This window comes from Gastrolobium bilobum, unplaced genomic scaffold, assembly GCF_033153095.1.
Source record: "Gastrolobium bilobum isolate Gb01-03AN ecotype WA unplaced genomic scaffold, APGP_CSIRO_Gbil_v1 utg6105, whole genome shotgun sequence".
In the NCBI taxonomy this organism is placed as follows: domain Eukaryota; kingdom Viridiplantae; phylum Streptophyta; class Magnoliopsida; order Fabales; family Fabaceae; genus Gastrolobium; species Gastrolobium bilobum.
In genome coordinates, this window is record NW_026899702.1 from 493,622 (window position 1) to 565,710 (window position 72,089).

General features: G+C 32.7%; 6 protein-coding genes across 8 annotated transcripts; 4 read left to right on the forward strand and 2 right to left on the reverse strand.

Moving 5' to 3' along the window:
* The first annotated feature begins 15,563 nt into the window (after positions 1-15,563).
* LOC133292767 (pentatricopeptide repeat-containing protein At1g19720) lies at positions 15,564-18,384 on the forward strand. The gene has a single exon (XM_061491223.1). The coding sequence runs from the start codon at positions 15,630-15,632 to the stop codon at positions 18,318-18,320; it is 2,691 nt and encodes an 896-aa protein (XP_061347207.1). The 5' UTR covers positions 15,564-15,629; the 3' UTR covers positions 18,321-18,384.
* A 1,142-nt stretch (positions 18,385-19,526) lies between these two features.
* On the forward strand, positions 19,527-22,524 carry LOC133292746 (jacalin-related lectin 3-like). The gene is made up of 7 exons (XM_061491194.1): positions 19,527-19,612; positions 19,746-19,958; positions 20,097-20,561; positions 20,675-20,902; positions 20,999-21,367; positions 21,473-21,694; positions 22,147-22,524. The coding sequence occupies exons 1-7, from the start codon at positions 19,610-19,612 to the stop codon at positions 22,438-22,440; spliced, it is 1,794 nt and encodes a 597-aa protein (XP_061347178.1). The 5' UTR covers positions 19,527-19,609; the 3' UTR covers positions 22,441-22,524.
* Positions 22,525-26,416: 3,892 nt separating this feature from the next.
* LOC133292742 (selT-like protein) lies at positions 26,417-28,997 on the forward strand. Of its 2 annotated transcripts, none has more exons than XM_061491188.1 (4): positions 26,417-26,653; positions 26,745-26,821; positions 27,190-27,508; positions 28,669-28,997. In XM_061491188.1, exons 1-4 carry the CDS (start codon positions 26,489-26,491, stop codon positions 28,672-28,674), a joined length of 567 nt encoding a protein of 188 aa, XP_061347172.1. In that variant the 5' UTR covers positions 26,417-26,488; the 3' UTR covers positions 28,675-28,997. The 2 variants fall into 2 exon arrangements, with proteins under 2 accessions (XP_061347172.1, XP_061347171.1); XM_061491187.1 differs by having other exon boundaries at positions 28,551-28,990.
* Positions 28,998-30,210: 1,213 nt separating this feature from the next.
* LOC133292766 (internal alternative NAD(P)H-ubiquinone oxidoreductase A2, mitochondrial-like) lies at positions 30,211-34,088 on the reverse strand. Its single transcript, XM_061491222.1, has 9 exons — positions 33,627-34,088; positions 32,677-32,890; positions 32,406-32,566; positions 32,091-32,156; positions 31,608-31,771; positions 31,301-31,415; positions 30,880-31,059; positions 30,630-30,792; positions 30,211-30,489 (listed from the first exon to the last, which is right to left on the reverse strand). Exons 1-8 carry the CDS (start codon positions 34,086-34,088, stop codon positions 30,640-30,642), a joined length of 1,515 nt encoding a protein of 504 aa, XP_061347206.1. The 3' UTR covers positions 30,211-30,489; positions 30,630-30,639.
* Positions 34,089-35,695: 1,607 nt separating this feature from the next.
* Positions 35,696-39,701, forward strand: LOC133292717 (protein PMR5-like). The gene is made up of 5 exons (XM_061491151.1): positions 35,696-36,033; positions 36,427-36,598; positions 37,220-37,398; positions 37,951-38,109; positions 39,365-39,701. The coding sequence occupies exons 1-5, from the start codon at positions 35,696-35,698 to the stop codon at positions 39,699-39,701; spliced, it is 1,185 nt and encodes a 394-aa protein (XP_061347135.1).
* A 4,610-nt stretch (positions 39,702-44,311) lies between these two features.
* On the reverse strand, positions 44,312-48,674 carry LOC133292771 (asparagine synthetase [glutamine-hydrolyzing] 1). 2 transcript variants are annotated; one of them, XM_061491227.1, is made up of 13 exons: positions 48,568-48,674; positions 47,560-47,698; positions 46,938-47,033; positions 46,622-46,763; positions 46,315-46,505; positions 46,069-46,230; positions 45,868-45,948; positions 45,551-45,772; positions 45,334-45,468; positions 45,167-45,247; positions 44,995-45,081; positions 44,789-44,896; positions 44,312-44,689 (listed from the first exon to the last, which is right to left on the reverse strand). In XM_061491227.1, exons 1-13 carry the CDS (start codon positions 48,645-48,647, stop codon positions 44,459-44,461), a joined length of 1,755 nt encoding a protein of 584 aa, XP_061347211.1. In that variant the 5' UTR covers positions 48,648-48,674; the 3' UTR covers positions 44,312-44,458. The 2 variants fall into 2 exon arrangements, with proteins under 2 accessions (XP_061347211.1, XP_061347212.1); XM_061491228.1 differs by having other exon boundaries at positions 46,622-46,756; positions 46,934-47,033.
* Positions 48,675-72,089: the final 23,415 nt, after the last annotated feature.

Sequence of the window (72,089 nt, forward strand, 5' to 3'; positions counted from 1 at the left end):
CTCTTTAACTTGAACTTATTTAGTGTTATTTCTAGAAGTTGTGGGCCCATAAGATATGAGTCCAGGAAAAGGTAACTTTTTGTGATGATTAATTTGATTAGAAATCTTAAATTTATATATAAGTGAAAGAGAAACTTTTACAAATTAAACAACATTGATGTAAATTTATATTAAAAAAATGAGTAGTTTATTTCTCTTCATAAGTATGTTTGGATTTTTTTTAAGGTAGAGCTACTTTTAAGTTAAAACTAAAAAAGAGTTTAAAAAATAAAACTAAAAGTTGTTAGCTGACTACATAAAATTTTGGTTTTAATATTTCTACATTGAATGTAGATAAGTTATCTATATTCGCTCTTTCAAAACAACGTTGTTTTGGGTTAAAAAATTAAAAAATTATAATGAAAAAGACTATTATAACCTTGAAATAAATTATAATTACAAAAATACTATTATTTCTACCTCAAAACGATGTCGTTTTGAGCTCAATGTAAATAAGTTATCTACATTACGTAGACCGTAAAAAAAAGGAACCTAAATTTTTTAGCTTAAAAGCACACATTTTAAGAAAAGTCTCCCTATCTCTATGCCTTTTTATTTAAAAAAAATACACGGTCCAAAAAAAGCTGTTAACAAAAAGCATGTAATAAAATTACTAGTATTAGTATTATAATAAGCTAAACTAAGACTAATATTATACCGAGATACAAAAAATTGTCCCTCCACATATATATATATATATATATATATATATATATATATATATATTTGGATAAACCGCAAATATCCTCCATCTCTGCGGGAGACAATCATGTTCAGAATAAATTTATAATTAAGACTTTAAATTCTTTTAAAAAATAGTACCGGAGAAAATTCAACATATTTTGTTTGTTAATTTGCTTGCTGGCTGGCCTCTTTTTTTAAAGGGATAAATAAATCTCATGTTGTAGGAATAGTGATCTCTCATATTAGTGAGAGTTCGATTTCCGTGTTAATATTTTCTTTCATTTTTCTTTTTTATTTAAACTAGTGGGCCCACTTGATTGTGTGTAGGAGAAAAGCTGCTCTCATGTTGCATGAGAAAATGCAACTCCTTTTTTAAATACATTTTACCTTTTTTTTTTCTAATACTAAATCCTACCAAGATCTAAGAGATGTTCCACCGTTGGGATGGAACCCATGAGATTATACTTGCAGGTCTAGAATAGACAGATGCAAAATATGAGAAGATATTTCATAAAAAATATTAAATGCTATATCAAAACACATATATGTAACTTTTCAACCAAATAAAAGTTAGGTTTTCAGCACGCTTTTTGACGTTTTATCGTTTCGGCACACACCCTTTTCTTCTGGAATTTTGTGCAGCATAAAATTTTGATAAGATAAAAACTACAAATAACAATATTTTTAAATAAATTTAAAATACATAATGCAATCTAATCATAAAATTTAACGCTTGCACAGAACTAATTGAGTAATAAATTATGTCATGTCATATGATTTTAACCGTCTATAAGTAAATTAACGTAATAAATAACGAAAAAGAATAAATATTGTGATAGAGAGGAAAAAAAAGGTAAAGTACATAATTATCATGAACTAGATTGTTATTTTTTTTTTATCATTTAAATCACGCGCGCACACACAACGTACGAACTTTATTTTTCTGTAACATTTGGGCGAATGAAACTATGAAAGCACACTCTTAAAGTTTTTTGTTGTTGAAAGAAACACACTCTTAAAGTTATTATATAATTTGTAATTATTTACATTCAAATAATATTAACTATTAATATATATATATATATATATGTATGTATGTATATACATTAAAAAATAATCTAATAAAATATTGTGAATGTATTTCGATTTATCTGTTTTTAAAAGAAAAGTTAAAAAAGCAATATTTGATCTGAAAAGGAGAAAATAAGATTTTATAAATGATGAAGATTACAAAATAAAATAAATGACTGATATTTAAAGAAGGGTCGTTCCAGAAATTATCATAATATCCATTTACAGCTAGATATTTATTTCGCACACTATATGTAATTTTCTTATGGACATTCAAAAGCAATTTTTTAATTCTGCACACTAAAATTGATTGAAATATGAAATTTGTGTACTGTACTGTGTAATCTGGCAATATATATTATCACGGAGGAAACATTATCGCTGTTTGGATGTGTTTTTTTTTTTCTTTCAAAAGTTACTTTTTTTTCAAAAAAAGAAAACATTTCTCACGTTAAATTCCTTTAGATGTCTGCTTTTAAAGAAAACAAAAGTCATAAAAAAAATTAAAAATCTAATTTTTTTAGAAGCTAAATAGTTTAGTTTCTAAAAAAAGTAGAAGTCAACGGTTAAATATTTTTTTTAAAAATTAAATATTTTTATAAAATTATAAATAGCTTTAACTTTTATAAAAAGTAATTCTAAGATAAGAAAGAGATAAAAATTACTTTTTCTAAAAGCCAAAACAAACGGGCTGGTTAAAGCACTGTCAATATATATATATATATATATATATATATATATATATATATATAAACACAACTTTTTATTCATGTCCACCTTGTCAGTTGTTATTCTGTTTTCCTTTATTTTATATATAGGGATTTAATATTTTTATTATAGTTATTTTTTTTTTCGTGTCACACTCACATAAAAAAATATAATTCACTGATTACTTTCATATGAGTTTGACATAAAAAAAATTTTCACAGCAAAAACAAAATTATTTTTCCTATATTGTATGAACTTAATTATTTAAATTAAACATATTCGATAGTACGTGGAACAAATTAAAATCATTCCTGTGGTCGTAAATTCGATACATAACTGTGTTCAAAACTTAATCGGAAATTTTTTATTACTTTTGTGAATCTGTCCGGTTCGACTCTATTAATTAATTGACTATCAGAGCAAATAACAGCAAGAGAAAGGCGGCAAAAAATTTAAAAAATAATGTATTTAAATTAAATAATTACGTATTTAATGCTGTTTTGTAAAAAATTACACATCTACTGCACAATGTGACGCCCCATTGGGGTGTCTCTCCCATGGAGAAGACGCCCCAATGGGGCGTCACAAAAGTGACGTCACATGTGTGCTCTATATATTTCCTCACTTCCTCCATTCAATTCACACCTCTTCTCTCACTCTTCATATCTCTCTTCTCCACCAACATTCTTTTATGTTTAATTTTGTATTTGAATTTTAGTTCTAATTCTATTTAAAAATGAGCTCAAATCCTGATTTTGTTCGTGTTGTGTTATATTACAATGGTAAGAAGGTAGAAGGTCGACGAGATGTCATATTCGAAGGTGAAAAAAGGTCGACACGTATCCAACGCAACACAACCATTGGCGAATTGCATCAGAGAATTTGACAGAAGTTAAGTCTTCAAGACAACCATAGGTGGCCCCCTTGTGGCTTCCCACGCTTAGTCTTAATCTTTCTTACATGCTCAGTATTCCACACTCGCTGTGAAATATGACCTTTCTGCGTCCTCTTACGAAGGACCTCCCACCTGTACGGCCCAGGTATGATCCACATGCTGGGATCGGTGGGCTCTACATTCGAATCAGATCCCGAAGAAGATGATGACTCAGCCATTATCCTCAACTAACTACAAAGTTATGCACTCCCGCATTAATAACATCATACATACGAAATTTACAAAGTCTCTAACACTATTTATAAATCACTAATTAATATGCTAAACCCTAATACATAACTAAAAATCGGTAATAATAATAACTACGTAATAATAATATTACTATATCATTACAACATTCATAGCATGACACAAAATTTCTAAGTGACTATCCTAATGTTCCAAGTCTCTAATATACAATCAATCCTAACATGTATTACTAACTAGCACTGTAATTAAATGTATACATATGAGGTATTATGACCTTACCTACGTTGGCAGAGTTTCGCTACGAACCGCGGTTAGAGAGGTAAATGAGTAAGGAGTGAAAAAAAGAAAGTGGGGTATATATAGGTTGCACATGAGACGCCCCCTTTGGGCGTCACATGTGACGCCCCAATGGGGCGTCACATGTGACGCCGAAAAAGGACGTCTCATTGTGCAGTAGATGTGTAAATTTTAACAAAACAGCATTAAATACGTAATTATTTAATTTAAATATATTATTTTAATTTTTTTGCCAGGCATGCATGCATTTACAATGTTCTCCAATTTTTTTTAATTGTCATTTTTAAAATGCATGATATATTGCATGACCGGCTGCGTTTCTCTTGCTGTTATTTGATCGGATAGGATCTTGCGCTTGGGTTTGTCACTGTCCCATTACGGAAGCTCAAATTTTTACCACTAAAGAGTAATCCAGTCAAACACAATGACATTCACTAGCACCAAATTTGATGCTAAAGGTGCAACTTACAAATTATGCATTGACTCGACAATTAACCAAACTTTATTTTATTATTGTTATTATTGATTATTATTTTTCGATATGGACAGCAAACTAAATTTTATCTTGATAGAAATTAATGTACATTTAAAAAATGTAAAGAGAACAGTACTGTACTCTGTAACCCAATAAAGAAAGGGGAAAATATTTCTTATGTGACTGCAGAAGGGAAAAAGTGCAGCAACATTTTCTTTTATCAGGATACGCGTCCGAATTTTGGTTTTTTTTTTTTATAGTATCCGCACGTGTATCCTAGGATCCGCACGTGTATCGTAGTGTTAAAAATTTACTACAACTTTTCTCACCAACAATCACATGAGAAGCGACGGACCCATAAAGAAAAGTACAAGTCGCAAGCATAATATAAAACTTATCTCCAGGGTAACAATAACAATAAATAAATAATAAAGATGCCTTAGATCACGTGTACCTCTGTCACTTAAATTTTTTAATTTCCATTGTAAACATGATTATTATAATGTTTTGAACTTTTGTTCTGACAGATGAAATTTAGTGTGTGGTTCAAGGTGTATCTGGTTTCGCCAGACTTTGAATATTAGGGTTTTTTGTTGTTTACTTTTTTTTACAAGATTTGCAGCCAAAAGCTTTGGAAGCAATCCAATAAAACACCCGTAAAAAACCAATCCACAAGATACTTGGTCAAATCGAAATAACATCTATGAAGTTGATAGTAATAAAAATTCAAATTTGAAGGCACCATAAATAATAAAAAATTGAGTCGTTGGAATACTTGTAACATGCATGTTTAACAAGTGTCAAAATTTTGAAAACTTAGGGATATATATAGACAAGTAGTTACTGGCTTACTGCAATGTCTAAACAGATCTTAAGGGGGAAGGCTTTTGAATTGGTTAGAAATACTTGTATATTTTTATAAAGTCTTTTAATCTTATGATTCCTGATCAACTTTATCATTTAGTGACTTAGATATTCATAGTTGCACAGCATTGACTAAATATGTTTTCCATCACCTTTATTTCAGGTAATTTTGCTTCTTCTTTTTTTGGAGAAAAAAAAAATTGCAACGTACCCTCTCGTAACCACAATTCAAAAGTTTGTACTTTCGAATGCATGACTTTATTCTAACCCCTTTTTTGGGGGTTAAGTAGGAATGCTGAAAGCACATCCATAATATGAATTCGAAGTAGAGGCACATCCAGTAAAGGCGCATACATAATATGAAGTCCAAGGAATGAGAATTATAGCATAATTCAATATAAAAATGTAAATTTCTTCTTGTTTCTATTATAAAGGTTCGGTTAAGCATTTATGTTGTCTGACACCTTGCTTATGCGATTTTTAAAAAAATTCAGTGTATGATGATATTGAACTGGATCGAGTAGAAGGCAGAGCGCATATAGGCTTTGAGATATATAGTCTCACATTGATTGTATGAGTAACTAATGTCAGGTTTATAAGGACTTGTGCTCATCCTTTGAGCCAGCTTTTGGGGTGGTGTATCCCAAAGTTCTTTACATGGTATCATAGCTTGAGCGACTACAAGGTCACAAGTTCAATTCTCACCGTCCCCCACATTAAAGTGAAATTAAAATAAAAAACATAAAAGGTAAATCAAAAATTGGGTCTGTGCAATTTCCACGCTTCTAGCCTAAAGAGCTCTTGCATGAGGGCGTGTTGAGATATATAGTTCCACATTGGTTGTATGAGGTGGAGTTTATTTATAAGGACTTGGGCACTCACCCTTTGAGCTAGCTTTTGAGGTGATGTATCCCAGGTTCGGGAAGGAAGGGAAGATAATTGAAGGGTTCTTTTTCTTTGTTTGGGAGTTAAAAAATTCGTAAGCGAGAAATTGGAGGAGTCAATGAGATATTGTTACAATTTTAATTTTTTTTAAAAGAATATAATTATTATATTTTACAAATAAAATAAAATTTAAAATTTGTAAACAAAATTATTTATGTATTTTTCACACTACTAAAAATCATATTTTAAACGAAAATTCTGCGTTGCAAACAACAAAAAATTTGTCAATTTTTTTTTTTTGTCAAAATACTTTACATCTAAAGGCAACGAAAATTTTATCCGATACAATATTTACAAAAATAAATTATCTGTCAAAATTTTCGACGGAATTTAATTTTCGTCAAAAATTTTGACGAAAATGATTTGTTAAATATTTTTGACGAAAAAAATTCCATCAAAACTTTTGACAGAAAAAAGAATTCCTTTAAAAAATTTGACAGAATATTTTCCATCCAAAATCTTCGATGAAAATCTGTCCCAATGAAAATTTCAACGGAAATGTCTTTTTCAAAAAATTTGAGAGAAATGTTTCTGTTTTGACAGAATATTTTTTTCGTCAAAATTTATTACAAAAATTTTTTTTGTCAAATTTTTTTTAGAAATAATTTTCGTCAAAAATTTTTGACGAAAATGTGTTCCATTGAAAATTTTGATAGAAATGCTTTTTATCGAAAAATATTTTTCGTCAAATTTTTCTGATGGAAATGTGTTTCGTTGATAATTTCGATGGACATTTTTTTCGTCAAAAACTTTTGACGGAATTTAGATTCTGTAAAGAATTTTGACGAATTTTTTTTCGTCAAAACTTTTTACGAATTTTTATCAATGGAAATATGTTTCGTTAAAAATTTGGAGGGAAATATTCTTCGTCGAGAATTTTTACGAATATATTATTTTTGTCAAATATTTAGACGGAATTTAGATCCCGTAAAGAAATTTGACAAATAAAATTTTCTATCAGAATTTTTTACAAAATTATTTTTCGTTACAAATTCTTACGAAAATATTTTTTGTCGAAAATTTTCATTGGAGATGTGTTCCATTGAAAATTTTGATGGAAATGTTTTTCGTAAAAAAATTTGGGGTTTGTTTTTTCTAAAATTACTTTAGATAACTTTATAGAATGTTCATCAAAACGACGTCGTTTTGGGACAGATATCATGGTGTTTTTGTAATTTTAATTTATTTCAGGGTTATAATAGTTTTTATCATTCTAATTTTTTAATTTTTCAACCTCAAAACGACGTCGTTTCGATGAACATTAGACAAAGTTGTCTAAAGTAACATCAGAAACTTTTTTCCCAAAAAGGGTTCGTTTTTTCTGCAGTTACTGCAGATAAGTTATCTGCAGTAAACCCAATACGACGTTGTTTTGGGGCGGAAATCATGGTATTTTTGTAATTTTAATTTATTTCAGGGTTATAATAGTCTTTATATTTATAATTTTTTAAGATTTCAATACCAAAACGACGTCTTTTGAGAATAAATGTAGATAACTTATATGCAGTAACTGCAGAAACTTTTTCCCTTTTCTTAAACTCACAAACAAGGGAAGAGATTAATAAAACTCTCTCGTTCCCTTCCTTTCCCTCCAAAAACCACGATTTAAATTGGCGGATCCAAAAAAATTTATTTATGTCTACGCACTTAGGAGCAAAGGTTCGGGGGCAACGCCCTAGATTTTTTTTAAAAGAAAATTTTAAATATATTAAAAAATAAAAGAATTTAAATAAATGGTCCCTTTGAAATTTTTGGGTACTCAATAAATATTACGGGGCCCAATTTAATCTCTTAGGAAAACAAAGTCGACTTGTGATCCCTATGAAATTCAAAATAGACCATTTCTAGTTATTTTGAGGAACTAACGTGGATCTTCTTTGAATTTTAGAGGGACCACGATTTCGATTAACTGAGTTTATTTTGAAATTCAGAAGAATTATTAGTCGATTTTTTTTCTTCTATGGAATTAAATTGGGCCCTATAATTTTTGTTGAGATACTTTACTTCCCCCCCCTATATATATATATATATATATATATATATATATATATATATATATATATATATATCTGCACTTGTTCACAGTGGCACAAGTGCAGGTCCGCCTCTGGTTAAAATAGAATCTCAAGAGAAGAGATAAAAAAATAGACATAATATCTTATCATATTTTTTATCTATAAAAATAATACAATTAACTAGTTATTTAAATAAATTAATCATATTCTATATACCATAGCGCGGTATCCCATTTCATTAAAAATAAATCTGACACTCGTACAAATTAAATTTCAACATTGAATCTGCCTCAACCGTGACCTTCCACATAAATGGGGAGCTTGACCCACTCAATAGGAGTAATTTTTGGGTAACATGCGAGTAGGTATAATTTTAGGGAAAACTACTCTTATATTGCATGTAATAATTTTTTCTTCTACATACCCTCCGATAATTGTGTCATCTTTTTTTTTTCAAGTGGTGGAACTCACAAGTTTATCTTATGACATGAGATAACTTATCTCCTTTAACTTGATATTAATAAAACCCATAATTTTATTCAAAAAAGAAAAAATAAGAATGTAAAAAGAAATAATTATAAAAATAAAAATAATATAAATATCTTACTTTTTTCTATATTTAATAAAAAATATACCGATACATTCTTATTGAAAATATTTTCATCAGTAAAACAAGTTGGATTGGCAAGTTGTCCTTCCACCAACATAAATTGAAACAATTGGTCCGAATTGTCAAAACTGTCGGCAAATTAAAAGGCCCACATGCTGTTTATCAAAAAAAAAAAAAAAAACCCCACATGCTGCACCCCGGTTTTCATTTTCATTTTAAGGATTTGTTAAGTTTTACTTGAGATAAAATTATTTTTTATAAATGTAAAAAGATATATATATATATAAAATTATTTTTTATATATGTATATATAGGTTTCATTTTTTTTAAAATTACTTTAGACAACTTTATTTAATATTCATCAAAATGATGTCGTTTTGGAACGAAAATCATGGTGTATTTGTAATTTTAATTTATTTTAGAGTTATAATAGTATTTATCATTCTAATTTTTTAATTTTTCAACTTCAAAACGATGTCATTTTTTGATAAATATTAAAAAACAATAAATAGTAAAAAATATATTTTTGATTTTTTTTTTAAATTCCAGTTGGATGTTGGAGTAATACAACAAGGGCAAGCAATTCAATATCTAGATTATGCTCTTTTAAGTTTTTAACTTTCATTACAAATAAGCGGGTCACGTGGGTGGTTTTTTCTCCCCTCTCCCAAGATTAACGGATCCCTAGCCACTAGCTCAGATCGTGGATTGGCCATAAAAAACTCATTCATGTCTAACTCATTATGTACAATTTAGTAGAAAAGAGTGACCCGCCATAGCTTATTGACAATCTATTATAATACCCTTCATAGTCTAATAAATACGGAACCGTATGATATTTTCTATCCCAAGTTTTTTTTTTTAATTTCTTCATCGATTAATTAATTATTTAATTAATCCAGTTAAAATGAACAAAATCACAAGAGTATTAAAGTTCCAAATCTCTCCCGACCACAATTACATACTCATAACTCGAATTCAGGAGTGTTTGGTAGTGAAGAATTTTATCCGAAAATCTCGATTTTCAGAAATATAATTTTTACATTCAGTTTACGATAATATCCGAAAATTAAAAATTTAAAAAAATTCAGTTTCCCGATAATTCTGGAAAATACCGCGTAGCAAAACAGGAACAATCTACTCTTGGATAATCCACATATATGGTGGTTCAGCTTACACTTTAATGAATATTTAGATACAGGAAATTTTTTTCTTTGTATCGGAGTTTAATTTTATTAAAAGAATGATGACATTAATAATCAAACCTATCAGCATTATGTAAGAGAGTAACTCTTGAAAATTTAAGTTACTATATGAAAACAGAAAAATATTTCTGTAGTTACTGCAGATAAGTTATTTGCATTTATTTCCAAAACGATGTTGTTTTGAGATTAAAATATTAAAAAAAGTAATTATAAAGACTATAATAACTCTGAAATAAAATAAAATTACAAAAATATCATGATTTTGACATCATATTGAATTTACGACAAATAACTTATCTACAATAACTGTAGAAAAAGCGAACTCATATAAAAATCAATTTAATCATTTTAATCTCTAACAATTATTACACTGTAAACCCAATAGCATAAGAATTATTGTTACAAACCCCATGTTTCTAGCCCCTTATCTTTGGAAATTTAGACCCAATCTCGTTGCCACTCTCAAGTTTCACTCGTCATCTATCAACCAACCTCCCTATGATAACACTAGAGATTTCAATCTCTCACAAATTGTGGAAGTAAAAAACAGTATTGTATCTGCTGTTTTTTCTAACCCTTTTGATATGAAGTCATTATTAGCTTGTGGGAAAAAACTTGTACATTCAGGGAGCGTTTGATACGCGTCATTCTTCAAAATTTTCAGAAAATTGAATTTTTTTAAATTTTAAATTTTTGAATATTTCATAAACTGAATGTAAAAATTATATTTTTAAAAATTAAAATTCTCAGATAAAAAAGAAAAATTCTCCTGTACCAAAACGTCCTATCAGGATTCAATGTTTTTTATGCTTTTTGGACAGGGCAAGCAGTCAAACATAGTATGGATTTGATATTTACGTGTACTATAACTAGAAAAAAAAACTTTAAAAACAAAATGTAAAATTCCAAACGTTATTAGTTGGTACTCAATATGTGTATTCAAATACCGTTTTTTTCTGACTTGTAATAGTGACCCAATTCCTTGTCTTATGGGAACGTGTGTTGACTCTGCTTTTGTACTTTCTAATTTTTTTAATATTGTATTCGAATATGCTTCCTTGTATTCGGACACGAAGCCTTTGTTTCTTAAATAACAATTAGCTATTGGAGAACCCCATTTTTATATTCAAATATAGTTTTGCTTCTATCATTGACCCAGTTCCTTTTATTCCCTCTATTTTGTAAATTTTAATTTCTTACTTATTGTATTTGAATATGCTTCCCTCTTCTTTCCTTATCTGTAGAAATTTAGACTCAGTCTTCTTACCGCTCAAGTTTCAGTTGCCTTCCATCAACCTCGGAACATAATAGGGCGTTTTGTAGATTAATTTTTTTTTTATTTAAGAATCATGATTATTAGGAATATGATTGAAATTTTTTTTTTTCTCGAAAATATTATGAAAAAAGTGTTTGATACACCAAGATATTACTAAAAATATTGGTTAATTTTTCTGAAGGGATGTTTGATTGATAATAAAATATTACTGAAAAAATGAAAAACTTTTACGAAAGTACCCTCTTAATAGATAACTTTGAAACACCATTTTAGAAACAAAATAATAAAATAGCAGTGCGCAGATAAACAAACATAGGCATTTTTGTTTTTCTCCAGAATCTGTGGACAACATAACCCTGTTTTCTATAATAACAATAATGTCCTTCTTCTTGTTAGAACTTGTGTCCATGGTAGTTAAAATTGAGATTCTACCTAAAATCGGAAGGAGGATTAAAAATCATAAAACGTAAAATTCTAACATAAAAAAAATCGTAAAAACGTTTGGAATTTTGACAAAATTTTTTTGATTAAAAAAAATCGTAAAATTGCAGATTTAAATTGAGATTTTAACTACTATATTTACGTCTATCTTCATGGAGAGTGTTAAATTTAGCCATGATTACTTGCAATCTGGTGTGAGTATCTTGATGGTTAAAATTGATAGACTTGCTGTTAGCATAGCAACAACGGTAGGATATAATTGTGTTGAGGTTGCTAAAATGTTTTCGTATAATCTTTCTTGACAGGGGTTGAATGTGAGACAAGTGTACATTAGAACATTTCTTGCATGTATATCAGCAAATGAGTTTTCCTCTTCTATGCGTAATTGTTCCCATTTATTTATTTACTTTTTTGGGGATTCATTGGAGTTGCAAGCACCTGGTAAGGGAGAAGAGTAGGTGATCTAATGTAAAATATAATCTTCAACATGCACAACACACCCCAATTTTAGAGATTGGGGCTGGTGACAGTTGAGCTTCGCGGTTGTTGGCGATTCAAGAGTGCTTTTACTTATTATTTGGCTTATTGTCTTTTTATTGCTAGGGCTCGGGGGAAAAAAAAATTACCATGTACAAGAAGGTATTTTGAATTGGCTTTGCGTAGTGTTATATGAAACGAGGGGAATAAAATTTTCTCAAACAATTTTTTTTTCCTTGTAGCAAATGTGCGAGTAAAAGTTTCCCACTATCACTTTTGTGAACATCCAAAATATTACCATGTACCAACAATCTTTAAGGGTGTGTTTGGTACAGGAGAAATTTTTTGGTGACCGGGAATCATGATTAATGGGAATTCAGTAGAAATTGAGTTTACTTGGAATCTTACGAAAGATGTGTTTGGTTCGCCAAAATATTACCGGGAATACTGGGTAAAAATTACTGATTCCATATTTGGTTTAGAACGAAATATGACTTGGAATATGAGGTTATTTTACAAAAATAACCCCAAACTATTTTTACTTTTGTAATTGATAGATTTGGTCTAGATTTTTATGTGTATTGGGATATTTTTGTCTCAAAATTTATTGTTGTGCTTTCCCTTTACTTGGTATTCTGATTGGTATTCCGAATTACCATATTATTTTTGGTAATCTGAATAGTGACTTTTCTTTATAAATCAAATTACCGGTAATCCTTGGATATCCGGGAATCGTAATTTATTCCTTCTACCAAACGTGGTAATTACATTTACCAAAGAAGGATTACCGGTAATCCTCTCCAAAAACTTGAACCTTTGGTTGAGGAGAAATTTTTTGAATACTAGGGAAATGTAATTACTAGGGAAATGGTTGGAAAATGAGTTTGGTAGGGAAATGTAAAAAAAGTTGTTTGGTTGACCAAAATATTACCAGGGAAATTTATTTAAATTTGCAAAATCTATGTTCGGGAGAAACTTCGCACCTGTTTTTTTATTTATCCAGTTATCTCAAAATACCACATCTCAAGTGGTATTCTGTAACAGTGAATTTCATCCAAAAATCAATACAAAAGTCATTTCCCCATCTATCCCATTTGCCTAGTATTTTTTTCAAAAAACCTGAACCAAACGTGGTATTCTCCAATATCCACTTACACTTTTCCATCAATCCCAAAATAATCCTTCAACCAAACACTATCTTAGAGATTTCGATCTCTCACATATTGTGGAGGGACAAAAAAAGATTGCATGTGCTATTATCAACAAACCCTGCCCCCGCGTCCCCTTCCCTCTTTTGATATGACCTCATTATTAGCTTGTAAGGAAAAGTTTGTTACTTTTGATATTAATATTTCATACTTTCATTTATTTCATACTTTCATTTATTATAATTATTGTTAGAGTAAATACCCTTTTTCGTCTCTGACATTTTTCACAAACATTATTTTGTCTCTCTTTTAACAATGATTTTACTCTGGCTAGTTTAATATTGGCGAAGAATTTGTGCTCACTAGATATTAAGATATTATCTTAGTGCTGATTAGTACTCTCTCTCTGCGTGTGACACCCCCACACACAAGCATGCATGCTTACAGAGACACTTTGAAATTGACCTTCCCATTTCGGATAAAATATATAATTATTAGTTGATATTGATGAACTAACTGTAAGTTGTGATGCTATATAATATTATTATTATTTCATGCAATTATTTTGTAATTAAAGTTTTGTGAAACATATTTGTTGAACTACTATTCCCTTTAAATATGGACTGAAAATCGTTTCAAGCGCCTCATGCAACAAACATATCCTTTAACATGAACTAAGGGACTAAGAAATCTTCATTTGGAAACAAATTATAATAGATTAAAGTTTGTTGGATGATCATGTAGTTTATCCCCGGTGGATGTTATTGGGAATATGTCGTGTTACAATAGAGAAGAAAAAAAGTGCGAACAAACTTTATTGATCATGGTTGTGTATGTTGCAGGACTTCAGTACTTCATGGGACGTCAAAGCCACGTCAAAGCCTTCACCAAATCATAACTCGTGGTGTTGAGTGTTCTATGTGGGCTTCCATCCATGATTTTATAAATGGGAGATGAGTATCAGCAATTTGTAGTGAAATCCTTCAACAAAGAAGATTCATGAAAGAAAAAATTAATAAGGCCATTGGATTGCTGCAATGCTGGTTTGAAAAGTTTGTGGTTGGTGGTTTGTTGCAATATGCCTTGCAACTTTTGTGTAAATGTTCATTTTTTTAGTATTAAGGACCAAATATGGCCTTCGATACTAGGATCAGTTGTCCAAAACTCCAAGAAGACATAAGACATGTTCAAAACGACATCGTATTACTTCGACGCTGGCATACTTAACGGTGACTCAGCAAACTAACGTTTCACGTGTGCTCCGTTGGTTGGGCCGTTGGATGCCAACTAACGGGAGGACAAACGTGGTCCTATTTTTGTAAAATTAAAAACCAAAATAAGTCTTTTTTACTGTTGGGGACCAAAAGGAACTTCGTGAAAATTGTCAGGGAAGAAAAATGATATTTACTCTTATTGTTATTAGTTTGGGTTCTTTAAAGCATTTATCTTAATTTTTATAGTGTAATGCTGCTTAAAAAATTATAAATTCGTAACAACTGTATATAGGATATCATCTTTTTGTCGCACCAGTTATAGCAAATTTTAAAGAAAACAAAATCCAAACACAAGCGGTCCTAAATCACTATGTAAGTGCCCTTTAAAGAAGTGCACTATATGTTGTTATGTGCTACACTAATGAAAGAGTGACTGAAACACATATTACAGTAAACCTGAAGAATTCGATAAATTCTCATGTCTTGCTCATTCTTAAGGCAAGTTAATTATTGTTGCATTGACATATGTATGAACTTGAAACCTAGCATTGGCGACACTACTAACTTACACAATTAATAAGTATTTAGGATTTAAAGATGAGGTAGCTAAAACCAAATTAACTTCATACAATTTTTATTTTTTTTATAACCAATTTCAATCAAATACATATTTCATTAAATTAAATTTCAATCAAATTAAGATAGAACAATATTATGTTATGGTGATCCACCATCTTTAAATGTTCCTTCCATGTATTAATTGAACTTTGAGAAAAAAATATATGTGAATCTAAACTGGCTCAAAACCTATTAGTAAATTCAATCACCACTCTGATTTTGTGACAACTGAATCCAGTCATGTATATGGGAATGGGACCACCCAAAGTTGGATTCTGCTGATTTCCATCACCACGTACCTTATCAGCTCAATCCTCATCTCCACACATCTCTGCAAAACCCAAAGGAGGAGATAAGGGAATTTCAGAACACAGTGGAAAAAGAAAAAGAAAAACACAATGGAGAATAATCTTATTATTATATCCAGTAAATCAAGGCCTCCTCTTTCAGTCCCTTCTTACAGTGCCACCCATTTTGAATGCCATAACTCAACAAGGTTCCATGCAAATTCCAACAATATCTCTATGAACAAAAGGTTACACCCAAAATTAATAGATGCCCAGTTGAACCAGCTATGCGTTAATGGCCCACTGAGTGAGGCTGTGGCAATTCTTGACTCACTGGGTGAGCAAGGGTCTACGGTGAGACCCATCACCTACATGAACCTGCTACAGTCATGTATTGACAGAGACTGCATTTGGGTGGGTAGGGAGTTGCACGCTCGGATTGGATTGGTGAGAAAGGTGAACCCTTTTGTGGAGACCAAGCTGATCAGCATGTATGCTAAATGCGGGCAATTGGAGGATGCCCGGAAAGTGTTTGATGAAATGCGTGAGAGGAATTTGTTCACTTGGTCTGCTATGATTGGCGCTTGCTCTAGAGACCAGAGCTGGGAGGAAGTTGTGGACCTCTTTTATGCTATGATGCAAGATGGGTTTTTACCCGATGATTTTTTGCTTCCAAAGATTTTGCAAGCCTGTGCAAAGTGCTGGGATTTTGAAACTGGGAGGTTGATCCATTCGTTGGTGATTCGGAGCGGAATGCACTCGGCTATGCATGTAAACAATTCAGTTCTGTCTGTTTATGCTAAGTGTGGGGAGATGAGTTGTGCAAAGAAGCTTTTTAACTGTATGGATGAGAGGAGCAGTGTGACCTGGAATGCAATAATAACTGGGTATTGCCAGAAGGGTGAGATTGAACAAGCTCAGAAATATTTTGATGCAATGCAGGAAGAAGGAATTGAACCTGGTTTGGTAATTTGGAACATTTTGATTGCCAGTTATAATCAGTTAGGGTATTGTGATATTGCAATGGATTTAATGAGGAAGATGGAGAGTTTTGGGATTACTCCAGATGTATATACTTGGACTTCTATGATTTCTGGGTTGACTCATAAGGGCATGACAATACAAGCTTTTGATTTGTTAAGAGAGATGTTTTTAGCAGGGGTTGAGCCTAATAATATTACAATTGCAAGTGCAACCTCGGCATGTGCATCCTTAAAATCTCTGAATATGGGATTAGAAATCCATTGTATTGCTGTTAAGTTAGGTTTGGTTGACGATGTGCTAATTGGTAATTCCCTGATTGACATGTATTCCAAGGGTGGAAATCTGGAAGCTGCTCAACACATTTTTGATATGATGTTAGAGAGAGATGTTTATTCTTGGAACTCAATTATTGGAGGATATATCCAAGCTGGTTTCTGTGGCAAAGCCCATGAATTATTTATGAAAATGCAGGTATCTGATTCACCACCACCTAATGTTGTTACATGGAATGTAATGATCACAGCATATATGCAGAACGGTGATGTTGATCAGGCGATGGATCTTTTTCAAAGGATTGAGAAAGATGGGAAAATTAAACGAAATGTAGCATCATGGAATTCATTAATTTCTGGTTTCCTGCAAAGTGGACAAAAGGACAAGGCCTTGCAGATATTTCGGCAGATGCAGTTTTCCCACATAACCCCCAACTCAATTACAATGCTGAGTATCCTTCATGCCTGTGCTAATTTAGTGGCCGGAAAGAAAGTAAAAGAAATCCATTGTTGTGCAGTGCGTCGAAATTTAGTGTCTGAACTTTCTGTATCAAACATATTCATTGACAGTTACGCTAAGTCAGGAAATATAATGTATTCCAGAAATATTTTTGGTGGATTGTCATCAAAAGATATCATCAGTTGGAACTCTCTGCTTGCAGGTTATGTTTTACATGGCTGTTCAGAGTCCGCACTTGATCTTTTTTATCAGATGAGGAAGGAAGGACTTCAACTAAGTAGAGGTACTTTTGTAAATGTTATTTTAGCTTATAGTCAAGCTGGAATGGTGGAGGAGGGGAAGCGTGTTTTCTCTAGCCTCAGCGAAGAATATCATATTAGACCAGGTCTGGATCATTATTTTGCTATGGTCTATTTGCTTGGTCGTTCAGGTAAGCTTGCTGAAGCACTAGAGTTTATACAAAACTTGCCCATTGAGCCTAATTCCTCTGTATGGGCTGCCTTGCTGACCGCATGCAGAATTCACAGGAATTTTAGATTGGCAATCCTAGCAGCAGAGCGTTTGCTTGAGTTGGAACCTGGAAATAATATAACTCAGCATGTACTTTCACAAGCATATTCTTTATGTGGAATGTCTTGGGATGCTCCAAATATGACAAAGCTGGAGAAAGAAATGGCTGTTAAGAAACCTGTTGGGCAATGCTGGATTGAAAGGAAAAACATGGTCCATACTTTTGTAGTTGGAGATCAGTCGAAACCATATTCAGACAAGCTACATTCTTGGCTAAAAAGGGTAGCTGAAAATGTCAAGGCAGATATTTCTGACAATGGACTTTGCATTGAGGAAGAAGAGAAGGAAAATAATAGTAGTGTACATAGTGAAAAACTTGCATTTGCATTTGCTTTAACAGATTCTCATGATGCTCCTCAAATTTTACGGATAGTAAAAAATTTGAGAATGTGTAGAGATTGCCATGACACAGCCAAATACATATCGTCGGCATATGGGTGTGAAATATATTTAAGTGATTCAAATTGCTTACACCATTTTAAAGGTGGCCACTGTTCTTGTAGGGATTATTGGTAGAGCAATAAGATGTTAGAGAGAATCATTGATGCCAGACATACGGAAATCTGTCATGTATTATGGTTGTTCTTGATGTACATAAATCTTTTGACAATAACTTCATGAATAAAATAAACCTTCCACACTACTGAGTTTTTGGGAAATGGATCATCTTTATGTGTAATTTAACATGATCATGTCATGTGGGAGGATCTTAACCATTAATAATTAAATCAACGGTGATGATTGTGTAACTTCCTATCCTTATATTTTTTTTCTCTCCTCCCTTATCACCATTAACTCACCCATGTATGATTATGATTGCCTCACATGACATGATCATGTTAATTAACACATGAGAGGATCCACTCCCGAGTTTTTGACTTCCCTTTATTACATTATGTATCAGGTTAAACTATACAGAACTCCATTTGGCTATTGTGTACGCATTTGGTGATGCTTTCCAGATGAAAGATTTGAATGCATGTCCAGTTGGTAATTTCCAATGAGAAGATATAAATAAATTATGAAATCAATCATTGTGGTCCTTTCATGTTTATCTTATAAGTTACAAATTGTCATTAAAAGATGCTTCATAGTCTAATGATAGGAAATCCAGTGGAGCTACAAAATGCAACCTGAAAAAAATATTTGTATAATCCAAAGTGTCGCATCAGTAAGCATCCACAAAGCGTCATAGATTCTTCCCTTAGTAGTTTATTAGAAGCACCTTGTGAGTAAGCATGATGTGATATTCTAATACAGACACCGTATCTAGAAATAGCTAAACAAGTAAGCACTAAAGGGTGCAGAAAATGCAATCATCATAAGGAATCACATACAAAAAGAAAGCTGTACCACTAATGGCATCAGAGCACCAGTGCCTGCGGAAGCAACAGAGTCTGAGTGCTCCAGATTCCGGATTAAATTCCAAAAGTTATTGTATTCCTTCCTTTTCTCCAATAATTTTGTTCTGAAAATGGGGAATAAGATTGGGGAAAGAAAATGTTTGCTCCTTGACCATAAAAAGTGCATGAAATTTTCTCTGAATAAAAACCAGGGATGGATTTCTGTGGGGAATCTGATTCCCTGCCTTTCAATCCTTTCCTTCCATGGTGGAACACGAATTAGCTTCTTCTGCATAGTTCCTCATCTATATTATTTTCTTAGACAAAGTTCCCTGCCACAAACCCACCCTCTGCTGCCTTAAATTCCTCTTACGCGTTCCTCTAGCTACACCCACATTAACACTTTCACTTGCAGTATTCTCTGTCCAAAGTCTATCATTCTCTTCCCACAAGCAGAAGAAGATGGTAGTACACGCTTAAAGAAGCTCATGTTACATAGCACTTAATGCAGAGATTGCCTCTAATTTTATGTTTAACAATTTATATGTTTTTTCTCTCTTTTTTAACACATTTGAGTTGCGTGATGTTTTGGGTGCAGAGTTCTGAGGATTCCATAAAGAAACCTGCATCAGTTGGGCCATGGGGAGGCAATGGAGGGTCCCGTTGGGATGATGGGGTATACTCAGGAGTGAGGCAATTGGTGATAGTTCATGGGGCAGGAATTGACTCCATCCAGATTGAATATGATAAGAAAGGATCCTCTATCTGGTCAGAGAAGCATGGTGGAAGTGGAGGCCATAAAACTGACAAGGTAAAGGATCCATGGCCTTAGCTGATCTTGTGACATTGATTTGCAATATTGGCACTAAAGAATCTATGAAGGTAGAAGTTGGTACTAATTAAATTTGGTGCATATATTATTAACTAACGATATATGACTGTGTTGCAGGTGAAGCTTGAATTCCCAGATGAGTTCCTAACTTCCATTTATGGATACTATGGTAGCTTAAATCAATGGGGGCCAAACTTAGTTCTGTCACTGAGTTTTGAGAGTAACAAGAAAACTTATGGACCATTTGGTGTTGAACAGGGGACACATTTTTCTGTCCCAGTGACTGGGGCCAAGATTGTTGGGTTCCATGGAAGGTGTGGTTGGTATCTAGATGCCATTGGAGTCTATCTGAAGTCCTTGAAGCAACCAAATCCATCCAAAACTTTGGTTCATTCGCAGAGCCACATAACTAACAATACTGAGAATTGTGGTTATTCTGTAATACGAGGAAGTGTGAACCAAAACTATGATATTGTTCTTGCTGTGAGACAGAAAGATGATTCCAGTAAGCCTCTACCAAACAATGTCTCCAGGAAGATTTCTATTGTCGAAGAATCAAACAATATTGAACACAAAGAAAAGGTAAGAGAGCCTGCATGGATAATCTCTTTGACTTCAGTATTCCTTAATTTCTTGTCAACTCTCAAAATTTGGCTTTTGAATCAAATAAATCTTAGAACCTATCTTCATTTCAGATAGCTCATTTGGAAAAGTCACCCTCAAAGGTTAAAGGGGTAGTCACATATGGGCCTTGGGGTGGCATTGGTGGATATGGATTCGATGATGGAACCTATGCAGGAATCAGGCAAATCAACTTGTCGCGCAATGTTGGAATTGTATGGATTAGAGTTTTGTATGAGTATGATGGGGATGCCATATGGGGATGCAGACAAGGTGGGACTGGTGGATATAAAAATGATAAGGTGAACAAATCATGCAAGTAAAGTTAGCTTACTCTACTTAATAATCTAGTGCAAATCAGATTGATTCTTTAGCAATTGTTGTGCATCATTTTGCAGATAGTCTTTGATTTCCCATGTGAAGTCCTGACACATATATCTGGCTACTATGGAGCTTTGATGTACATGGGTCCTGCTGTTATAAGGTCACTAACTTTCCACACCAACAAAAGGAAGTATGGACCATATGGGGATGAACAAGGAACTTATTTCACCACAAAGGTGAAAGAAGGTAAAGTGGTAGGCATTCATGGGAGAAAAGGTTTGTTCCTAGATGCTTTTGGAGTACATGTGCTAGAAGGGAAAGTAGTAGTACCGGTGGCAACACCTACCAAGGAAATCATCCCTAGGGAAACAAGTATTGGTGAAATAGGAAGTGCTCAATGGCCAACCAAACTGGTACTTGCTAAGCCAGCAGCAGCTGAAGAGGTATTCCTTTTTGATAATAAACTTTTAGAAGATACTTAAGACATTTAACAATTTGGTTATCTCTTTGTATGGGTTATCCTATTCACTTTGCTCCCTTTTTCCCAGGTTTCTTGTGGTGTGATCAAAGAACCAGCTCCATGTGGACCGGGACCATGGGGTGGGGATGGAGGTAAACCCTGGGATGATGGAGTCTTTTCTGGGATTAAACAGATTTATTTGACAAAAGTACCAGAAGGCATCTGCTCTATTCAAATTGAGTATGATCGAAGCAGGCAATCTGTATGGTCTGTAAAACATGGTGGTAATGGAGGAGACACCATGCATAGGGTATGATTCTAAGTTTCCACTTTCTTTAAGCACATTTTTTCTGTTTCCCTCTCTTACCCAAGGATGAATTTATATCATCTCTTATACTAAATTTTAACTTTCGATCTATTGGCACTTAAAAGACTCTAATTTATTAGTCACGTAAACCGTTAAATGCAAATAAAATTAATAAATAAAATTAATGATTAAGATTGACAGTGTAACTTACGTTGGTGTAATCTTTAAATAAAGATTACACTTGTTATAGTGGCCGGTCCTGATCCCACCTGTTTAACAACTACAAAATGTAATAACAACTAAAACAACTACAAAATGTACTTTGGACCATTCTTTACATACTTATTGTTACACTTACTGTGTGACTTTTTTATTTTTTATTTGTTTTGATATCTAAGGTAATGGAAAGGAAACAAGCTACAAACTAACTGATACAGATTACTGTGTGATTTTAGATACAACTGGAGTATCCACATGAGGTGCTGACTTGTATATCTGGCTATTACGGGTCAATTACTAAGGATGAGCAGCATATAGTCATAAAGTCACTGACTTTCCATACAAGTCGTGGTCAATATGGTCCATATGGTGAGGAAGTAGGGAAATTCTTCACCTCAACAACTACACAGGGCAAGGTGGTGGGTTTTCATGGGAGGAGCAGCTTTTACTTGGATGCCATTGGAGTCCATATGCAACACTGGCTTGGAACTCAGAAAACTTTAAGGTCGTCCCTCTTCAAGCTATTTTGATCTGTGTGTTTCTGACCAAAACAACAATTTAGCATTTGGAGAAGTGTTGAGGGGAGTTTAAATTTTGGAGTAATAATAATAAGTGAAGAAAAATTCAAGTGTAAGCAGAGTATAATAAGATGATAGCATGATTACTTGTATACTCTGAATAATAATTTGGTGGGGTTTTCTGACCAACAGAAAAACTTGCTATACTATCGTGAATAGTGTCATGTGTGTGTTAATTTCTTACATCTCAAGGTTTGGCTTAATTTCAGATATTTTCAGTTGTTGCAGTTGAACCAATATCTTCACCCTCTCTCTGTCTTGCAAACTCTTGCAACAAAATAAGAATAATTAGTATGTATTTAGCATATTCATGAACTTGAGGATTGTTCAAAAAGCTCGATGTGAAATTGTTTCATAATTGGCATTGTGTATATTTTGGGCTGGTAAACTGGCTATTTGACCATTTTGCCCCTCATTAATTAATTAATAATTATTTTGCCTCTGATTCGAAACTATTTATCAATCTGCCCCTCTTTAATCGACTACTTTGCATGTTTAATCGACTAAATGGTTGTTGGGAGATTTAATCGACTAAATCTCCCTACTTAATCGATTAAAATCATACTGACTTATTTTTTTTTGTGTCAAATATGGAGATTTAGTCGACTAAATAGGGAGATTTAGTCAACTAAATCTCCCAACAGCCATTTTTTGTCTGTTTTGGCCATTTAGTCGTTTAAAAATGCAAGGTAATCGATTAAAGAGGAGCAGATTGATAAATAGTTTCGAATCAGGGGCAAAATGATTATTAATTAATTAATAAGGGGCAAAAGGGTGAAAAAGCTCTGGTAAACTACTTAATGCCTTTCTCTACAAATTACCCTTAAATATTATATAAAAAAATCAAGTACAATTCAGTTTATTATGTTATAATGTGTGAATAGAAATAAAGAGATGAAAACAGAATAATACGAGGAAGAAAAAAAGGACTGGTATAATGGTAAAGAATTAAGTAAAAAGAACAAAGTAAAAAGAACAACATGATATGCTTATGAATTTAATTTTGAAAAAAACATAAATTTAATAATGGGGTAGGAGTTTCTTTTATATAATAGTATAGATAAATATATTTTTATGTTAATAATATTTTACTAATAATGATTGAGTATGATAACAAACAAGCCATGCTCTTAAAAAGAATTAAAATTCCGAACGTAAAAAGTTGCAATCATGCTTCTAGTTAAGATTAAAAAAGAAATAATAACGTGTTATTATATTTTTAAGGGAATTCAGTTTTTAAAATAATAATGATGTGATGATCGGATTAATATATGGATCCGATAGACACATCGAACCTTGAGGTAGTGTTTGGTTGGGGAGAAATTTTTTGAATACTAGAGAAATGTAATTACTGGGAAATGGTTGGAAAGTGAGTTTGGTAGGAAAGTTAAAAAAAAGTTGTTTGGTTGGATATAATTTTACCGGGAAAGTTGAGTAAATTTTTTGAATGTGTGTTTGGTTGAAATTAAAATATTGATGGGCAAATTTAGTTAAATTACCAAATAACCCTTATTTGAAACAACCCTTTATTCAACAAGCTTATTGTCGTGCATCAAGAATTGATACTCCTATATATGGGTGAGCTCACTTACCTGGAGATTCTCGAATTCCACGAGCTACCCAAACTCACCGCCCCAATCCAGCCCACCATCGCAAAGCTCACCAAACTCAAGTTCCTCACCTTAAAAAAGAGGGGTATATTTGTCATGCATTTTTAACCCTTTTCACATATCCGATACCCTCAACTAAAACCACCTGTTGAAATGGCTTCCCAACAGTGTCGATATCTGATTTTTGCACTTGAGATTGCTTTGCAGGGGAAACGGCTTTGCTGGGGAAATTTTCCTCAAAGCTTCAACCAAACGTGGTTGAGTGAGATTCCCACATGCACTTACCCACCAAAATTTCAACTTCTCCCCAACCAAACACTATCTGAGTTCTTTTTGGGTAATCGATCACTCTCAATCACTCTCCACAATTACCATTATCACCATCACCACCGTCATCGACACCGTCGTCATACCAATCGATTAAATCTCCGTGGTTAATCAATTAAATGTTGACTTGAGGGTCGAATTGCATGTTGGGTACCGGATATACGCTTTGCAAATATACGATTTGCATCATGCCCAAGACAACTGTAGATTTGTGATCTTCTTCCCCCCCTTTTTTTTGGTACATACAGGGGCATAGCCCCAAAACAAGAAGAGGAAAACTAACTAAAAGGAAAAACAGCAGCAGGGACGCTGATAGCAGCAGAAGAGCTAATCCCAGGATCCCATATATCAGCTTCAATGAGAGGAACCAGATCCTGGTGAGGAGAATGGAAGACATTGAGACCAAACTTGTAACATCCCAAGAGCTGGCAAGGGTAGAGAGTGATCGTCGGTGCGAAAGGGTACAGACAATGAGCGACTCATGCCAAATCTTGCAGTTTGGGGGTTCATGAATGAATCGAATCAACACCCGAAAGAGAGGGATTCCAGAGACTGTGCTGGTATGGGACGATACAGTTAGGAAGGGCTTATAAGAATTAATTGGTACTACCTATACTAACAAGATGCATCTACTTTTCGGTAGCCCGGATCGGAAGAACTCCACAGTTAAGCGTGCTTGACTTGGAGCAATCTGGGATGGGTGACCTCCTGGGAAGTTTTCCCGGGAAGTGTGCGAGTGAGGACAAAGCACACTGAAAAGTCTCGTGTTAGTGTGTGGGGACAGTCATTGATTCTTGCAAGTGGTCGAGCGTTACAAGTGGTATCAGAGCAGGGCCTCACTTACAGTACGGTGTGGTTCGTGGATGAACCAGGCGGAAGCTGGTGGGCAAGCTGGTGGACATGTAACATCCCAAGAGCTGGCAAGGGCAGGGAGTGATCGCCGGTGCGAAAGGGCACGGACAATGAGCGGCTCATGCCAAATCTTGCAGCTTGGGGTTCATGAATGAATCGAATCAACACCCGAAAGAGAGGGATTCCAGAGACTATGCTGGAAGCACACTGAAAAGTCTCGTGTTAGTGTGTGGGGACAGTCATTGATTCTTGCAAGTGGCTGAGCGTTACAAAACTCCCTGCAAAATGCATCCTTCGCTAACCAGTCTGCACAACTATTGATGGATCTAGAAATATTCACACAAGACACATCCCAATCTTTGTTCAAAACAGCTTGAATCTTGGCAACCAATGGGAGCCTTCGAGAGTCATTACCAGAAGTGGTAAGAAGGCTAACAACTTGAGAAAAGTCACTTTCTAAATCAACATTCCTGCATCCCATATTCCAAGCCAAAATTAAGCCATGATAGATTGTCTACAATTTTGCCTGAAAGGAGGAGCACGAACCTAAAAACATGGAGAACCCACTAATCCAAGAGCCATTGGAATCTCGAAGGATGCCACCACAAGCAGCCTTAACACCTGAAACAGCACCGTTAACATTCAACTTAACATAGTTTGGATCAGGACGGGACCAGGAGAGTGGGGGGGGGGGTTCTTCCCTTTGCTTTGTATGAAAATATACAATTAAATATTTCAAATTAAAAAAAAAAAATTCTCAAACTTTATACAAAGACATCCAGAAGGCTTTCATTCACTTTCTTTGTTTCTGCATTTATATTCATGTGCTATTTTGATCATTTAATCGATTAACACATAGATTTATCGATTAAATCTCGAGTCAACTATTTTTGTCTATTTTGACCATTTAATTTATTAAATGTTCAAGTTAACTGATTAAGGAGGGACAGATTGATAGATAATCTTGAATAAGAGACAAAATAATTATTAATTAATTAACGAGGGACAAAAGGGTCAAAAAGCTCACTAAATACAATAATCCTTAAAATGATTAGTTTAACTAATATTTATGATAACTGGAAATAGATGAATTTTTTACATTTTTAAAATTGAAAATATCTTCCATCTTGTGAGATTTGTCCATAGTCAGAATAAGAATTAGGTGTAGAACATCATCTGAGTGTTTCTTCTTCGACGGTTGTGCCTTAGCTATGGACCGCGCTCAGTTTCTGATGCTGGGTTTGCCTCTCTTCCTTCTCTGTTCTGACCTCTTATCCCTATTCACATCTTCCCCGCCGCCGCCGAAGCCATCTCCCACCCGCCACCACCACCTCCAACCAGTGGTTGACCCTGTAGCCATAGAGTTCCCCTCCGAGGTAATTTCAATTCCCATCATGCAATTTTTCATTAGTCGATCTTATCAATAGTTTTTGTACATCTATAATGGGTCGCTTCGTGTAATCTCAGAAACCCACCAGCAATATTGGAGGTGTGGCTCTCGACAACACTGTTAACATTAATTACTGCTCTTCTTGCTCCTACAAGTAAGTACTCTCCCTTATTTTCATATAATTTTATTGTTGTTGTCGTTGTACTGATGTTTTTGAATGTTAGAGAGAGAAAAATGGTGTAAAGGAAAGATTTTTTAGCTTAACTAATTCATTTAGTTTGTGGGTATTGGGGGAATTGACCCTAAAAATTTATGTATTACATCTGTTTTTTTTTGGTTTATGCATCAAGAATGCAAAATCTTATCTGGGTTGTTAGCCAGGGAAGTATTGTTCAAGATCATTGTTTTTTTTATGGTTTTGTTTAGTGTTTCATATAGTCGGTTCATTGCTTGCGTTGTTAGGCATGATTCTGTGTTTAGGATGGGAAAGTTGGTCTAAATGGGTGATTGTATTGTATGTAGGGGAACAGCAGTAACAATGAAGAATATGTTGGAGATTGCTTTTCCTGGAACTGAGGTTATTCTTGCAAATTATCCCCCACCGCTTCCGAAGCGTTTGCTTAGCAAAGTGGTACCAGTTGTACAGATTGGTGTTATAGGGGTTGTCGTTGCAGGGGAACAGATTTTTCCTATGTTGGGTTTTGTTGCACCTCCTCCTTGGTATTACAACTTGCGTGCTAATAAGTTTGGAACCATCGCTAGTACCTGGCTTCTTGGGAATACCTTGCAGTCATTCTTACAGAGTTCCGGGGCCTTTGAAGTTTACTTCAATGGTGAACTGGTTGGTGCCTTCCTTCTATCTTTCATTTTTCTTATATATATGAGTAAACATTTCTTTGCTAGTTGAGCCTCTAATCTTTCTCTCCAGTGAATGCAAGTTTTGTTATGCTTTGTGACTCTTTGGTAGCACATGTAATCAATCATAATTGGATAGGTGTCTCATATGACTAGTTTATCAACATTTTTACCACTTCACTTGATTTTCCCTGTTAGCTGAATATTCACTGGGAAAATTTTAGCCACTATCATGTAATATGTTAGCACCATCATTATTTTTAGCTACTAGTTGCATTCTTATCATTCTTTCTGCAGGGGGCTGTATTTTGTTGTTGAATGCATATTTATTGGGTGATATTGTATTTAACTAACACAAACTAGTTTAAGATTTCTACGGCAAGATATTATGAGATAGTGTGGGCAGACCCTGGGGGATTGGGGCCTATCCTCCACTTCAGCTAGTTTAAGATTTCTGGGCAATATATTATGAGATAGTGTGGGCAGACCCTGGGGGATTGGGGCTTATCCTCCACTTCAGCTAAACGAGAAACATTTTTGTTACTTTATGCCAAATGACTCCATGGTGGTCCTTCCCTTTGAAATGCTTACATAAACTTGCGTAGTTTGGAAGTTCTACTTTCAGATTAAAATTATGTCTTCATGCTTTTTCTAGGTAGTGGGGGGAGAGCTTTTTCCCACCTTGCGTTCAACTTTCAACTAATTGGGTATTTGGTTTTGCAACATATTATTTTGATCATTAGGTTTCTTGTGTTCAGTGTTTTGAATTATATAATTTGTGGGATCATTACTGTAGGGTTTATTTGTATAACTCCTAAGAAATGGACCAATATCAAATTAATCTTGAATAAACGTGTTTTCTTTTCTTTTTAAAAAGTTCTTATCTGAACCAATTTTTAACTCCCCTCTGGCCTCCCTGCCTTACTAAGATGGTGGTTAGATGACAGGTAAGGTAAATAAATGGCATCTTGCCATCTTCAATGCTTTTGAATTATTATTAACTACTTTAAACTCTTCTGCCCTTGAAGTTGTTCTCTAAACTGAAGGAGGGAAGGTTTCCAGGAGAGATAGAGTTGAAGGATCTGATTAGCAAAAAGATTGCAAATTCTAGACTTGCCAATGGTATAAATGATGTATTTTGAACAGGTATAAATGATGTACCCGGACCTGCCATTGCATTGTGAAGTAGAGACTGGTATACAGATATCATAGGAATATCACGTTGTAAGGTTTTCAGGTGTTTATCCTGGAACATGAACTTTCTGTATTGAAAGAACCAAGTAGCTGCTGAAGGCAAACTCAGTTAATTGAACTTTGTGATAGGCATGGCTTACACTCTCATTCTACTTTTTTCGACATTCTGCCATCTTCTTGTTATCAGCTCTAGTAACTCCATCTACTACTTGAAAAATCGAAGGATAGGAAAAGGCAATTTAGGCTACATTACTGTGTCAAAGTAGAAGACCCATAAGCTAGACGTGTTATAGAAATGTGTTGATAAAACTATATCAAGGTACTCTAACAAAGTTAAACATGAATGAGCAATGGAAAGTACATGCATATCGAGATACTAATGATAGAAACAATAGATTAAAGAAATGAAAACTTCAGTAATGATCCTGTGTGTAAGTTGTAATAACGACTTCTTTAAGCACAATTTCGTGAATATGATTTGCACGGTACAACTATTCAGTTGTGGCGACCCATGAAGCACCGATACTTCAAAACCCCCGACGTGTCGTGTCCGACACTCTCGGACACTCCGACACTCCTTGACACTCCAACATGCGTTATAGAAATTCAAAAAAAGGTTTAAAGGTTGTATTGTGTTGAATTTTTAGTTTCAACTATTAGATTGGTTGGATTACGATTACTATTTTATTGAGTTTAATATAAATATTTGTGATATCTTATGTTTCTTTGTAAAATTTATGAATATTATAAGTTTAGATTCATTTTTTGTTAAATTATTGAATATTAAATATAATATACACTACATAAATTAAAAATATTATTTACTATCAAAACGTGTCCTAGCGTGTCGAAATTTAACATTTTTTAAAATTAACGTGTCAGAGTGTCGTGTCGTATCGTGTCACGTGTCCTGTGTCGGTATCAGTGTTACATAGGTGGTGATTTCGTAAAATCTCATTTTATAAAGTTATTTGTTTGTGTAAAATTGATTTTGATTTTCACGGATATCATCGGCAGTTGAAATGGGAGGTAGGGCCGTAGGGGTGTGTAGGGTTTGATTTGGTTTTCTACATCAAATCTAAGTAAAAAAGTGGTTTGGTTTGGACAAATTAAACCGGTTTTAAAAGTAATTCGATTTTTGAATCGATTCGAAAAAATATTATACTTTGGTTCATTTGGTTTTTTTTAACTTTTAATTGGTAAAGTAATTCGTTTCATGTTTTGAAAATATGATTAGAAACCAACTCAAAGAAAAAATGATTCGATTCTTGATCTGGTTAAAAAAATAATAATTCAAGGTTCATATCAATTCACAATTCAGCTCGATTCATTTAATTTTTTTCACACCCTAGGAAGGACCCGTACTAGTTGCAAGAATCACATATGACCAACTTTTCCACCCAAAGAATCTATTGACATAATATATTATTATTATTGTGATCGTACAATTGGTGAACAGTTTATATAAACATGAAAATTGGTTTATTGGTGATAAGCAATATACGAGATGCTGCAAATTGAATCATGACGTGTATACACTTTTGATTATGAATGAAAGGCCAAAGACGGCCAAATTTATTGTCTTCCCTTTTGAGCTAACACTCGTGTAACCTCTTTTCCACTGCCACTGTTTCTACCAAATTGAACATGTAGCAAATATCATGAACAAGTACAGATCCTTGCTGTTTAGCGAACTGAAATTCATCTCTTGAGAATTACTTGCTGTTTCTACCAAATTGAATTTCATCATCCTCTTATTGTTTTAATAATAACCTGCAAAGCAATGCAACCAATAAAGAAAAGCACAATCTGAAGGCCCTATCAACATTTCTAAGCCTAAATAAAAAATTACATAAAAATGGAGAGGGTTAGCTTTTGAGAACAGTTCATAAACATGCTGAAAGTGTGTTTACCTTAAAATTTTCATATTCTGCTTATATCACGGCCAAACACAAAAGTTGTAGCCCAGTTGATAGCTACATAGAATCTGTTCCTCCAGCTGATGACACGAGTAAGATATGCTGAGCGCCAAACAAACCAACTAATAAAACCTGCCAGAGATAACCCTTTCCCTTCCTGTAGGAGATAGATAATACATGAGTAAATCAAACTATATATAAGTTTTTAAAGCACAAGCAAAAGCTCATGAATGATAAAAATCACCTTGCTCTGTCTGAGGTCCACTAGAGCCTTATAACTGCCAACACTTGCCATGCTACCTAGGTGCTTGTAAACAAACGGATCCCCAAAGTCTATGTCTTTTATGCTGTTTGCACGCCCTCCATCGGCCTTACCTATTTTGTTTAATAAGTTAGCTAAATATTTACCTTGCCTCTCTGCCACCTGTGGAATTCAAATGGCAATGCATTAAATTCACAAGCACAAGCTATCAGGCAAAGAAGAAACATGCCACACCACTTCATCCATGAACCACTACCACCACTAAGCATACAAGTAATACATTTAGTACGAAATGTGTCAGAGACTCAGAACTTACTGTAAAACCAAAACCAAATATTGCAGGAATTTAAGAAATGAAAGTGTATGTTAGGAGAAACTAATCAATCAACCCAATATCACTTACTTGGGCTAAAGCAGGAAGTGTTGGTTTTCCAGTACTTTCAACAAATCCACTGCAGTCACCTATTGAGAAGACATCCTGTACTGAAGGAACACGAAGCCATTCATCAATGCCAATCCTGCAATGAGAAAACTGTCACAATTTGCTTTAGGCTAATACAGTAATTTTTGGACTAACATGATCCTGCCTTTCCTGATAACTCAGATCAAAATACTATATATCTAAAGAGAAATCAGCTGCCAAATTGTAAATTTACAAAGGTTGTCAATGGAAATAAATAAATGCAGCTATATTGAAGTACAAGAACAACCTTCCACCAGGAGATTTAGGGAGATCCAAAGAGTGAATAATTTGCGATGGACCAACTCCAGTAGACCATACCAGCAAACCATATGGAACCTCGGTACCATCATTAAGGATAATCTTCTGATCTTGCACATCTTTCACAATGCCATGAACAAGTCGAACTCCTGACTGATAGAAACTTCAATATGAGGGGATATTAAACTAATTGTGAAAAATTTTAACAGCTAACCTGCCAATCAGTTTTCAGCATACTGATTGCACTAAGATGAAGAGTCCCAGCAATTATATGAAGGATTCTAAATACCTCTGCTAGAAACGTTGTATCATGATTATATTTGGTCTTTTCGCAATTAATACCATAGACTAATTTTCTTCATTCGGAAAGCAGAATTTATTTTTTTCATATGATATTCAGAAGTTTAAAATCAACAGGAACATATTGAACAAACAGTAAAGAAACTCTTTCAAGTTTCAACATATAGCTCACCTTTGTCAACTGCGCGGTGGCATAGCGCCTGAGTCGGTCATCAAAGGAGGATAATATCTCATTGGCCTAAAAAGGCATGAATAATTTTGGTTAACAGCACAAATTAACTTAAAAGACATTCTTGGCATTGAGAACATGATGATTTATTACAACAAAAATGGCTTCCAGGAACTGTTAGGTTTTTCTAACCATTATGTTGGCTAGAATTGCTGGATATTGGATATATACAACGGCAAGAGCAAAACGTTTGTTGCCATAACAACTATACAGTCTATTTGGTTTTACCAATCACATATCTAATGCAACTAAGCATACCTCAATTAAAGTAACATGGATATAGTCCTTCACATGAGAATATCTCTGGCGGACATCTTTCATGATAAAATCACTTAATTCACCACTGAATTCAACTCCTGTGGGACCTCCTCCCACAACCACACAGTGTAACAGCCTTTGTTTTTCCTCTTCCGTAATCCCTTTATCCAAATAAAAAATACAGATTACAGAGGTAATGTACAACAAACAATTTTTTTTTTCAAATGAATTCATATCAAGCTAATAATACTATAGCAAAATTATCATAAACCTGGAACATCAGACATCATCAAGTTCAGGAGCAACTTCCGACGAATTTCCTGTGCATGGTGAACTTCACGAAGAAAAATTGCATGTTCATGGACTCCATGAATTCCAAAAGTTGTGGGTTGTGCTCCTAATGCAATTACTAGCTTATCATATGATATTGTAAACTTCCATGGATCTAGTGTCTGCACTCCTTCAGTTACAGTCTCACATTGCACCTTCAAAACCAAGTTTCAGATTCTCCCAAATTCAGCCACATTATGAGAACCAACAGCTTATTACTAGGATCATACCATTTTGTTCAGAGGAGAGGGAGAAAGAGTAAGAAATCTATATGTAATTGAATTTTCATTGCAATTTCTAGTTCCAGTCACTGCTTAGACAGTTTTAGTTCCAACACAACCATAACCAATCTTTATAAGTAGGGTAGACCAATAGGATCAAACTGCACAGTTGGACTCTTTCGAAAAACAAAAATTTGCATAAATCCATTTACTGTGAGGTGCGTTTTAATGGTTTTACGATATGCATATTGACCATACATGTCCATTATCAAGTGACCACATCATGCTCAATTCAATCGCTTCCACCATTCTTCTTACAAAGAATTGCATTAACTTGAAAAACTGAAATAAAATTCTAAAATCTACCATTCCAAAGGTCTATGAAACAAAAATCATTACATATTTATGCCATGACATGCTAATTTTTGAACCCCCAACCAGGAACTCACAATATTACAATTGAATTCTTTGAGGAACTTCAATCCTATTATCCACTGAGATCTTTCAAAAACTCTTTTTTTTTTTTCCGCAATAACTAAACCATATGAAAATTTCCAAGTTCCAACATCGGAGTATGCAGTACCCCAGATCAAACATACCATGAAACTGAAAAAAAAACTTGAGCAGAAGAAAACATACATGCACCATGAAAGAAAACAAGTTAACATACCTCATGCTTATCAGCATCGATGGAAGTACAATTAGCAAGGAAGAAATAAGAACCGGGTTCCTTGGAAATAGCGGGTTGGATCCTTGCAATGGGTTCAGCAACGGATCTAAACTCGAGAGTACCAACGCAGGTTGAAGCCAAGAGAGGGGTGAAAACCATGTGGTTGCGAGGTGAGACACAAACAATGTCATAGATTTCAGGGTCCAACCCCTTCATGAGCCTGCACCCGGCCCAACCGGAACCCAGCACCACCACCCGTGGCTTCTCGTGGGGCTTCGTTTGTCCCAAACCGGCATACGGAACCGGAGCAGCTGAACCGGAAGAGGGGCTCTCCTCCGCGACGGTGCTGCTGAAGTGAGAGAGAAAAGTAGTGAAAGGTGGCAAAAGGTGAAAAGGGTCTGTGTTTCTGGGTCTGCTGAGATGAAAAGCAGTATGCTTGGTGAGGCTTCTGAACCAGGCCATTGGTGAGCGTGTGAAACTGAGATGAAACCTGTTTTTTTTTTGTTTTGTGGTTTACGATGATATCATATACGAGATTGCATCGGAAAAGGGAGATTGGTGTGTAAGGGAATTATTGAAGAAGGTCTCCAAAGATGTGGGCTGGATCAGTTTGACCTGACTGAGATAATAAAGTGGGGGCTGCTTTCACGGAAAGGGGTTGTTGACAATTTTGAGTTGATTGATGGCTTGATGCAGCAATGCATCATCAGCATGGCATAGTGGCGGATCCTCCTTAAATTAGTAAAACACACTGTGGTAGTAAAATGAGACATGTTTGGCACGTGGAGTGTTACGTGCCAGTTCAAGAATATTTGGTTTCAGACTGGCCATTTTAGAAAAAATAAAATTTATCGCCTCAGTACGCTTAGAAAATGATGTGCCAAAGTAATGAAGTTAATTTCATATCTTGATCTTGATATTACTTTCGCACGATACACCATTGAGTTATCGGATAAGGTTTGGTTGTATAAAATTTGATGGTATAAAATTTGATTAAATTTTAATATTCTACAACATTTGACATAATATTGTATAAGATAATATTATCTAATATTTAGTAATGCATTGTATAATAGTAGATAGGATAAAAATAAGTATTTTTGATAAAAATACTCTTTAATAAAAAATTTATATAATTTTTTCATATATATCATATGATATTAATTTTTATAAAAATATGTTTATCAGTATGTCCAAATAAACATATTAATTTTTATAAAAATAAAATTTTTCAATATTTTAAAAATTAATATATTGAAAAAATATTTTTTATTTTAATATAAAATAAAATATTAATTCCTGAGAATTGCACTGATTAATGATGTTAATATATTAATATCTTATCAGGTCTAATTCTACCTCTTTAGAGATCGAATTAAGTTGTACATCATTTTAATGTATTAAAATTTTTTACTATATAAAATTATACTATACGATAATCCTAACAAATAATTAAAAATATTATAATATATTATATAAGCTTATTCTATCCAATCTTAATTATAGAGCATACCAAACATGTGTTAGTTTTGAAATAATGTGCGACTTCAAGTTGTTGTACACTATTAAGTTCCGTTACCGGGTCGACATTCCCAAAACACTAAATATAATAATGGAGTATGGACCCCATTAAAAAAACCATGTTAGTGTTGAATTACAAAGATTTAAATAGGGAGGGAAGAAAAAGAGAATGAAAATTAAATAAAAGAATATAAAATCAGTATTAATTTAAAACGTTAGTTTGTCTTATAAAAGTCAAAGCATTAATTTCTATTTATATTGATTTGGAAACTCTGAAATCAAGAAATAAATCATAAAATTTAAGGAAATAAAAAAAAATCCTAAAAAATCATGCAACATACTTAAAATATAAGATATGGTGAGATTCTTTTTATGTTTTCTTAAAATTGCATGGCGGCGACGTTCATCTTTCTAAAATCTCTTCAAGGTTTCTGAAAGACTCGAAAGCCCAATCCTTCATATATATATTTGAAAACAGTTTACCTATTTATGGTTTCTCTGTTTGCGTCTCTCTTCTGTTCTTAGTTTCTCTCTTATTAGATTCTACAATGGCCCTTCTTTGCTCTCAATCTTCTTGTGGTGTTTTGTGCTCATTCTTCGCTCTTCTTCTCCTACTTTCCCTTCAATGCCAAGTAGCTTCTTCGTCTCCGCTGTTAAACTTGAGACGTCACCGTAACCTCTTCCAACAGCAGAGACCAATGGTCCAAGTCAACGAAAGCACTTGTTCATTGTTCGTGGGCACTTGGGTGCGTGATGAAACATACCCACTTTACCAATCTTCTAGGTGTCCAATCATAGACCCAGGATTCAATTGCCAAATGTACGGTCGTCCAGATTCTGGTTACCTCAAATACCGTTGGAAGCCCCTCCATTGCGAGCTCCCAAGGTACAAACAAACAACAACACTAGACGTAACATAACACAATAGGACAAAAAAGAGAACGTGTCCTATGACGAGCGGGAATACTCTCATATTTAATTTTCATGTGATCATATTATGTGATGAATATTAGTTATTTAATAATGATTATTATAATTTTAATAATAAGGTTCGTGAAACGAAAAGGAAGAAATATTTAAATCAATTACTAGTACTTGGATTCATCATATGACATGTTCATATAAAAATTAGACACTCTCGTACCTTGATATTGTGTTACTGTTGTGTTCTTTAATGTCTCTGCATTTTCTGCTGAATTTGTAATGTCTGATATAATATAATCTAGTATGCATGTTCAACATAATCTGAATATAGTTTTGTGGCGTTATGTCATGGTAGGTTCAATGGGGTTGATTTTCTGATGAAGATGAAAGGCAAAACCGTGATGTTCGTGGGTGACTCGCTGGGAAGGAACCAATGGGAGTCTTTGATTTGTATGCTATCTGCTGCAACACCTCAGGCACGAACACAACTGGTCAATGGAGATCCTCTTTCAACCTTCAGATTCTTGGTGAGATTTTCCACATTGTTTTCATTCCCAGTAAGATTTAGCCCATAATGCCAGTTACCCAGGTCTTTTCTTGGTAAGATTTAGATTTTAGTTCAAAAGGAAAAGGTAAATAGGAGCTAAGAACAATGCAATTTTCCCCCGCAATAAATTGTTTTGTTTCTCGGAAAAGATTATATTTACAAACTTTTTGTTTACAAACTCTTACAAATTACACTATGTCTAATCGGTTATATTATTGAGTGTATGACCGATCATACTTAGTATAACTTGTAAAAAAAAAAAAAATTGTAAACGGATCCTTCTTCTTGTTTTCCTCTTTGTTAAGTTTCATTAGGGTCATATATATTTTTTTGTAATATGACAAAGAATCTGTTGGAAAAGTGTTTGTAAGATAGTGTAAATTAAGACATGAGATGTTAGGGTCCAATAGTATGCTGTCTTATGCAAGAATCTCTTAGCAAGGGGCCCTAAAATTACTGTCAGGCATTAAATTTGTGAAGTTGATGCAAACTGCAGCCACATCATCTTCAGGCTTTACCCTGTAGAAAATAGACTGCCGAAAAAAGAAGCATTATTGAGCTGCACTAGAGAACTAAATTTGGTTTGATATGGAATATGCAGGATAATGGTGTGAGCATTTCATTTTATAGAGCTCCTTATTTGGTAGAAATCGATGTGGTCCAAGGGAAGAGAATTTTAAGGCTGGAAGTGGTAGATGGGAATGGTAATGCATGGAGAAGCGCTGATGTGCTGTCGTTTAACACAGGGCATTGGTGGACTCATCAAGGATCTCTTAAGGGGTAGGCTAAATTATCGGAACAGTGGCGAAAGTGCTGCTTTTGAAAAAAAAAACACCAAAATGCCCCTGTAAATTTTGTCAAAATGACACATGGCATATTTCGTTACACAGTGTAGTGAAATATGTGTGTAAATAATTCGCTATACGGTGTAGCGAAATATGCTGCGTCAGAATGCGCAGAACCAAAAATGCCACGTGTCAGACAGGGAGAATTTCGTTATACTGTGTAGCGAAATTCACCCTATTTGACACGTGTCATTTTTTGTTCTGAAGTGGCATATTTCGTTACACCGTGTAGCGAAATATTTGCACACGTATTTCGCTACACAGTGTAACGAAATATGTCACGTGACATTTTGGTAAAATTTACTATTGACGTGATATTTTAGTGTTTTTTTTTTTCCAACAGTGGCACTTTGGCCACCGTCCCCAAAATTATCTTCACATTTTTATTTTATTTTATTTTAAGTTCACTAAAAAAAATTAATTTTGGGTTTTCCTTTTTTTTCTTTGAGTTTTAAAGTAATTTGGTTTTTTGGGTAATTGAGTGCAGGTGGGATTACGTAGAATTTGGAGGCAAATCCTACCCGGACATGGATCGCATGGCAGCTTTGGAAAGAGGTCTGAAAACATGGGCTAATTGGGTGGACACCAATATTGATAGAAGCAGAACCAAAGTGTTCTTCCAGTCAATTTCTCCCACACACTACAAGTATGGACTCTATTGTCTCTCTATTATCATGAACTGCTTTCTCTCTCTTACATTATTGTGTTGAACTGACTATGGGATTTCTAGGCTTCATAATAATAATAATAATAATTTTGTTGGAGTAGCGGCTCCTAAATCCCAGAAATTTGCCTTGAAAAACAGAGTTTATTTTTGCTTAATGTAAAAGAAAGACATTTTGGTTCTATCTAAGTAATACTCTACTTATAATTAACTATGAACCAACACTTTCATATTTATAATTAATTAAAAGGAATTTATTTTATTTTATTTTTAAAAAAAAATTGATTGAATCATTTTGACGAATAATAATTGATCAGACACTTCATGCCAAATTTCCTCGTCAAGTTAAACTAAATTTCATTTTCCCATTTGGGCTTTATATGATGATCTGCTTTTGGGCCTGGGAATGGGACCTTTCTGTTGACCAGGCTTTGCCAACTTGCACAAAGCTCATAGCAAGTTAAGTCTTCTATATATCTGGAGGTTGAAATATATGGGCTTGTTGGTGCTATCTCAAATAAATCACGCCCAAGAAATTTCTAGTCAAGCTAAAACTTTTTTTTATAAGCGACAAAACGGGCTCGGCTCGGCTCGGCGGGTCAATCCGCCCAATCCGTTAAACGGGACGGGACAGGCTGAGTTTTTCAACCCATCTCAAAAGTGGGGCAAGGTGGGATGGACTCATTTTTTGGCGGGTTGACGGCGGGTATAAGCGGGCCAATACGAGTCAGTGTAAAATAGGGCCCAACCTGCCAAATGGAATGGTACGGGCTGAGTTTTTCAGCCCACTTTCAAAAGCGAGGCGGGCTGACTCATTTTTTGACGGGTTGATGACGGAGAAAGGCGGAGTTGGGCGGGCCGCCCAGCCACCTCTACTTTTTTGTAAGTTATAATATGAAAATTTCCGGGACTAAGCACAGAATAATTTTATGATAGCACATGGAGCAGAGGGCTGTGACATAGTTTTGAGTATGAACCAAAAATAAACGAAATCTTTAGTTTTGTGACTGGCTTCAAAACCACTATACTTTCCAAGTAATATGAGTAGCATTAACCCATTTAGGATTTTACATCAATAAGCTTTATTTATGTTTATCAATTTTGATAGTAACATACTAACATCTTATACTTGTAGAAGCTATTAAGTAATAACTTCATTAATTGTAAGGTTAAGCTAGTCTCTATTTTCTGTAACAAAATTGAACACACACTAAAACTGAATTGCACTGATACGCAGCCCAAACGAATGGAATGCTGGTGGGTCAACCATGATGACTACAAAGAATTGCTATGGTGAAACAGCACCTATTAGTGGCACAAAATACCCCGGAGCATACCCGGAGCAGATGAGGGTTGTGGAAATGGTGATTGGAGAAATGAGAAACCCTGCATATCTTCTGAACATCACAATGCTATCAGCACTGAGGAAAGATGGGCACCCCTCCATTTACAGTGGTGATTTGAGTGCTAAGCAGAGAGCTAACCCTGACATCTCAGCTGATTGCAGCCATTGGTGCCTTCCTGGATTGCCAGATACTTGGAATCAATTATTCTATGCTGCTTTATTTCATTAAATTGTGTTTTTTTACTAGCTAATTAACATGCTTTATTGCACTCTTCTTTTTATAATTTTTAGTAGGTGATGCATTTATTGAGGGTTGCATAATTGCAACACTTTTGCATAAAATCATTTATAATACTTGTTGTCTTTAAATTGAGTAATGATTGATTTATTTCCTTTTAATTTAATTTGAAGTATAGTAGGATCCTAACTCACTAATTTAATTTAATTTCAAGACTGATACAATTCCACCGCTGGGGCCTTAAAAGAGGGTTCCATATCGGGCTGTTCCATACTTTCATTTCCACCGTTTTATTAAAATTCAAATTTTCTTATCGATATTATACCGAATCTATACTAATGATAATTGAATGGGTTGTGCCACGTTAATCTTCTTGGTTTTTTTTTCTTTTAAAGAATATAAAATTATATCATTTTAAGTGAGAAAAAGACGTAATGAAAATTACGGAAGAGAAAGTAGTTATTTTTTTAAAATATTAATTTTAAATAAAAAATACTAAGTTGTGTCTTTTTTTCGTACTTAAAATGATACAACTATATATCCTTTAAAAGAACAAATATTTTTCTCAAAAAACAAATATGTTTAATATATTGAGAAATTAAAAAAATTATTTTCTTTATTTATTACATAGGGGGATTTAGAATTATTCAAAGGGAATATTTTGTACCATGAAGAGTTGTCAAGTGGTGTGTAATATATCGATGTTAGAAAATAATATAAACCATTAAAAATATAATTATTAAAAAAATCCACACTCAACAATTTAAAGTTTTGGGTGGAATTGGTTCTTTATATGGTATCAGAGCTTTCTTGACCACGAGGTCACGAGTTCGATCATCACCGCCCTTATTTGTGGAATTAAGGGGGTTGTATTGGATTGAAATTTTAAAGGATTTTAATGGATTATTTTTGGACAAAAAAACCCGTTGGTATACATTAATATTTTAACTGATTGAAAAGAAGCAATGTGATATTTAATTAGTATTTTAAAAGATTATCTTAGAATCCGTTGGTATTTAATCGTAATTTTAAACAAAGGAGAAATAATCTTGAGGTATTTAAAAATCTGACGATTTTAATGAATTTTCTATTTGGGTGGATTTCGTGAAACTTTTTAGTAAAAATATAAATAGGATGTCACTCTCACAATCTCACCCTAATCCCTGGAATTTCTTGAGATTTCTTTTATTGTAGTGTATTCTTCTTTCATTTAGTGGGTGGACCCGCATGAAACAGGTTCCACCATGAGAACTTCGCTAAAGCTCAAAAACATTAGATTTGTGAGCGATTTTCATCACAAAATAACAAATTTTTGTAGCAATTTTTGAAAGTTTAAAAAATAATTTTTTTTAAGCTATTGGTCACATTTTTTCTTAGCACAAAAATGTGTAATTTTTATATTAATGACAACTTTAAAAAGTTGGAAAATAATAGAGGAACAAAAATCCTCAAATCAATTTTCATTTTATATCAATGAAACAAGATCCATTTAAAGAACGATTAAAACTTTCATAACATGAACCCTATGTTTCATAACAATATATTCATGAACGAAATTCTTTCGCTTTAGGAAACGATTTCAAAAAAAATTTGCGTCAATAGATTACTAAAAATTGGTTTTTCAAAAGCCTCAAAGTAATTTAAGGTTTTAATGTATCGATTGAAAATAATTTGAGAAATTTTCTTATCTTTCATATAATAAAATTCAGAAATTCAGATTCAAAATTTTCTTAGAATACTCAATGAAAACATGCATGTGATATATTATTAGAAAACTCTCGTTAGGTAGAACAAAAACCCTAAGTTTTTCAAGGTAAATTGAAAAAAAATTCAAACATATTTTATTATGAATTTTACTAATTGAGAAAATTATATGTGATTTTTCTTTTTTTATTCTTGTAATTTAGAATATTTGTTAAAATTCATATAATTTTTTAAGATTTTATAAATTTATCTTGTCCTTTCAAATCTTATAAATTCTATTAAAATTCTTTAAAATATCCAATCTTACGAAATCTTGGTTGTATATCTTTTATTTAAAATTTCTTTAATTTTAAATAGTCTTTTATAATTTATAAGATTTTTTATCTCATAAAAATCTTTTAAAATCCTCAATATACCCTTAAATAAACATAGGGGATAATCCACTCACCACCAAAAAAAGTTTACAATTCTTACAATCAATTTAATCATCGTTGATTTTCATCAATCTAACGGTTATAATTTATTGAAAATTAATAACATTAATTGTGTCACATTTATTAATTCACAATAAATTATAATCGTTAGATTGATGAAAATCAATGATTAAATTGATTGTAAGAGTTGTAAACTTTTTTGGTGATAAGTGGATCTATTCTCATAAACGTAATATAAAATAAAAAATTTGAATTCATATAAAGGAAAAGTGTTTGTCATTTTAAGGAGATAAAATTTGAATTTTAAATTAAAAAAAAAACCGCTCAATTTCTCTCTCCCATTATTTTCATTTTTTATGTGTCTATCTCTCTCCTAACTCTCTTCTAAAATGACATAACTTAAAGTATTATTATTTAAATTACAAACACCAAACCTTCGTATAATTCATATGATATCCACTTTTAGAAGTTAAAGGGTCTTCTCTTAAAGAATAATACAAACCAAAAAGACTCCCGCAAGAACTCGAACATGGACAAGAAGATCCTGCCGGAGAACGTCACTCTCCTGGGCCGGGACGCCGCCAACGGAGGCGTCAAAGAACAACCGCAAGAACTTTCCGGGTTCAGGCCTCCGATTCTGGATCGCGTCGGGTACGAGAACAGGGTGAGGAGTTTTCAGATGCAAAGGGAGTCGTTCTGGGTGAACAGAATCAACAATGGTACCGTCGCGTCGAACCGCGGCGGAGGAGGCGGCAGAGCGGTGTGCGAAGAGTGTATGAGGGCGAAGGGGACGGGGATTGATGGCGGTTTTCATCCGTGCGTGAATGACGAGGTAATAGTAGGGTTCAGGTCGTCGGCTGGACCGGTTTCTCGGCCGGCGAAGAATTCCGGCGAGGAGCGCCCCTGATTTGTGTGGCATTTTTCATTCATCTCCCGATGAAGGAGAAAATTTGTACAGTAATAGCATGCGGTCATATATACAGTAAGCACGGAAAGGTATACCATTTAATTCATTCATCGGTGACTGTACAGATGATATATAGATGATTTTGCCCCCATTTAGAGTAGAGGGGTTTTGATGTGAAATTTTGGTAATTAGAGAGAAACAGAAGTGAAAGGTTTTTACGTGACTTTGGTTTTTTGGGTTCCTTTCCATTTGCTTGTTGTGTATACAGTTTTCTTTTGTTATCATGTGAATTTTGGGTCGGCCACTTCGAGGTCCTAATAATCACTCCTCTTATTGAGAAATGAAATCCTTTTCATAAATCGAAATATGTGAAAATACTATTGTCTAATTATATTTTACATTTTATAGTTGGACTATCTGAATTATTGAATACTATTGTCAATAATTAATTTCTTTGCAACGAGTACTGGGATTTAGAATAGGCTCAAAAACTTGCCCACGATTTAGACATAACAATTTAGGATTAGGCTCTGCATTTCTTTGGACTTTTAAATGGGCACCAATGAAGCAGGGTGAGAGGGAGGAAGAGTAACGAAGGGATAAGAAGAGGAAATTAAAGGGAGAAAGATGAACTAAATTCAGGATATATTTATTCATAACAAAGGTCCTATTTATTGACTCAAGAAATTCACTAGTGCAAATTTCTCTACGATAATACTAATCTGATAAATTCAAGATAATCCCAATCTAAATAATTGAAATAACACTCTCAAGATAATTCCTAGGTTACAAGTTACAACCGGTAATCCAATTTGAAACGAAACCTTTCTACTAAGATAATGGGCTTCTATCTAGATGGTCCTTTAGCCTGTTATGTAATCCTTCAGATGTCAAGGATGCTTGGGCTGTCGTGTGGGCCTGTTTGTTACAACCACAAGTGTCCTCCAGCTACCACTGGGCTTAGCTAGTCTCTGTTAACCACTGCTCCTGATCACAATGAGTATATCATCGTTTTTTGGGCATTTATATTGTTATTTAACATGTATAAAAATATTTTTAAAGTTGTCTAGAATTTTTATTTTTTATTTTTTATTATGTTTCTGTAATCATTTGCATGTTGAATAATAGTTTGAGTGTAATCGTCCTATGGTGAGTCGTTTTCTTCTCAATATCTCGAGACTTAATTTTTTTATTTTTTTATTTTTAACCGATTCATTGCAAACGTAATTAATGTTGTGTGTGTAAGAAACTTTCTTGTGTCATGTTAAACGATAAATGCAAATCCCTTCTAGGAATATGCCGTACTCTCGAGATTATTTTTTTTTTTTCTATTCATAAGTTTCGAACTCAAAAGCCCTTGAGACTTGATAATCATATGCTTTTAATTTAAGCGTAGGTTGAGTTTTTCTCTTTGTTTTTTTCGTTGATATGTCATGAAGAATATGTCAACGGAAAATTACTGAAATGATGGATTTTGCATTCATAATGAACTCATAAAAGAAACACTTAGCTTCGAAACACGATGTAGTAAGATAAGAGTTCAAATCACAGCATTCAAAGTAATAAAATATGCGACACTTTTTGAAAGCCTAATCTACATAAAGCATTGCCCGAATAAAATTATACAGCAGGCATATTTTTCATTCACGTGAAAGTTTTATTAATCTTCATTGTCGCGCAATGATTCCTTGCCATGTCTCATACTAGCTCAGTATGGCAACACCAAGAGGAGGGGCTTCAATAGGTATAATCTTCTCAAATTCTACAGTTTTGTTGACCAAGTTGTTCTGGTTTTCATAAGCTGAAACATGCACTCCAAGTGCTGCTCTACCAGAAGGATCAAGGTTGTTGGACCAGGCAGCATCCCACTCAACAGCTTTGGCCGTGCTGCATGCAACACTTGCTCCACCAGGAACAGTGAGCTTGGCTGAGTTCTGCAAAACCAAATTAAGGGACATTAAATACTTGAATCAGCCCCTGTTAAAGTATTTTTTCTCCTGGTTTCAAATTAAGAATTTGATTGGTTAACTTGCCTGAGGGAAGAACCTCTCAAAGATCATTCTATAGTAATATGCTTCCTTGGTTTTTGGGGTGTTGAGGGGGAAGATATTACCAGCATTAAGCATCATTTTGTCATTCACCTATTGAAAAATGTCAAGAACCAATTATAAGCAACAGTAATTTTATGAAAATAGCCAACTCCATCACTGAATTATAGAGAAAAGGTTCTATTCGGTACATGTTTTGCAGCGTGGGCTTTAAGGCCATCAATCCAACTATAGCCAACACCATCACTGAATTGTTCTTTCTGTCTGTATAAAATGTGCTGCATGAAATTAAATGTCCCGATGTTAGTTTTGACCAATTAATTTTGCAAAGATCTTTAGACATTTTAGCAAATATCACAGTACCTTTGGCAGATAAGGATTCTCTTCATCATCAAAGGCCTTCCTCAGAACCCATTTCTCAATTCGTCCTTCTTCTCGTTTTATCTGAAAATATCAAATATTAAACCAGCTTAATAAAATTCTCTTAATTTTAAGTGATGAAGCAACCGAGTCACATTCTTTGCCCATACCATTTTATTCTCAGGATCAATGTTCATTGCAACATCGATAAACTCCTTGTCCAAAAATGGTACTCGGGCTTCTAGACCCCAAGCAAATGTTGACTTATTGGCTCGCAAGCAATCATATTGGTAGAGTGCTTTGATCTGTATGTAAAAAACATAACTATTAGCCCTTGTACTTTAGCCCATTATATTGTACTGGCGATAAGCAAGACAAATATATAACCTTGCGACATGTTTCTTTGTGAAACTCTTCCTTGTTGGGTGCCTTGTGGAAATAGAGATACCCGCCAAAGATCTCATCAGATCCTTCTCCAGAGATTACCCATTTGACACCAAGTGATTTAATCTTTCGAGACATAAGAAACATAGGTGTGCTTGCTCTAATTGTAGTCACATCATATGTTTCAACATGGTAGATAACGTCCTCAATGGCATCTATGCCATCCTGCTCACACCATATATAACTGATTACTGATTCTGATTTTTATATATTGAAGGGCCCCAAATTGTGCGTTGAAAAGTACTATTTGACGTAGATACCTGAACAGTAAAGTGAAACTCATGGTGGACAGTTCCTAGATAGTCTGCAACTTCTTTTCCAGCCTTCAGATCTGGTGAGCCCTACTCAAAAATAAGCTGACTAAGATTAAGATAACATTAAAGGTTTTACTTTAAAAAAGAAAAAGAAAAAAGAATCCTCTAAATTTTCTAAGTCATTCAAAATTTTGAATAGATATACACCTCAAGGCCTACGCAGAATGAATGTAATTTTGATCCCCACTGTTCAGCAGCCTTTGTGTTTGCCAGGTAGCGAGAAGTGATGGATGCAACCAATGAAGAGTCCAAACCTCCGGATAGTAGAACACCGAAAGGCACATCAGTCATCAACCTTTTTATGACTGCCTGTAATCACATAATTCACATACGCTATCTCAGTTAGATGAACTTCATATTCCAATGATGTAGTTAGACTTGTGTGAATCATACCTTCTCAAAGGCGTGCCTCAAAGCAAGAGGATCATAAGGGGCTGATGGAATAGCCTCAGAGAACCAAGGAGGATTATACCATCTGCGGAACCCTCTTTCTTTGCTGGAGTACAAGTGACCGGGTGGAAAACACTCAAAATGTTCACAATCATCATTCAGGCCTTTCATTTCTGATGAAATCCAAACAGAGCCTGAATCCAGAGAGGTGTCAAACTTATCACAGTTTATTCAATTCAAATATGTTCGAGTACAAACTAAAAAACATATGAGTTCAATTCAAAAGTGGGACATATTTTAACATAATTACCATCTAATCCCCAACCAATATACAGTGAAGTGACCCCTATAGCATCCCGAGCCACTATGAAACTGTTGTCACGGGTATCCAGTAGAACAAATGAAAAGATACCATCCAGCATGTCCATAAAGTTTTCTCCATGTTCCTCATACTATTGGAAAGAATAACATAAATAAGAAGAAGTTGACAAGAACTACAAATTCAGTCATGATTAACTGCTTATTAATAACTAAAAAATGGATGAAATTTTTAGCAAGACTTAGAAGAAATTACAATTTTTGAAACATATGATGTTCTAAAGTTTAGTTTGATTAAGTTGACTAACCAGGTGAGCAATAACATCACAGTCACTTCCAGTTCGGAACTTGTGATTAGGCAGTTGTTTCCTGAGCTCTTCATGGTTATAAATCTCTCCATTTACCTGTTTTTAAGTGGTGACATTTATCATCAAATCACGATTTAGTGCCGTTAAATTAGTAAAATAAGATACGATAATAATAACACTTCAACAAAAATAAAATAAAAAGAGAAAAGTTTACCAATGCCCACGTGATTTGCTTCAGAGTTACCTATGCCCCTGTGATTTTTTTATCACATATGTGTCTGTGCTTTGTAAAAAATAAAAAATCACAGGGACATATATAATAAAAAAACATACCCTTTATAAAAAATTAAAAAATCATATTGACATATGTGATAAAAAACATACCCTCTTGCAAATCACATGGACATGTATAATAAAAAAAAGTTACAAAAACATAAATAATTCTGAAGTAAATCATAATTCACTGAAGTATTGGTCAAGTTTTTCCAATTAAAAAAGAAGCTATGCTTAAGCCTCAAAACACATCATGCTGTTATTGTATAGATTCCAGTTTTGCTTATTGAAATTACCAATAAACACAGGATCATAGAAAACTATGATTGATGTTTAGCATATGACATACCGTGACAATAACGGATTTGTCTTCATTAAAGAGAGGTTGATCCCCAGAAGCAGGATCAACTATAGCCAATCGTTGGTGTGCCAAATAGCAGTCACCGTGTTGATGGAGCCCGCTCCAGTCAGGGCCACGGTGCTTCAGTCTGTGATGTCAACAAGAATTAATATTCAATGATTATTCAATCTGAACTTTCGAAACAGACCCATTCAATTGAAGGACAATAATATTCATATACTCTTTACCCCCAAAAAAAAAAAAATGTATATTTTCAACATTGTTCATACTTTTTTTTTTTATTGTTGTAAGAAAAAAATGCAATATGTAATAATTATTTACCTTAAATTATATCGTATAGATCTACGACAACGATTAACCCCTTTTAGTTATTTGTTTTCCAATTGTCTTGGACTGTTCCCTTCCCACTAAATATAACCAATAATTGCATTTCAACCTGGACCCCACATCCCACTTCTTTATCTTAATTAATAAACAATCAGTGATGTGATCGAAACATATTTTACTTCATAGTTGCCCACTTATCAAAGTCTTGTATGATAAATCTGACTGATGGGCATGTAGTCCACAATATAAAGCAGTGGTTATAATTTGATTTGAACTTACGTCACTTATGTCCCTTATTTATTCTTCATCATCATCATTTAACTCTCAATATCACCAAAACGGCAAAACCCCGTCAATTAAAAAAAAGTGGTGCCATGGTATCTAAATCAGTCACTCCCAATAAATGAAGTCACGCGCGATCATAGACTGCACATGAAAACAAGGGCTTTGCTGGTGGTACACATAGTACGAACAATTCAGCATGAACTTGTAAACCAAAATACACGAAGCTAAGCAAAGTAACAGTTTAACAAATTAATAACAAACTATGATTAAACGAGGTTGGTTTGTTGAAAATAACTGGAACATAACACTTTGTTTCATCATGTAATGAAACTCCAAATACTAACATCAAGTACATAGGTAGATACATAGAAAAAGAATCATTACCTACGAGAAAGCTCTAAGACACGGACCCTTTTAGCTCGAGAGTCATCAGAACAACCAAGAACAGCAAGTATACCACACATTGTGATATATATTTTTATATGATGGAATCAAAGAGAGAGAGAGAGAGAGAGAGAGATTGAACAAACTCAGAAGAAGTATTAGATTAGAAGAGAATGATAGACTCTAAGCTTCTTTGGACACGTATTTATATGCATAATATGAATGATAGACTCCACCAAGTGGTACCTATGAAACGCCGTCGTTTTTCTCCAATTCAATGTACTGTTACCATACTGGCTGGTCCCGAGACTCGACACTAGCCCCACCACACATTCCTCTTGTATTGCGCCACGTGGTGAAATGTGGTTCGTTGGAAGTATCAACTGTTTTTGTCGACTTTATTTTTTAATTACGTAATTCTTATGTAATATCTTTTTGGTTCGTTGTTGTATTGACAAGTATAAACCGCTACCGATTTTGTGCTTGCTAGCTGCTTCGTCTCCGATTATCTTTGGATTTTGTATGCGTACGATACATGCGGATAAATTCATAGTTAAATGATGGAAATAAATATAATTTGTAAATGAAAGTAGTTTTATATTAAAACTTTCATCTTCTGATAATTACTTTTGTTTATTTAATATTTATTTATTTTTTATGAAATCACTTTATATACCACAGTTTATGCTAAAACTGGTATTATGAGAGTTTTTGTTTGATTTATAACTTGTGCTTATATAATTTGTTTATTGACCTTGATATATATTTCAGTTTTACTCATACATTTTAAAAACATTATTTAAAATCATATTTTTGACACCTTTCTCTTTAGTGTGTATTAATATGACAAAAATTCATTTTAGTGTACGCTATTAAAATATGGAAAAAAAAAGATTTTTATTCTCTAATTTTTTTAATTTTCAAATTCTTTTTTGTTAACACCGTTAACAAATTAATCATTCTTAATTCACATAAACATGTATTTTCAGGAAATATAAACACTTAAAGATGTATTTTTGGAAATACATAGCTAAGTTTGCAATAGTTTGTAAGTAAAAAATTTGTAAATATAACTTTTATCAAATAAAATTATTAAAATGAAGATGATATGCAAGTATATATCCAAATGAGACAAACTTGACCGATTCAAATAACTCAAAAAAATATGGAGTTAGGCTAATAAAATTAAATAAAAAAATTATGTCAACTTGGCCTTTAATTCTTAATTAATCTGCGCAACCAGATGCCGGTTAGTCTGTAAATTTAAAAACATCCCAATCGATCTCCAAAAAAAAAAAAAAAACATCCCAATCAATTAATAAAATTTAAATTTAAAATTTAGTTGTACATATTTTAAATGATAATTAATTTTAAATCTTTAAATATATGAAATTATTTACAATTAAAGTTTTGATTCTAATAATATAAATATGGTTTAATATTTCTCCAATTATTAGACATAACTTATATCATATAATTTTAAAATGATGTCATTTTGAGGTTAAAAAACATATTTTTATAATTCTAATTTATTATAAATTTTTGTTAATTTTTATCATTATAATTTTTTTTTCCAATTTCAAAATGACATCATTTGGGTGTAAGTTGTAACTGACAATATAAACCAAGACTAGTATGAGTAATCTATAACCTACACAGACCTAAACAAAATCAACAATTTATTAGCTCAAATTATACTTAACCGATATTTAACCCAACCAACGACTATGAAAAAACAAATCGATCAGACGATAACACACGGTCATAGTCGGAGCTTCTATAATTGTCAATTTTCACGTACCACCATCGTCATCTTATAAGCAACTTTAACGTGTTTAACACCCGATGCATTTTATTTTTTCTGGTTTTCTCTTGCTCGGTCAATGATATTTGCACAACCCGAATCGATTCGGACGATTCCGTAGCCGTGATCACTTTCTGTCTGACTCTGACCCAATCAAACTTCGGTAAAATGGGTAAACTCCGACCCGTTGGTTCGGGCCGATTAAATTTTTTTTTTTATTCATAATCTACGAACCGGTTATTTAATTAAGCTAGTACCCACTACTCACCCTTTAATGAATCAAAATAAAAAAATGTACCCCAACATTTATTATATTAATTTTATTAAAATATTATTCATTAATTTCTCTAACTTTTAAAATAACGTAATTTTGGAATTTGAGAAGATAATTTTATTTCCTATAAAAAAATAAGCTCGTATATTATATAAATATATATAAACGGTTAGGATTCTTTGATATCGGTGTCAAATTTAAAGTTTTACACCTCATCTGAGAGCTATCAGATCAAAAAAGATCAATGGTGTCACATGTTTACAAACCAGAGTCGTTGATCTTTTTTTTTCTAACGATTCTCAGATGAGGTGTCAAACTTTAAATTTGACATCGATGTCAAAGGATCTTATCTCGGAACAGTGACCATTTTGCCACGCTTGGCAAAATTTTTTATCAAACTGCCACGCCAACAGTAAATTTTGCCAAAATGCCACGCGGCATACTTCGCTACACTGTGTAGCGAAATATGTTTGCAAGTAATTCGCTACACAGTGTAGCGAAATATGCCATGTCAGACTGCTCAGTCAGCAAAAATGACACGTGTCAAGCAGGCAGAAATTCCCTACACTGTGTAGCTAATTATGCTTGAATTATACTAGCTTGACACGTGTCATTTTTTTGCTGACTGTGTAGCCTGACATGGCATATTTCGCTACACTGTGTAGCGAATTACTTGCAAACATATTTCGCTACACAGTGTAGCGAAATATGCCGCGTGGCATTTTGACAAAATTTACTATTGACGTGGCAGTCTGGTAAAAAAAATTTGCCAAGCGTGGCAAAATGGTCACTCTTCCTCTTCTCTCTTCCTCTATATATATATATATATATATATATATATATATATATATTGAAAAGCGTTTCAAGTGGGTGCAACCTCTCCCAACAAAGTCTTTTCTATACACACGACCAAGATCGAACCCCTTTCAGCATACTTAAAGTATCCAGCTATCTACCAACTATGTCGGACTTTGTTGGTATAATATATATTTTTTGGTATGTGAGTTGCCCTCCAGGTATTTTTACAAATTTGAACTCCTTGAATTAATTATAACACTAACTCTGATTCGAGGCTAAGTCGCAATAAAAACATTGTAATATAACATTTTTGTTAAATGAATTGCAGCATGTCAAACTTTCCAAGATTATGAGCTACCAGCATTAGAGCCCGGACCATTATGCATTTGCAGTTCCACAATTAACATATCGACCAGGAATGCCGGTAGCAGGTCAAACTTTAAACAAACGAGAGGCAAAAAAAATTAATATATTGCTATTTAAATAAAAAATTACAAATTTACAGCGGTTTTCAAAATATTTTTGAATCACTGCACAATGTCACGCCCAATTTGGCGTGATACCCACATGGGTCACGCCTTAATGGGGCGTGACATGTGACGTCCACTTTGGGCGTGACACATGCAGCCATTATGCCTCCCCAGGGCGTGAATAGGTCAAAAAACTCTATATAATCCCCTACTAGTCTATGCACTCTTCACATCTCTTATCTACCATCAATTCTTACATTTTACATACATAATTGTTATCTTAAATTTAGTCTTTTATTTTATTTGTTATTCCATTTTAAAATGAGTTCACATTCTGATTTTGTTCGTGTTGTGTTATATTACAATGGTAGGAAGGTAGAAGGTAGACGAGGTGTCATGTTTGAAGGTGAAAAAAAGCCGACACGTATCCAACGCAACGCAACCATTGGCGAACTGCATCAGAGAATTCGTCAGAAGTTAAGTCTTCAAGGTAACCAATGTATCACTCAGATCACCACAAGGTTATGGCAATCTGAACAATACATTAGTTTGCAAGTGGTTGACAATGAAGACGTCGAGATGATAATGGAAGAATTTTTCAACCAGTCAAGGAAAGATTTTCTGGAGTTGTATATGGACATTGCCGGATTGGAGGATGTTCCATTACCGGTGAGGTCAGTTGCTTTAAATTCTCCCCGTCTTGCATCAACGTCTGTCACTCATGCTTCTCCAATTAGTAACATTTCTTAGGGAAATGAAAATGATCCGACTTGGATTATGCATGACGACGATGACGATGATGATGAAAATATCACAATGGAAGAACGTCTTCTAACCGAGGATGCTAGTGCTTCAGAAGGAGATGAAGGTGGTGATATGGGAGCGTCTCAAATCCCAATATACCATGAACCAGTGGAGGCTCAAATCTTGCAACTTAATGACGTTGGCTCCGCACAATTAGCAGATCATCATGAAGGTACTTTACAGAATAATTACGTTGTGATTTAGGATATTTGAATATTGTATTAAGAAGTTTTAATTACTATATACAGGTGACGGTGTTGTTATTCTTTTTTGGGAAGGAATTCCACATTACACACATATTAATTGTAGTTATCGGAGCGAGCAAGAATCATGCACTGATGGTTCGGTTTCAGGATCGGGATCAATACAAGGTTCGTGACAACTGGGTGACAAGTTATTTGAGAAGCAAAAATTTGCAACGAAAAAAAAGTTTCAAATGGTATTGAAGCACAACCTCATGAGGGAGCATCAAGATGCAATTGTAATTGAGAGCACACATGCAAAGTTATGCATGAAATGTTGCGCGTATGATAAGGGTTGCCCGTGGCGCGTTAGGGCGATAAAATCAGTGTTTGGTGAAAATTGGAAGATTACCAGATAAGGTGGGGATCACAATTGTTTGAATGACCATATTTCTCAGGGTCATAGACAGCTCAATGTTGACGTCATTGCGGAGATCGTTCTAGGTACGTATTCTGTCTTAATGTGTATTCAACTGTTAAAGTGGTTTGTCTAATTATATGCGTTGTACGTAATGTGAATGTAATGTCTTCATTGGCAGGGATGATAAGGGAAGAATCATCAGTCTAAATTGCATTGGTTCAGGAAAGGATCACCTCTAAATATGGATTTAAAGTTTCGTACAGAAAGGCATGGTATGCGAAGCAGAAAGCGGTTGCAATGATGTACGGTGATTGAGAGAAATCGTATACTTTTTTACCCAGGTGATGTGAATACATGCTTCGTTTTTCTCCAAGTTCTTTTTAGCATATTCAAACAAATGATTATTATGTGGAGCATGGCTTAGTTCCTGGAAAAAGAATGTTTCATCGCATGTTTTGGACGTTTAGACAGTGTTACGAGGCGTTCAAATTTGCCAAACCAGTCATACAAATTGATGGCATGCATTTATATGGGAAGTACAAAGGCAAATTGTTGGTTGCCACAGCTCAAGATGGGAAATAAAGAATGTTTACCGATTGCTTTTGCCATCGTTGAAGGTGAGACCTTGGAAGCCTGAGACTATTTCCTTGTTAATATTCGTGCTCATGTTACGGAAATGTCAAACATATGCCTCATCTCTGATCGACATCGTAGCATAATATCTGTTGTGGAGAATAACCGAAATTGGCAGCCACCAAATGTATATCACGTGTTTTGTATTCGTCATATTGCAAGCAACTTCAATCAGAAGTTTCGAAATGATAGATTGAAACGGACATTAAAGAATTTAGGTATTCTTGGCTGAACTGTAATTATTAAATTGTTTCTGGCTTACATCTCTTACATCTGTAGAATAATGGATTTTTGTGCAGGTTATACTCCGTCAATGGTTGACTTTGAAAGAGGTCTTGCGAGATTCCTTGAAGCTAGTCCTCAGGTTGCTGAGTGGATTGATGCCATCCTTAAGGAAAAGTGGACGCGTGCATACGATGTTGAAAGACGCAGGTACGGGCATATGACTACAAACTTGGCAGAATCTGTGAACAAGGTTTTGAAAGGGGCAAGAAATATGCCAATACCTACTTTGGTTAAGCACACATACATCAGATTAGTTCATTATTTTGTTACAAGAGGTAAAGCTGCTGCTTCGCAACTTCAATCTGCACATCGTCATTGCAAAAATGTTGTTGAACTGGTTAAGAACAACGAAGTACTAGCTACAGGCCACCATGTGCGTGCATATAACGTTGATCATACAGTCTTCGAGGTTGACGAAGGATGAGATTGTTCGTCTTCTTGTCAATCTCCCACTGAGGTTCTATCAATGTGGAAAGTTTAAGGCTTTTAAATACCCGTGTAGTCATGTCGCTGCTGCTGCTTTAATTGTTCGGCAGAATCCTTTCCAGTATGTGGATGATGTATTATTGAATACTAACTTGGTTGGGGCTTACTCGTACCCGTGGTAGTCAATTGGTAATGAGGAAGCCATACCACCAAATACAGGTTCAGTGCTTATTTCTGACTCCTCTATGTTGCGTGCAAAAGGCCGTCCAAGGTCGACCCGAATCCGTAATGAGATGGATGAAGTTGAGACAAGTCAAAGCCGTATTAGGGGTGAAATTTGCAAGTAACGCGGCCATAATCATAGAACATGCCCTAATCGCGAAGCAAACAATTTATTTCTTATGAACATAACTACAATCATTTATAGCTTCTTTCATATTGACGTTGTCTTTTTGTACTTGTTGTTATGCAATTGTTTGGGTAACGTGTTTGTGGCGTTATTTGTTGTCCTTAAAATTAAGCATTTCGTAGACGTTCACAACAATTCAACATCACTTAAATAATCCACATAGACAAAAAAATATATACAGTCCACGACATAACAAAAGCTAGTAATTAGTCTATAATTAAATACAATCCATATACAGTCCAAATGGTTAAAAGGTAAAATGGGAGGTTTATATAGGCTTGGTGGGTGACGTCTTATTTGGACGTCACATGTCACGCCTGGTTTGGGCGTGACCCACCAGGATGTGACGTTCTGATTGAGCGTGATATGTGACGCTCAAATGAGGCGTGATATTATGTAATAAATGCGTAAATAATTTGAAAATAACTTTAAATTTGTAATTTTTTATTTAAAAAACATTAAATTAATTTTTTTTGCCAAACGAGATTGTAAATTCTTGAAGAATCGCCTAACCTATTTTGAGGCTGTATATAATCATATGAATTTCTTTGCTTTTTTGTTTCATCGACTTATTTCTAATGCCTTTTCTGGAATCAACAGATACATATCTGCAATTAATAGAAAAGAATAAAGAGTAGCACTTATTTCTTCTGATTTTTAATTATTATTTTCTGTATCTTTTCAGACAATTATGAGATCTATGATATAATATAAATTATGGGTTATGTTTATCTTATTTTACCTGAGATAAACAATTCTCCTACACACACAAAAAGAGATTGGGTCCCACCATTTTTTTCTCTCCTCTTATCTGTGGGTCCCACTTACACTTTTATTTCTACAACATGAGATAATTTTTTTCTTTTTTTTTTGGAGTTACCCAACCCTAATTACCTCTTTGAGGCGAGTTGACTCCCTCCGGTATCCCCACGAGCTTCGACTCTTTAAGCCGGTTATGAGACTAATCCGGAGTGCGGGGATCAGTGATGGCTAAAGGTTCAGCCCCCTCCCCAAGAATGCATTCAGCAGGAATCAAACACATGTCCAATCCCACTAACTCAGCGCCAAGATAATTTTTTTCTTACAACAAAAAAAAAAAAAAAATATATATATATATATATATATATATATATATATATATATATATATATCCCATAAATTATATATCTAACTAAATGACGCCAATCAAGTAGTTGCCACTTGCCAGGCCTGCACGCACCCCAAAAATAAAATTTGGCTATATATACATGATCACCCGCTTTTATATGTTGATCAGAAAATCACATGCAGCACACACAGACACAACAACACGCACACATAAACACATATATCTACAGTCCCGCTATTGTCTGACATCTCATCCAGACTGAACTTTATTGCCATTCAATTTAATATTCCGCGTTTCCATGGAGAAAGATATTTCAATTTAATTGATATGATGAGTATATTGTGATTATAATTAGTTAGGTTTTTGATATCTATTAGTCCTAAATTTAGTTGGGTTGTATGAGGCGTCAAAATGGTCTGCAGGTTTGTGTGCAAAACCTATCATTTGATTCTAATCAATTACGACTTTTTTTTTTGGTATGATCTTTTTTAACTTAATCTCTAAAGTCTTATAATTTAGCGAGCTATGTTAAGGTATAGTTATAATATTACTTTTTTTTCTCTCCTACGTCACTTGATAAGTCTCTGAAAAATTATTGAGAAAAAAAATAATTTTAATATTATAACTATATCTTATCGATAAGACATAATTAAAGTGTGTGATTATATCAATCCTTAACTGTAATTATTGTTTATCTGTTTTATCATATATATAATTTTAAATGACATAAAATTATATCATTTTAATAAAAAGATAGATATTTTTATATATATATATATATATATATATATATATATATATATATATATATATATATATATATATATATATGAAAAGTATGCCACCATCCATATACATTTGCATGCAATATCAGGTTGCATAAATACTGCTCTCTTTTTTTTATATCAAATCTAATTATTTTTTTGAGACTTGACTCTAAGGATGTAAATGAGATAGGCCGATCTACAGAAGCCTACAATCTAGCCTATATAAGATCAGACTTGACTTATTACAAATAGTAAAATAGAACAGACCTAGGTTCTTAAAAAAACCTATTTAAAAAATAGGCCATGTACTTTTTTTGTACATGTCGAGTCTATAAGCCTACAGGCCGGCGTATATCATATTATTTATTTTAAGTAAAATAAATAAAATTATTATTTTAATTATTTTGAATAATAAAATAATATTATTTTAGTTATTATTTTAATCGTTAAATGTTGAATAAGCTTAAATAGGATGACAAGCCTAGATCGAGGCTTTTTATTTTTTAAACATAGGTCAAACTAGACTTGTAATTTGGAGTATACACATGCTAACAGGTCAGATTAGACTCATTTTTTTTTTTACCTAGTCATGACCTATTAAATCAAAATATAGTCTAGCCTATTTTTACTCTTACTTGACTCTATAAGTCGACTATAAGAATGAGACTAATCTTAAATTTGAGACAAATCATGGATTAATATTTTAAATCCTTTCTCGTTAAATACTACTCTCAACTTATCAAATACTAATCGATTTATAAAATCAGCAAATGCTGCAAGTCAAATATATCAATCCAATACCAATCAGCACTATTTTCCAGCATCGTGACATTATCATGAATGATATAATATCGATCCATCACCAAGGGCAACATTATTATCACAAACCAATCAATATCAATCAACACTGTTTTCGAATAGACGAACCAAGTCACGAACACGAACCACCCAAAAACGGAAAAACCAGCATCGATTTCACGGAAACGAAACAAGTCACAAAGAACGTACAATAGCTAGAAGAACGAGCGTCAATTTCACAAATTCCAGGAGATTTTGAAAATGATGAGATTGCGAGAGAATAAAGATTGAAGAAGACAGAAAGGGTACGTCGTAGAGACGAAAGAGAAAGAAAGGAATTCCCTAGGAAAGAAATTTGGGGATTTTTGATAATTTTTTTTTAAAAAAACAAAATCAGAGATGATTTATTTTTTTTTGGTAAAAAAAAATGGACTTTTTTTAAACGTTATGTTTTCACCGCTTTCAACAGAAAAACGCTTTTGCATCAAAAGAAAAAAAAAATGTAAAAACGCCGCTTTTATGTTTTAAAATTTGGTTCTAACTACTGTGTTTGTGACCTTTGGACAGCTCTTAGGGCTCATTTCTATTTCCATATACGATTAATGGTAGAGGCTCGTGTTTGGTAGGAGGATTTTTTTAAGATGATTGGAAAAGTTAAGATAGGTTTTTTATTTGACTATGTTTGGCAGGAGGTTTTAAAAAATTTGTTCATTATTCAAATTTGCATAGCAATCTCAGTTTATGTGTAAAATTAAAAAAATTGTCATTAGTCTTCTTTATATTTAGTCAAGTGTTAGTTTGATAATTTCATCTTATTTTTTATTAATATTTTATCTTCAACTAAATATAGATTTAAAAAATTTAGGGCAAATTACATAAAAACACCCTCTAGTTAAGTGGTATTTCAAAAAACCTCCTTACACTTTGAATTAAAGCAAACAACCCCCTATACTATTTTATTATAACAATTTAACATATTGATTAATTTTAAGACAAAATTACCCTTGTCTTCCGCTTTCCATATTCTTGGGGATTGCGCACACAAATGTGTCTTGGTAACCATGCAATGCGCAATCAAAGAATGTCGAACGAAAAGCTTGAACACGAAGTATTACAGCTTGGTGACCCTCAGAACCAGCGGTGTTCTCGAATGCAATTGACTTGGCAATGAAATTATCACCAACAGTGGAGAAGGTAGCGGTTCTCATTGTCTTGCTTTACTTCATTTTCATTTTTTTCTTTTTTGCGCATACTTTTTATTTTTTCTTTATTGTATGTTCATGCATAAAACAACGAAGCATAATGGGAGAAAAAATGGGAAGGAACTCATAAAGTATTTCCCTCCCTTTACTACTACTGTCTGAGGGGATGTAAGGGCATTTTTGTCTTAAAATTAATCAATATGTTAAATTGTTATAATAAAATAGTATAAGGGGTTTAATTGCTTTAATCCAAAGTGCAAGGTGAATTTTTGAAATAGCACTTAAGTATAGGGTGTCTTTATGTAATTTACCCAAAAATTTAATTCAATTTTTTCAATAATATTTTAATCTATTAAATAATTTTTTTTAACTTTCCTATAAAATTTACTTTTCTATCATATTTCTAATAATTATATTTTCCTTGATAATTTTTTTTCTATCAAACGTGTTTTGATGTCCTCATTCATAGTGACTTTTGCGAAGTAGGGAAGCCATAATTCATTGACATGTATTCGTGTTCGTTTGTTTTTTCGTGGTGAAAAAAATATTAAGAAAAAAAAAAACAAAGACTTCGTGTTTTCGAAGCCCCACTGGGTCGTTATCTATGAAATGAAGTCATCTATGGTACTGACGGAAAACATCACTTCAGAACACAATGTCGTTCTTTCGCTTGCAAATCTCAGTGACTTTTCAAGGTAGTATAGAGCTCTTTTTCCGTACTTGATACAGTTTATTGTGTTTTATGAAAAAAAATTAAATGCAATGGTTATACTGCACTCGATACTCTCATTTAAGAAAAAGTTTTGGAACATATAAGAGAATAAAAAAATGTAAGAATTAAAATAAAAAAATATCCTTTTTAGTAAAGAAGTAAGTACACCGAATATACCGAGAGTTTGTTCATGTTTTATGCCTTTCAAGTTTGCTTTATGACTTTATGACTTTCAAGTACACCGAATATTTTTTGGGAGAGGTTTAAAGTCTTAATCTTAGACCCGTCCCGAATCAGATTAGTTGCGAAACAATGAACCGATTGGAATGTTTCAAAAAAAAAAATTTGCTTTATGACTTTTGGTATATGCATTAGGTTGTTCTTCGGTTTTTGTTTTTGTTTTTTTTGTAATTTCCACTCCTAATCCTCTTTGAACGAAAAAGTAGGGGAGCTGTTAACCTGGGAGGATTATAGATCGCTCCTCAACAAGTTCTTACAATTCGAACTCATATCTTTGTGGATTATGAGCTTAAGAGTTTGTTTTGAATTTTTTTTTAAGCTAGAAGCTAATTATAAACATAAGTTATGCCAAACAGGTTTTAAGAAAAGCTCTTACAATAAAAATCTATTTTTTGTATAATGAAAAAAAAAAGTCGAAAGCTAAAAGCGTCTATGAGGAGTTTTTTTTAAAACTCTTATATTATTTTCTTGAATTGTGTGCTTTTTTTACAATGAAGAGTTATAAAGATAGAGGGAGATAATTTTCTTGAAATATGTGTTTTTAAGATAAAAAATTTATGTGATTACCAAATAATTTTTAGCTTTTTTTTAAAGTTTTTTTTTAACTTTAGTTTATAAGTAGCTTCTAGCTTAAAAAAGAGAGGATCCAAACATGCTCTAAAAGCTGTTTGATAATTATATAAAAATTTTAGCTTAAAAGCACATATTTCAAGAAAATTATCTCTCTGTATTTTAAAAAACACATAATTCAAGAAAATCAGATAAGAGATTAAAAAAAAACTCCTCCCAAAAGCTTTTAGCATTTTTCTTCGTTATAAAAAATTAATCGTTATAAAAGCTTTTTTCAAAATCTGTTTCGTATAACTTATGCTTATATGTAGCTTCTAAATTAAAAAAGAAAGTATCCAAATAAGCATTAATTCTTAACTAATTATGCCCATCTTAGTTGGTGAAGCTGTTAACATTTTAACATGTTTATAAATTTATTTACTTTTTAGATTTATTTTTATTTAAAAGTGAACTAATTTTTATTATTTATTTTCACCCTCCATGTAATTTGATTTTAAAAATCTTTTTTTGTTTAACATGTTTCACCTCCAATCTAATGGCAAATTCGATAAGCTGTCTAAGTGTACATAACGAGCGCGAGAACTTCAAATGAACAGTATGGTTTAACAACCAACAAAAAGAAGAAGAAGATGATGATTTAACATAAATTAAACTTACTATGTCCGAAAATAAATAAATAAATAAAGTATCAAAACTATTGAAACTGATCAAGTCCACTTCACATATCTAGAAAAAAAGTACAAATATTTACTACTTAAATAAATAATGGAAAATCTACCTCTTATGTTTCTGTAAAAAAAAAAAAATTCTTCAACTACAAATTATAATTATGTATTTTTAGGGAGTGTATAACTATAATATTAAAAAAAAAATTCTCTCTCTTTTCAAAATTTGTCGACTGACATAGAGAGAAAAAAAATAATTTTCATAACATAATTATGTACTCTTCGAAATACATAGTTATAATAGGAAACAATTTTTTCAGCAACAAGAGAAAAAAAAGACTCATAAATAATAGCATGTATAGAAGATGATATAAAGAAAAATTACGTAAAACATAAATTATTTGTCAAAATTTGCAACTCATTGAAATTATTTTCATTGAACAATACATTAAAATAAGTTTTGTCACAACAATTAAAGAATTTTTTATGTAAATAAAAATTAAACGTATCTTTGCATTTATTTTTTGAGAATAAGCTAATTAAAAAAGAAGAGAATTTTAATAGAGCCCTCGACCATGACTATGCAAATCTTTAAATTATTTTATTAAATTAAATGTATAACTATTAGTATTATATGCAAATCTTTTTCAGAAGATAAATTTTGGATGCGTTAACATGCTTTCTGTATTGTGATAAAAACAATTCTAAATTCTTTTTTATCTTTATTTATTTTAAAATCCAAACCATTATAGAAATAAACTAAAGAAAAATTATTTAGGTAGCAGTGAAGAAATAGGAGAAAATGAGAGGTGTGATAAAAGAAGCATTTTTTATCTAGTGACCTCTAGGATTTGACCTGCCTAATTAATAGGTAATATATTCTATTTATAAAAATATGAACTCCTAAGTAAGGAAAAGAGGTTCAAATTTAAATCGGATTAGTCGGCCATATTAGGATTTTGGACACCAATTCGTATCTAAAAAAAGGTTTTAGAAATATAATTATAATTTAATGAATAAAAATGAATAATAAAGCCTGATGAAAATTTAAATTATAAATATTTTAAATAGGAGTAAAATTGAAAAATACAATTGTTCTGGATGAACATTAGTATGGATTCTCTTTAGTTAGTGTCCATGTGATCTTAGGCATCTATCCCATATATATATAGCTCTGCTTGAACGGTTACTATAGACGTGGGTGATTATTGGTGTTAACGTGGGATCATGGTAGGGCCCAACCCTGATGCCAATACGTGGTTTTTCTCTAACCAGCTTCCAATAAAGGATCAATCCAAGTTCCCTCAGCCATTATCCTCGGCCTGCTATACTCGAAGGCATGAACCCGAAACAACAATAAAATCTAAAACGTATGAAGTGTGAATAGCCATATTAATTAGAGTCCCCGAGTCCTACCTTTGAAGAATTTGATTTAACTTACTGAACGCCTTTATTTATTTCCCTTGTATATATACAAATGTTCTTTCAGTTACTCTAAGTGAAGTTTTGAGTTAGCTCAATGAGTAAATTTATTTATTAGCAAACATGAAGACTTGCAATTAATTAGCTGTGACCATGGTGTACGATGAGTGGTTATGGAGGTTTAGTGGTTTAGTTGAAAGTAATGAATTTTGTGTGAATAGACTATGTAGTTGTTAAGGGAAGCGAACCCTTAAACGATCTCTCAGTTAACAGAACAGAGAAAACAGAGAGAAGAACAAGGAAAAAGAACGAAAACAAACTTGTATATTTCTCAATGAATTGTATCAGTTACAATAGTTGTCCTCAGCAAACTATGAATGTCCTAACACATGCCACGTCACATTTATAATAGCTATATCAGTGACTACAATATTAGTCTATTAACCTTCTATTCTTATTCTAATACACTCACTGTAAGTAACCCCAAAGTTTGACGTACAATTAATATCATGTACAATTAATAGCTACTTACACGTAACAGTAGTATAGAACTTCATAGTTTTATTGAATTTTGTATTTCAAAATTGTTGTAGTCACGTTAATTGTGAAAACTTTTGGTTAGCTTAAAGGTCAGTGACTTGTTATTTCAAGGTAAAGAATTTTGGATTAGTGAGTTGCTTCAAAGTAGAGTTTCTAAGTTTAAGAGAATTATGTTTAGACATGGATTTTATAGATCAAAGAAATTTGTGTCTAATATAGAACTTATGGTTAATGTGTTGATCATCTTCCAAAATAAAAATAAAAATGGTTAATGTGTTGATGATGAATAACGATGTAGTTAGGGCATATTTGGTACACAGTATAGAATAAGGTCAGATAGTATAATATCTCTAGTATAAGGCGTGATTGTATAAGACCTGATTAAATTTCAATCCTATCTAATGTTTGGTATGATATTGTAGATAATGCACCGTATAATATCAGATAGGGTAAAAATAAATATTTTTGTAAAAAATACCTTTTAATAATGAATTTATATAATTCTTCCAAATATATCAGATGATATTAATTTTATAGAAATCTGTTGATCAATGTATCCAAAAAATATATTAATTTTTATAAATATAAAAATCTCCAATATTTTAAGAATTTATATATTGAAAAATTATTTTTCATTTTAATATATTAATATTAAAATAATATATTAATTCTTGAGAATTGCATTGGTTAATATATCAACCCCTTATCAGGTCTAATCCTACCCTTCTAGACCTGATTAAGGGCATGTTTGGTGCACAGTATATGAAAGTATAAGCCTTGATTGTATAAGACCCGATTGAATTTTAATACTATCCAGCGTTTGTCATGGTATTGTATAAAATAATATAAGATAATATCATCTAGTGTTTGATAATGCTTCTATAATACTAGATAGGATAAAAATATCTTTTAATAAAAAATTTATATAATTCTTCTAAATATTGCATGATATTAATTTTTATAAATTTTTATTAATCATTGTGTCCAAAAAATATACTAATTTTTATAAAAATAAAAATCTTCAATATTTAAAAATTAATATATTGAAAAATAATTTTTACTTTAATATATTAATATTAAAATAATATATTAATTATTGAGAATTGCACTTGTCAACGATGTTAATAAATTAACCCCTTATCAGGCCTTATCACACCTCCTTAGTTCGGATTAAGTTATACATTATTTTGATGTATTAAAGAATTCTGTTGTATAAGCTTATACTATACAATGATCACGCCAAACAATTAAAAATGTCATAAAGTATAGTATAAGTTTATACTATTAGACCTTACACATCACACAAAATTGACCCTAAGTTATACATTATTTTGATATATAAAGAAATACTGTTGTATAAATTCATATTACACGATGATTACACAAGACAACAAAAAAATGTATAATATACAATATAAATTTATAGTATTAGATCTTATACATCAGTAGATCACACCAGAGTAATCATTTCTCAAATTTCACCAAATCGTTAGAATCGGCATTCTAATCATTTTGGCAGTCCCAAAAAATAAGTTTACGTAAGCTTGGACATTAAATAAGTTTTAAATTATGTAGTTATTTTTTTTCTTAAGGGAGGTTATATCAACAATATCTTTACGCTTACAACTTTAATTTTAATTATTGATTTTTGTCAATTTAATAATTATAATTTATTAGAAACTAAAAATAAATAAATAAATATGATCCAATAAATTATAATCATTAAATTAATAAAAAGTAACGGTTAAAATTAGGTTATAAGAGATTGTAAGTACGGATGGCAAAAATGAGCCAACCCGTCGGGATGGCTCGTAACCCGCATAAAATGAGCTGAGTTAAGTTGTCAAAAATGAACTGACAACCCGGGTCAGCCAGACCAGAGCTAGTTCGACAAAAAAAACAGTCAATCCACAAGTCAAACGGGTCAGCTTGCGGGTTATTCTTTTTTTATTAAAAAATCAAAAGAATAATAAGGTGGCAAAGAAAGTAGAAACTTTTTTTCATGTAAGTTTATGTTTAGCAATTTTAATTATCTTATATCATATTCATTTTTTTTTAAGCTTTAATATATTTTTTATCTTACTTTAATTATCATGGTTTTTTTTTTTTTTCATTTTTTAGACTATTTTTTTCCTATTTTTTTGAGTCAACTCTAACCCGGGTAGAGTTTGGTTTTCTAGTTCATTTTTTTTAGACAATCCTAAACCGACTCGTTATTTTCGAGTTGCAAACGAGTTGGGTCGGGTCGAGCCGGATTGACCCGTTTTGTCATTCCTAGTTGTAAGCAAAAAGAGGTTATAAATATAAGAAATATTTATTTTCGGCTGTAGGAAAGAGAAGTTATCTACAGCAGTCACATGTTTTTTAGAATACGAAACTATATCCTAAAAAGTATGTAATTAGTGTAGATAATTTCTCTGCAGTAATACTAGATTAATAGAACCCTATAAATATAACCTCACTCTTTTTTTCTTAATATCTAATCTTTTGTTTTTGTCCTCTTAAATAAAGTAATTTTGTTCTTGTCTCATCTGTTTAAGTCTATAATGTCTACGTTAGCACTAATTAGATCCGATGCTTACCTTCCACCTAAGACATTACGTATTCAAATAGGGGAAGATTATCATTATTATTATTTTAGACTTACTGTTCTTACTACATTTTTGATCACCATTAAATAGAATTGAAATTAATGACAATTAGTTTGCCCCCATTCAAATAATGATATTTTATAATATAAATGTAATAGAATGATCATGCGGGAAGGAATTTTTTTTCTTAAAGGACTCATTTATCAAATTTTACAAATAATTGTTCGAAATCTAAAATTACAATATTTAGAGGAATAAAAAAAAATCCAAACCATGAACTATTGTGTCGTAGTCTCGTTGCTTAGATTGAATTTTATTTTGATGTAATTAATAATTGAAGCTAAGAAGGCAAGCCGACAAGGTTATGTTCGCTAATACGTATTATTGATGATTCAACAAATTGGGTAATTTTTTGTATCATTAATATATAATGCAGAACAACATATTACTCGATAATTTACAAATAGATGCTTTTTAATATAGGGTCTTATTAATCTCATATTAAAGAAGATGAGTTTTCTCATATTATAGAGACAAATTTATGGGTTCCATCACCTGAAAAAAAAAAAAGAAAAAAAAAAAAAATGACACAATTATCGAAGGGTGTGTAGAAAAAAAAACTTATCTCATATAGCATGAGAATAGTTTTTTTTCCTTTTATATAATATATTGGAAACAAAACCCCAATCAATAAAGTCGTCCATGATAATGACAACATCTTTGATATGTCAGGCGCAACTTAAGGGAGCATTTGACAGAGGAGAAAATTTTTTTTGCCCGAAAATTATGATTACCGAGAATATACTGAAAAAGTAAATTTTTTGAGAATGTGACCAAAATACTGTTTAGTAGGCAAAAATATTATTGAAAATATTGGTTTAAGTTTACTACTGATTTTATATTTGGTTGATTGTTAAATATTATTGAGAATATCAAATTTTTTCAACACCCGATATTCCAAGAATACCATCCCTTAGTTGGTATTTTTGGATGTCATTTTGCCATACAATTTGTTTACAAATTAGAATCTCGAAAAAATAAGATTCCCAAGAAAATTTTTCAAAGATCTTCTACCATACACAGAGTAAATAGAATTCTCAATACTAATTTCCCGAAAATCCAAAAATAATCCATGTATCAAACGCTTCCCTAAGATGATAATGACATTAGCTTAGGAAATGGTTTGAATCAATGATACTTTCTAATCAATGTCGTTAAATTCAAATCGATAGTTGATTTAATAGGGTACTAAATTAATGAATTATTGATTCAATTGATGAAATTAAATTGATAGAAAATTATGTAATAAATATAATAATAATATTAGTAACAATATAATTAAAAAATAACAATATTGACTTAATGATAAATCTAACCGGCTCCAAATTCATAACGGTTTAGCGGCGGACCCATGACTAGGCACATGTCCGCAAACTTTGATTTTAGTTTTTTTTTTTTCTTCTTTGTTGGAGGTCTTTATTTATTTTTTTGGTTCAATATTTATATTAGTTATTGTTAATTTTGCAATGCAGATGTTAAATACCTTTTTGTGTTGAGATTAAATGTCAATAATTCTTATGGCAGATTACTATTTTTCATGTAGTAACTGAAGAGATAGGATGACTTGATTTTTTGAGTTTGCACAGTTCAATCACTCAACTCAATAATAATTGAACATAGCTTCACTAGTAACCTTTAATTTATGGGAAAAGTGTGTGTCCTTTTGAATGACATAACTTGTGCCATTTCACTCTCACAAAAAGGTGAAACCCACACCTTTATTTTTTTTTGTCTACTCTCTCCCCCATGATCTATCTATTTCTCACACTTAAAATGACACAATTTGTTTTTTTGATAACAAAAATGACACAATTTTACATCCTTTAAAATGATACATATTTTTCCCTTAATTTATTCATCATCTTTTATTAGTTTATGTTTTTATCAGTCTAGAATTGCTATTCACCTTATATGTTTTTCCTACATTAATAAGTCAACTCTTCCATATAAAAGTTATATTAAAAAAAAGTTATAAAACACCGTCACTAAATGTGCGGACATAAATTCTTTTTTCTGAGTCCACCAGTGTAACGGTTGATTTTGATTCTTGGACGGGCCGACTGGTTGATACCGGATCATTGGCATAATTAACTAGTGTAATATTTCATCAGTTTGAATTGCGTAATAATTTCATTTATGCTTGATATGAATTAAGTCAAGTCAGTCTCATTTTTTTTTATACATAAGTCAGTCTCATTTAATAACGATGTATATTAAGAATTAAAATTAATAAAAGTTGTTAATTTATTTTCATATACTATTATACATTTTGCTTTTCGTATTTCATAGAAATCCGTTAGAAAATTTTAAATTATTAATGTGGTTTTCATCGAAAAATTATTTCAACCAAATTTTTTGAGTAATTAAGTAAGAGTTATATTAATAATTTTGTATTAAACTTCTCTAATATATTTTCTCACACAAAAATTTATTGGATTTGAAAAGTGAATAATGCACGGCCCACCTATCCATGTTTAAAATTTTTATTAGAAAAATAAAACATAAGAAGGATTGAATTTGTGACCACTTGATTAAAGGCTCTGATAATTATTAAACTTTTGGTTGAATTTGATTAATGGTATCAAAGTCGAGTCTCAGTAATTAAAAAATTAATCATGCGTTTGATATTTAACACCCTTCACTCAATTAATAAATAATTAAAAAAATTATAAAATTTCTCAACAAAAGTAAGTGAGTCTGTATACTATTCACTTTTTAAGTCCAATTAACATTTTTATGAAAAACATGCTAAAAAAATATAAAATATTAATATAACTTTTATAATTATTGTTTAAACTTTTGAATAAAAATGATTATTTGTGACCAAAGAAAATTGGTTTAAGTAATACATGCTTGATTTTGCTTAAGTAAAATTTTGGGTTCAGGTTTATGTGAATGCAAAAACTCCTCTTTATTTATCAAAAAAAATTATGTGTGTTTTCATCTTATATATAATTGATCTCTTTTATGATTTTATGTATGCCAAAAATTTGGTCTAAAAATTAGGCAACGGTTATATAATGTAAGCCTTATCAATTCATTGTGCTCACAGGATTCTAATAGGGAGACAGTGTGTCAGTGAGGGGTATCCTCTTATTCCTTCCTTTTTGCTAAGGATGAAAATAAATTGATTATCTTATTATTTGTGTATTATGGAATTGAATGGCACGAAAACCAAGCAAACTTATATCATCGGTACGAGAAGGAGAATAGAGACATTTTGCCGCGCTTCATCAAATTATTTATCAGACTATCACGTTAACAGTATAAATTTTCAGAATGTCACGTGGCATAATTTGTTACACTGTGCAGCAAATTATGATTATAAATAATTCGCTACACAGTATAGCGAAATATGCCATTTCAGGCAGTAATGACACGTGTCAAGCAGACAGTAGTCCAAGCATAATTTGACACAGTGTAGCGAATTACTGCTTGCATGACACGTGTTATTTTTACTGACTGTGCAGCCTGACATGACATATTTCGTTACACTATGTAGCGAATTATTTGCTAGCATAATTCACTGCACATTGTAGCAAATTATGTCGCGTGATGTTCCGAAAATTTTTATTGTTAACATATTTACTGGTAAATAATTTGACGAAGGGTGTCAAATCGACGAGTGTCCCACAAGAAGGCATGATATTATTGCTTGCTGGGGCCAGGCTGAGGCATGGCACCACAGGCGAATAACCCACATGTACAGATAGATTCTAAAGGTATGTCTCACATATTTAAGCTTATCCTTTTTGTCTCGAGAACTTTTGCTATGTGACCCAATTAAAAACTATTTTATTGGGAAAATAACAAAAACTCTCTTAATACAAAATAACAAAAACTCTAGCGAAGCTCTACACTTGCAAACTTTAATTAAGTCTTCTTCTGGTAGTTCAAATTAAAAATACTTGAGTTTGGCAATTCAACTTTACAAACTGCTAAAGGCATCGAGTATTTGCGGTAGTAGTTACCAATTTAAAGGTACGTAAGGGACAGAGTCAATGGTATGCTAGTTTTTTTTTTTTTGGTAAACCAATGGTATATATGTTAGTTTAATAAAACATGTTGTACATACATGCTTGGAAGCCAAAAATGGGATTTAGTTATAACTCAAATTAAACTATAGAAAATGGGGAGGAATCCAAATTGTAAATTTTAATTGAAAGCATACATAAAGCAACAACGGCGACTGCAATATCTTGTCAAGTAAAGTAGAACTTATCAAGCATATATAGAAGGATAAAAGATTATATTCTTTATATATTATTTATAATTCATAATAAGCCAATTCACATTTCACCATCAACATATCGTATAAAGAAAGAGCAAAGAAGAAATTGTAATATGAACAAGATCAACCTGTGGTTTTTCTGCTGGAATATTATAAGATCCACCAAACCCACTAATGACGGCTTCAATTTGTATCCTTTATTGATGCAAAGAATTTTAATAATCAATGAGTTATATGATATCACAAAAAAAAAAAATTTAAAATTTTGTTTTAAACGTGGAGTTCAATTTTTTTTATCATATATCAATTTTTACACTATCAATATTCAATCTTATGCTAACAACTTATTTAATAAATTCAAATATATTTATAACTACATGAGATACTAATCTTATCAAATAATGTGATACCAAGTGTGATTTTTTTTGTTTATTTATAGTATTATTAAAATTAAATATTTATATCTTTTATTTTTCTCACTTTCTTGTTTTATAGTTCTGGTTTTATAAAAAGATGTCCTGCCAAGTTCTTTGCATCTTAACATTTCATCTACGAGTTATAAAAAAAGGTTTGTTATAGTGTGCCTTTAGAATATGATTTTATTTATTAATTTTATTAAATTTTCTTAGTTATTTAAAAAAATTAAATATTTTCAAATTTTAAGATTATTTTTTATTAAGTAATTGTTTTTAATAAGATAAGTCGTCCCTAAACCTTTATATGAAAATTATGTAATCAATTAATGTAATCTTTTTTACTTTATTCGTTTTCTACATGACATAAAGTGGGGAATAGTTAATGATGTAGTTGCTGTATACAACGACAACAATAATGATGCATTTTATTTATTAAAAACAGAAAAATAATGGATTTCCTCGAGGAAATCGTCACCGCGTTAAGATGCGTAAGTAAACAAAAGAACAGAGCTTTCGTTGGGTGAGTAAGCTCCAATGGAATACGCTGGCCTTGAAAATGAAAGCAGAAAAAGCCTCAATATAAAACTTGGCGTGCGGCGACACGATGAAGTTGCGTGCGTAAGAGTAACAACATCGTAGTGACTGTGGCAGTGACATTAATATATAAAATAAAGGTTTGGAAAAAGACTTTGGAGTATTGAATAAGGTGCGGTTTTTGGTTCAAGTTCAACTTATTTTTTTACTTGCTAGGAATTTAAAAATTGGCAATGTAACACCTTATTTATCTTTCAGTTGAAGAATTTGGCTGGATAAAGGATATGAAATTGTGTGCTTTTCTATAAATCAGTAAATAATAGTTTTGATGGGTTGATACTCGATACGATTTGGATACATTCGTAAAGAAAATCTAAACTGGTCATGATTCAAGTCCAATTGAATGTAGTTTGGTTTGGTAAAAATTAATAAAAAATCCAAATCCAAATGAAATCATCCTGACCAAAAATAGATTGGTCTGTATTGGGTCAACGGATCTCTTTCTTTCTCTTTTTTAAATCCCCTTTGCATATTGCATTACCGGTGCACCCAAACCAAAATTTTAGGGTTCTCATTTACAAGTACCACAAGAATTCAAAAAGCCCTTTCACGTTCAATTTCAAAGTCTCTAGTAGAGACTTTGATGATCATGCAAATTAAGGTGTATATACTTAAGTCAATTTCAGGTTACATTTGATACATATATAATACAAACATACAGTACAACACAACTAATTGGGTTACATGATAATTTTTTATGTTGTTAATTGTTTGGTAATCAATACATAACACTAAAAATTCGGTGATATATATTTATAAACAAAATAAAGCAAATTTTTTTATAACACCCTTTCTATTATGCATTGTTTTATGCACAATAAAATTAAAATAATGAAAAGTAAGAGTGGTAATTTTTGGTCTTTCTTACCAAAGGTGTAGACGACATAGTTTGCATTCAAAGACTACAAACAAATCTTGCAAGTATGGATACTACTATGCTGCACTCCTTATCACCATATGGTAAAAATGGACAATTGTGCTTGAGTTAGCAAAAGACAAAGTTCAATCTTAATGAAAACCGATTAACCGGATCTGAAATAAAAAAAATTCTTTATAATTCGAGAAACTAAACTTTTCCTGTAATGTGGTTTGAAAAGCAA

Coding starts and splice junctions, on each gene's coding strand:
- LOC133292746 (XM_061491194.1), top strand. Junction 19,959..20,096: donor GAGGCCATAAAACTGACAAG/GTAAAGGATCCA, acceptor ACTGTGTTGCAG/GTGAAGCTTGAATTCCCAGA. Junction 20,562..20,674: donor ATATTGAACACAAAGAAAAG/GTAAGAGAGCCT, acceptor TCTTCATTTCAG/ATAGCTCATTTGGAAAAGTC.
- LOC133292717 (XM_061491151.1), top strand. CDS start 35,696: ATGGCCCTTCTTTGCTCTCAATCTTCTTGTGGTGTTTTGTGCTCATTC. Junction 36,599..37,219: donor TTTCAACCTTCAGATTCTTG/GTGAGATTTTCC, acceptor TGGAATATGCAG/GATAATGGTGTGAGCATTTC. Junction 37,399..37,950: donor CATCAAGGATCTCTTAAGGG/GTAGGCTAAATT, acceptor AATTGAGTGCAG/GTGGGATTACGTAGAATTTG.
- LOC133292742 (XM_061491187.1), top strand. CDS start 26,489: ATGGACCGCGCTCAGTTTCTGATGCTGGGTTTGCCTCTCTTCCTTCTC. Junction 26,654..26,744: donor CCATAGAGTTCCCCTCCGAG/GTAATTTCAATT, acceptor GTGTAATCTCAG/AAACCCACCAGCAATATTGG. Junction 26,822..27,189: donor TGCTCTTCTTGCTCCTACAA/GTAAGTACTCTC, acceptor TATTGTATGTAG/GGGAACAGCAGTAACAATGA.
- LOC133292771 (XM_061491227.1), bottom strand. CDS start 48,647: ATGTGTGGTATACTTGCTGTTCTTGGTTGTTCTGATGACTCTCGAGCT. Junction 46,506..46,621: donor TATTGGTTGGGGATTAGATG/GTAATTATGTTA, acceptor CTCTGGATTCAG/GCTCTGTTTGGATTTCATCA. Junction 44,897..44,994: donor AAGCCCACGCTGCAAAACAT/GTACCGAATAGA, acceptor ATTTTTCAATAG/GTGAATGACAAAATGATGCT.
- LOC133292766 (XM_061491222.1), bottom strand. CDS start 34,088: ATGGCCTGGTTCAGAAGCCTCACCAAGCATACTGCTTTTCATCTCAGC. Junction 32,567..32,676: donor GATGATGTCTGATGTTCCAG/GTTTATGATAAT, acceptor ATTTGGATAAAG/GGATTACGGAAGAGGAAAAA. Junction 31,772..32,090: donor CCACCGCGCAGTTGACAAAG/GTGAGCTATATG, acceptor AGTTTCTATCAG/TCAGGAGTTCGACTTGTTCA.
- LOC133292767 (XM_061491223.1), top strand. CDS start 15,630: ATGGAGAATAATCTTATTATTATATCCAGTAAATCAAGGCCTCCTCTT.